Source organism: Tasmannia lanceolata, unplaced genomic scaffold (genome assembly GCF_043159265.1).
Source record: "Tasmannia lanceolata isolate RefF3 unplaced genomic scaffold, GAP_Taslan_0.1 ptg000048l, whole genome shotgun sequence".
Lineage (NCBI taxonomy): Eukaryota > Viridiplantae > Streptophyta > Magnoliopsida > Canellales > Winteraceae > Tasmannia > Tasmannia lanceolata.
In genome coordinates, this window is record NW_027518725.1 from 1,400,784 (window position 1) to 1,463,572 (window position 62,789).

At 37.6% G+C, this 62,789-nt stretch overlaps 3 protein-coding genes across 5 annotated transcripts; 1 reads left to right on the forward strand and 2 right to left on the reverse strand.

The window, feature by feature from the left end:
* The first annotated feature begins 2,001 nt into the window (after positions 1-2,001).
* On the forward strand, positions 2,002-28,706 carry LOC143864154 (5'-3' exoribonuclease 3-like). Of its 2 annotated transcripts, none has more exons than XM_077375022.1 (23): positions 2,002-2,383; positions 4,196-4,298; positions 4,640-4,716; positions 4,870-5,061; positions 5,172-5,291; positions 5,563-5,625; positions 5,929-6,075; positions 6,161-6,325; positions 6,868-6,945; positions 7,103-7,189; positions 7,714-7,995; positions 8,472-8,567; positions 8,776-8,871; positions 13,034-13,104; positions 19,367-19,495; positions 19,572-19,648; positions 19,736-19,776; positions 19,903-19,977; positions 20,086-20,243; positions 25,740-25,856; positions 25,937-26,012; positions 26,933-27,012; positions 27,565-28,706. In XM_077375022.1, exons 1-23 carry the CDS (start codon positions 2,180-2,182, stop codon positions 28,274-28,276), a joined length of 3,246 nt encoding a protein of 1,081 aa, XP_077231137.1. In that variant the 5' UTR covers positions 2,002-2,179; the 3' UTR covers positions 28,277-28,706. The 2 variants fall into 2 exon arrangements, with proteins under 2 accessions (XP_077231137.1, XP_077231138.1); XM_077375023.1 differs by having other exon boundaries at positions 2,004-2,383; positions 25,752-25,856.
* Positions 28,707-30,158: 1,452 nt separating this feature from the next.
* Positions 30,159-40,399, reverse strand: LOC143864155 (uncharacterized). 2 transcript variants are annotated; one of them, XM_077375024.1, is made up of 3 exons: positions 40,242-40,399; positions 34,787-35,688; positions 30,159-30,460 (listed from the first exon to the last, which is right to left on the reverse strand). In XM_077375024.1, exons 2-3 carry the CDS (start codon positions 35,644-35,646, stop codon positions 30,286-30,288), a joined length of 1,035 nt encoding a protein of 344 aa, XP_077231139.1. In that variant the 5' UTR covers positions 35,647-35,688; positions 40,242-40,399; the 3' UTR covers positions 30,159-30,285. The 2 variants fall into 2 exon arrangements, with proteins under 2 accessions (XP_077231139.1, XP_077231140.1); XM_077375025.1 differs by having other exon boundaries at positions 34,787-35,655; positions 40,242-40,398.
* A 4,697-nt stretch (positions 40,400-45,096) lies between these two features.
* Positions 45,097-57,408, reverse strand: LOC143864320 (endoglucanase 24-like). Its single transcript, XM_077375232.1, has 6 exons — positions 56,867-57,408; positions 55,497-55,780; positions 53,359-53,796; positions 47,895-48,039; positions 46,638-46,804; positions 45,097-45,654 (listed from the first exon to the last, which is right to left on the reverse strand). The coding sequence occupies exons 1-6, from the start codon at positions 57,075-57,077 to the stop codon at positions 45,325-45,327; spliced, it is 1,575 nt and encodes a 524-aa protein (XP_077231347.1). The 5' UTR covers positions 57,078-57,408; the 3' UTR covers positions 45,097-45,324.
* Between the last annotated feature and the right edge of the window lie 5,381 nt (positions 57,409-62,789).

A 62,789-nucleotide genomic window follows, 5' to 3' on the forward strand; every position in this document is an offset into this window, starting at 1 on the left:
TCCTTGCCATTGATCCAAGATCCTTGACTTTGATCCTTAGATACAATTTTCTAGGGGTGTTCATTATTTGGTTATAACCAAATAACCGAACCGAACCGAATTAGTTTGGTCGGTTCGGTTCGGTTTCGGTTTTTTTTTTTTGGAAATTCGGTTATTCAGTTTCGGTTATCTCAAAAAAAAAAAATTTGGTTAACCGAATAACCGAAATTATCATAAAAACCATTATTTAAAAAAAAAAAAAAAGTGTTATATGGGCACTCCGTAGGATGATCAAAACCATCCATTTGATTGATCACAACTTAATTAGGTTGTGCTCAAAAAATCATTTCGATAGGATGATCCTAGCCCTCCGATCCAAACCGAGATTTTGCTTTTCCCCTCTCTTTTCTCCCACTATTCTGTTATTCGGTTATAACCGAATAACCGAATTTTTAATTGGTTCGGTTTCGGTTTGGTTTTTAGAAATTTCGGTTCGGTTATCAAAATTTGATAACCGGAATTATTTCGGTTACCAAATTTCGGTCTATTCGGTTCAGTTATAATCGAACGAACACCCCTACAATTTTCAACTACAATACAAACACATTAGTACAGATAAGATGTAGATATTATCTAAATATGTATTTTGATAATAAACTTCAATGGAAAGAATGCAGAAATGTAAGAAAAAAGGTTGTTCCTATAGAATTAGGGACTGGTCTTTTAAAATCTAGATATATGATGTTTATTCAACTTTCAAAAACAAATGGAGATGAAATATACGAACAAAATGTAAGACATGAAAGAAATATGATAGATCTAAAAGGAGTCAAAGAAAATACAAGATAATGTAGAAGAATCGTGGATAAATCTAAACAAACGGGAGATGGAAATATAAACTCTCACGTGCAATACATTAGAGCTTAGATCCGTTACAACGACAACGATTCGTCAAACGAGACTTGCTCGGAACTCGCCAACTCGAAGGCTGAGGATCCAACCTTGGATATACCCTCTCTGTTTCTCTTGGAATTCCCTCTAACAAACCTTCTCACTCACAAAAATTACATTTCCTTTCAAAATGATCAAAACTAAATTAAACTCTAACACCTAGCCGTTATTTATAGAGAATACCATCCCTCCACACATGTCCCACACACATTTACACTTATGGCCCTCACATTAGTGATGTGTCACATATACACTTGTACAACATACACACATCAACTACACACATTTTAAGCCACTGTGGTCTCCACACACAAGTACTTTTCGTCACCAATCTTGACTGCTGATCTGCATGAATCTTGGCTGTTATTGGTGAAGCCTGATCTCAGTCTAATTTGGAAAGTACTGTACACTTTACCCCGACTGCGGCGGTCCCGCTCGGTGCTGAGTGAGCTGGGGGGTTGCAGGGGGCGGTAGCTCCCGACCTGAATTTTTAAGGTATTTTTATACTAGGGTAGTTTTGTACTTTTATAAATTAGGGTTTTTTCCTTTATTATAACGCGTCTTAGAACGCCATATAAAAGGGTATGATATTAGAAGCCGCCCTAGAGAGGTGTGAGGGTTTGTAATCTCTTATTCAGAATAGTGGAATCGTTGGCTTGTCGCTCTGCCGTGGATGTAGCCCATACCATACTGGTTGGGTGAACCACGTAAATCTGTGTGTTAATCTTTCATTTATCTTTTGTGTGTTGTTATTTTGCTGCGTTGTTAATTTCTAACATTGGCCAAATGGTGCATTCTCTTGCCCAGACTACATCACACCTCTACATCACATTTCAGGCTACTTCTGGGAAAAAAAACAAAAATGGGAGGGAATGTAGTCAATTTTTTGGAAAAAGACAAACAAAATGTGGTGGAAATATCATTCGTCATGTTTTTTGAAAAGACATAAACACCCTTTTCTTTGTCCCCACACGCTTCCTTTCCACTCATATTTTTCATTAATCTCGAGCGTCAGTATTGTCTTTTTCCCACCCGAGTTTCCCTCTCCCTCTAAAAATCTTTCGGTCTCTCCAAAACCGGAAACCAAAATCGGTCATTTTATCGTCCCAACTAAAAAAAACAAAACAAAACAGAAAGATATTTTTCGTTTCAATCCGAAAAGTATATCCGTATAAAGCCGGATATTTCCCCCTCTTTCTCTCTCCTAGGGTTTCTATTCTCGTTTCAATTTTTTTCTGAATCTCAGAAGATGGGAGTTCCAGCGTTTTACCGATGGTTAGCAGAGAAATACCCTATGGTGATTTTAGATGTGATCGAAGAAGAACCTGTTGAGATCGATGGTGTTTCGATTCCGATCGATACAAGTAAACCTAACCCTAACAACATAGAGTTTGATAATCTCTATCTCGACATGAACGGAATCATTCATCCTTGTTTCCACCCCGAAGATCGCGTATGTTTCATTCTCTCTCTCTCTCTCTATCTTATATTGTGGAATTTGTTTTCTGTGATGTTTGTCCCCCCCCCCCCCCCCCCCCCCATGTTTGTGTTAGGGTTTTTTATTGCTTAACCTAGTTCTGTGATTGTTTGTTGATTATAAGCAAACCCAGCGAATCGACACTGGGAGAAGAAAATTTGGAATGATTAGTTTGAAATTTGTGATTTTGCATGTTCTGGTTTTTGTTTTAGTTTGTTCGGTGATAGGATGTCTAAGTTGCTAGATTCTCTGTAAAATTTTGAAGATTTTTACTAATCTCGGTTGATTATAAGCAAACCCTAGATGGTGCTTAAATAGAGTACTTAAGGGATAAACAAGGAAGGGTAAAGATACTGAAAAACAAAAGAGTAATACTGTCCGTGTGGAGGAAATTAAAGTATTACTCATGTTTGTGAGGTGACTAGATGCGAATCATATGGTTTCAAGAAGAAAAGTGGTTATTTGGTTTGGAGCTTGAATTTGGTTATTATATGATGGAGAAGACACTGCAATTGGAACCTTGTACGAGGAAGAACAAGCTATAAAGCAATCTCTTAGCTGGTTAGATCTTACGAAATAGGTACCATGGGAACGGGGTTACATATTATATGGCTGGATGGTGATCAGGAGACTGTTATTCCACATGATGTCAGCATCATTGCCATTGTACCATGTGTGTGATAATCCATTGGGGAATGGGGAATGAATGGAGCTGAAGAAAATTATGATGCTTAGAAAATATATCATGTCAGCATAGTGAATTGTGAAATTTTTTATTGGAAATTTAACTCTACCCATTTGTGCAATGCAAAGTCTAGGACAAGCTAAGCACAAATGATTTATTGATTTCATTCTTATCAGTTGTAAAGTCCTTGTACTGACCATCTTGGTCGCAGGGTCTCATCTTTGTTTTCTCTCTTAATAAAATGCTTTATCATTCCCCACCAAAAAATATTGCTCTTGGCACAATTGGACCCCCCAAAAATACCATCCAGGAAGCTGACTATGTGAAATCCTTGATTCCTGAATATGCCCATCCAGGAAGCTGAGTATGTGAAATCCTTGAATTCCTGAATATGCTTTTCCTAAACACGATGCACTTGAAAGATAAGAGTTCCATCTACGGTTCTTTGGTTCTCTAAAGAGTTGGAAGATTGGTACATGGCTTCAAGTTAGGGCGGCCCTTCAAGGTATAAAATTATTCGAAGGGGTAGACTTTAATACCGTTGTGGTGGAAGGAGACTCCATTAATGTGATATGGTGGCTTTTTGGCTCTCATGTGTTTCCTTGGCGTTTAACGGATTTCTTCAATGAGATTAAAGACATTGTCGGTGCGGCTAGGATCACATTTCGCCATGTTAGGAGATCGGCTAATGGGGAGGGTGACAAACTAGCTAAAAGTGGAGTCCATTTGGATTCATTGGATCAATATGATTTCCTCCCTCCTTAAGCACAGTCCCTTGTTTTTTGAGTTGATTGTATTTATTCTACCTGTACATTCTATCTTCTTGACCATCTCGGTCCTATTAATGAAATTCTTTATCATTCAATTTATTTAAGCTGCTTATCTGTTAGTAATTGCTTTTAAATACATTAACAATTTTCTCTACTGTTGTCTTAGTGTTACCTCTCCATTGTCCTATCTTTTTGCATGATGAACTACCCTTTCCAGTGTCTAATGGAAACTGAACTTCAACATAAATTCTGTCTCCAATGTAAACCAGATGGTTTTTTTCTTTTGTTTTTTTGCATGAACATGTGTCATCTGATTCCATTTTGTGTTTTCAGCCAGCTCCATCAACTTTCGATGAGGTCTTCCAGTGCATGTTTGATTACATCGACAGACTTTTTGTAATGGTGCGTCCTCGGAAGCTTCTGTATATGGCTATTGGTGAGTTTTGCTCTGTAACGGGAACCACTGTATCTTTGTGCTTAGCCATGTGATCTGTATTATATTTGCCTATGGGTGATTTTGGGTTGTTTGGATTTTTCAAGGAAAGCCATTCAACTATATGTATACAAGTTTTGTTCTCTATTTCTATATGGAAATCTATTTTTGCATATTATGTGAAGTCTTTTGTTCTACTTGATTGAAATTTACACTGTAATATTTGTTTCTGATTGCATCCATGTCTCCTGGAATTATTAATGTTGTGCTATATGTATTTTCTACAATGTTGATTCCGCTATATGTAGTTTCTACAATGTTGATTCCCTGATCTATAATTGTAGATGGCGTTGCTCCAAGAGCTAAAATGAACCAGCAGCGGTCTAGACGTTTCAGAGCAGCCAAAGATGCTGCTGATGCGGTGGGTTTAGTGGTGTAGTTTCCATGTGGCTCCATTTTACATCGATATTTGCTCCCACTATTTTACCATAAAAAAAGAAGTACTCCCACTATTTGTGCACAGTCTTGCTGTATTTAGCAGTGAATAATGAACCTTCATCTTTTTACTGTACAGGCAGCAGAAGAAGAGAGATTACGTCAGGAGTTCGAGAAGGAGGGCAGAATGCTGCCTCCTAAAAACGAGTCACAAGTTTGTGACTCAAATGTTATCACTCCTGGAACTGAATTTATGGCAGTTCTATCGACTGCTTTGCAATACTATGTTCACTTGAGACTAAACAATGATCCTGGATGTAAATCTATTAAGGTTTTCTTTATGTGGAGTACCCATATTGCGACCTTTTTTTTTTCGATTTAAAGATTTAAGCAAGGTACATTCTGTTTTACACTTTGCTTACAACTTTGCTTTCTTTGAAGGTAATCCTTTCTGATGCAAATGTTCCTGGTGAAGGCGAACACAAAATTATGTCGTACATTCGTCTTCAAAGAAATCTTCCTGGTTATGATCCAAATACACGCCACTGTTTATATGGTTTGGTATGTCTTTCCCTCAGCTAAGGACACCTGAATCTCCTTTCCTTAGCTCTCATAATTGTTTTTATTATTTGCAACTGCCTTAAGTGTGGAGCGGTACCATAGGATGCATATTTAATTATATATTTTCCTTAGTTAATGACATCTAGATCTGATTTCTTATCCTGGATGAAGAAACCCTGATTTTTCTTTAATGCGACTCCTCCATCCATTTATGTAGTTCTAATTATTATTTTCATTTGACGATTGCCATTTGTATGGAGTGGTACCACAGGATGCGGATTTGATAATGTTAGCTCTAGCCACACATGAAGTGCATTTCGCGATCTTGAGAGAGGTCAGTATGCATCCATCTTCTTCATAAAGTGGTCATGCCACTCAGTATGAAAATCTGAATTTAACTTGATTCTGCCAGTATTAGTGGATTAATATAGACAAATCTTTTGCTTTACAGCAGATAGAATGGATATTTTATGCCTTGTTTTAGCGTGTGTTACTAAAATATTTCCGGTTTCAGTTCGATCAGTGATAGCTGATATCATATTGTAAAATTTATTTTTTCTATTAATTTTCTTGTGTTATCCCACCTTTTTTAATGCGAATTTCTTACTGATGCACAATTTCTGAATGTCATTTTCAGATTGTGTTTACTGCGCAACAAGATAAATGCTTCCTGTGTGGTCAGATGGGTCATTTGGCAGCTGATTGCCAAGGAAAGGCAAAGAGAAAATCCGGAGAGTTTGATGAGAAAAGTGGAGATGTTGCTATTTCTAAAAAACCTTATCAGGTATGTTATTATCAAAATTCCTCCAAGAATGGCAGTTCTTGTACCTTCTTGGTTATTGCCTCCCTAATTTATTCAATATCTGCAGTTTCTTACCATTTGGACCCTTCGGGAGTACTTGGATTATGAAATGAGGATTCCTAACTTACCTTTTGAGGTTGACTTTGAACGCATTGTGGATGATTTCATCTTCATGTGTTTCTTTGTTGGCAATGATTTCCTTCCACATATGCCCACCTTGGAAATTCGCGAGGTTTGTTCTTTATCATGATTTCCCTTTTCCTTATGAGTCCAACTACTTTATAAATTTCACTGCATACAAAATCTAGTGTTACAGTTTTATTTAACTTAAGCTTCTTTTCCCTTGTCTACATGATCTCAGTTTGTATTTTCTTCGACCTTTCTAACATTTCCTAGATTTCTTACAAATGTATGGTCTATTTAGGGCACATTTGGCTACCGTGATTTTTTTTCATGGTAAATCGGTGTGTCTCCAAGTGGAGCTGAGGGTGAAATGGCTAAAAATCAGGAAACAAAAAACAAGAAACTAGTGTCTCCAAGTGATGAGAAGTGGCAAAAAATCAGGAAACAAAAAACTCTACTTAAACTCGACTCAACCCGAAAGCTTGAAAACTAGCACCCCTACAAACTATTTGAATTATTATTAGTGCTTGGGTTTGCATTACCGTTGTTGATATCCTATGAGTTGCTCTATTACCTCCCTATTTGTTTTTTCACAAAGTAAATGTTAAAACTTCTGGTGAATATTCTCTGGTTTTCCTGCTTGGTGTATAGGGGGCCATAAACTTGCTGATGGCGGTATACAAAAAGGAGCTGGGTGCATTGGGAGGCTATTTGACTGATGCAAGCAAGGTATTCAAACTTTGGTCATTTTCTTTCTAGTTGATTTCCTTTTCTCAATCAAGGTCTCTTGGTTTCTGCTTCTAAGGCTACCATTGGCAACACTCAACTTTGATAGTGGTCTGTGCTTACTGCCTGAGTAATACGTGTTTTATCTCTTTTTTCTCAGCCAAATCTGAGCAGAGTTGGACATTTTATTCAGGCAGTGGGATTCTACGAAGATAAAATCTTTCAGAAAAGAGCTCGATTGCATCAGGTTATTACTGTGTACTTGCGTTGATCCCATTCGAGCACACATATATGGTTTTAGTTAAATTGGTTCAGCCAGAGCAGAACCTACCAAATGGGACCGGATCATGTGATTCTCTTACTATATGGTGGTGCCACTCCCATTATTTTTTTTTACTGTTTGTATGATATGAGTGTGAGTATCTTATGCAGAAGAGGGAAGTGATGCAATTCAACTTACTAATTGGCGTCTAGTAGGTCTGACTTGCTAAGCTTCAACACTTAGTAATCAGAAATTCAGTAGTTGTTAAAATTTTCTGATTTATAAGATTAATTACTGCTTCATGTTGGTGATCTAACTGTTGGGAATTCAATAACAGGATGTCAGAACTCAGAAGAAAATCAGAATGAAAACGAGCTTAAAATAAAGGAACTAAGCCTTGATATCTGAGCAAATAAAAATACTTTAATGAATGACATTTGCTGTGTATATCTACAGATTGCGTCCTTGTAACTATCCTGATACTTATTTTCTTGCTTTTCATTTTTCAGCGCCAGGCGGAAAGAAGAAAGCGAGAAAAGGCGCAAACGAGGAGAGGAGATGATGCAGAACCTCAAGTCAAGCCTGAACTTTTGGTGCCAGTTGCTCGTTACCACGGCTCACGTCTTGCTTCAGCTCCTGCTCCTTCGCCATATGAACAAATGGCTGCGCGGTCCGCAACGTCTAATGGAGAAGGAATTCATGCCCGGGCCCAAAAACTTGTGCGTGTTTCTGAAGGAGGGGCTACTGTGGGTGCTGCCATTGTTGAAGCTGAGAATAGTCTTGAAATTGAAGTATGTTTCTCTTTACCAGAGGAGTATCTTGATCTATTCTGATCATGGATTTAAATTTCAGTTTCGGCCAAGGTCAAAACCGAAATTTTGGAAAAATACAATATATATATATATATATATATATATATATATATATATATTTTTTTTTTTTTTTAATTTTTTTTTTAATTTTTTTTAAATTTCAATTTCTCAAAATTTCAGCTGGAATTTGGGAAATCTGATTTTGGGAAATTTCGGTTTCGGTCCCAATCGAAATCCGAAATTTTGGACCGAAATTTTTGATTTCGGCCGAAATTTAATACCATGATTCTGTTTGCATCAGCCTTTTTTTAGCACTGCCTTTCTAGAACTTATCACTTCTTTGATACAAGGTCTGGTAGAATGTTTTATGTGGGCATTATTATGGTGAGGATTATTGTATTCTTTCGATTTTTTATAAATCTTTACAAGAGTTACATCATATTTTATTTTATTAGATACAGGAAAACAAAGACGAGTTGAAGGCAAAGCTGAAGGATTTGCTTCGTGAGAAGTCAGACCTTTTTAGCTCTGATAATCCAGAGGAAGACAAGGTTTGAATTTGCATATGCACATTAAATGCAAGATTATTGATTTTTTTCTTCCAATTTCTGTGTCCATTTAGCTTTTTGCCCCATCTTTAGAAGTTGATCATATTATGTAGTGAATGTATACAAACATGAACACATGAAAATATGATGCTTCTCATGGGTTGCTATGGACATTTAATTTTCCTTTAATTTACAGATCTGATGTTCTCAGGTGAAATTGGGAGAGCCAGGATGGAAAGAAAGGTACTATGAAGAAAAGTTCTCTGCTAAAACTCCCGATGAAATTGAAACAATACGAAAAGATGTTGTAAGTTATATGTTCTGAGGAATTAGGATGAACATCTTCTCTCATATCTTTCCGATCAGGCCGTAAATTTGTTTCTTGAAGTTTTTCATTGGAAATGGTTCTGTTACTGATGTTTATACTGAAATTAGACAATAGTTTTATGTCGACCATATAAAACATCTGCACATAAAGTGTTTATTGGAAACAAGGTTTAAAATTTCCGTTTCGGTTTGGGTTCGGACACAGCCGAAACCGAAATTTTGGCAGAAATACCGAAATTTTGGGAAACTTTTTTTGATTCTGGCCGAAATTTTGGATTTTGGTGGTTTCGGTGTCGTTCCCAACCGAAATCCGAAATTTAAAACCATGATTGGAAAGAGGTTTTTTTTTTTTTTTAAATGGCTAAATATATTCAATAAACAAGGGGAGGACCGAGATGGACCACCCCAAAATACACAATATATAATACACAATAACAAGATAACAAAAAAGAAAAAACCTTCAAGGAGGTAAGAAATCAAACTGGAAAGAGGTTGTTATGATAAAGACCCTCTCTCTGAAATATTAATTGGATTGGCATATGTGCATGCATGGAGTCATGTATGTCTTTATAGTTAATATCTGTACATTCAAAGTAATTTATTTAGTTGCGAGTATCTGTTCTGTGCATCCATTTTGCACTTTCTTTTTTTATTAAATTTTGCCCTTATATGTATATTAATTCATTTTTGTAGTACATTTTATTTACTTCAGTATGCACTTCATTTTGAATTTCCTTAAACTATTATTTAGAAACTCCCTATGGCAATGATTAGATCTCCTGATTCACTTGGGTTTTGGTCTCACCACGTCAATAAAAAACTTGCAGCATCAATCATTGACTCACCGATACTACTCAATTTTACCTCAGGCGAGAATATGAGGTTTTGAACATTGCCTGTATTCTGCAACCTTCAATGAGATTATTTTGGTCATCTGTGGAGGAAATAAGGAAGGCCAAGATTTAGGCTCGCTCTATTAGAATGTAGAAGCATGCTCCCCACATGAAGAGAGAGATTTCGAGAATTTTAGCCTCATTGGGCTGTAATGGGGCTTTTTGTTGAACTTTCTTTACAAAAATGATACAAATGACATGATTACTCTGACCAATGAGGGTGTAAGAATAAATATGCAAATGAAAAACTGCCCAAACTATATTATCTTATCTAATACATCAAAACATTTGTTACGATAGATTTAGTTCAATGCATAAGTATTTGTGTTGAAGCGTTTTATGGATATATCACTTTTAACTAGGAGTTGGAGCTAGGAGGGGTTAAGCATAAAGAGTCCTTCGAAAACTGGAATACTTTGCATACATTTTCAAGTCAAATGGAAAAAAAACAATGGTGTTGTAATCTTTGTTTTTTCTATTTCACAGGTCCCTATTGTAACCTTGACCATTGTATTTTTCTCGAGGTCAAGTTGGAAAAATTTTTATTTCCTTTTTATAATAATAATATTATTTTTTGTAGTGATGTTTATGGTTTTAAATTTCGACCGAAATGCTAAATTTCGACCGAAATGCTAAATTTCGGACCGAAAATTCAGATTTCGGTCAACCCCGAAACCGAAATGTAAACGTTAAAGGATTTCGGCTGAAATTTCATTTTTTTCCGAAATTGTCCGAAATTTAAGGAAATTCAACCAAAAATCTCGATTTTTTAATTATTTAATATTTCCCTAAATTTCAACTGAAATTACTGACATTTCGTTAATTTCGGCCAAAATTTGGTATTAAATAAAATAATATTTTTAATGGTGTGTCAGATTTAGGCCGAAATTTCTAAAATTTGGGTGAAATTTCAGTTTCGATGAGGACCGAAACACATTATGAAACCGAAATTTGAAACCATGGTGATGTTAGAACTGGGAGAAGTGACTGGTTGGAATGCTAACAATGTTATGGAAAGTACCCACTATTCGTGAACTATGTTAAGATTACACAAGTGACTAACCAATGCAATACTTTTTGGTTTCTAGAATTGGAGAGGTGTTATGTTGGCGATGCTACATATTGCTTGTTTAGGTGAGATTTGTGGGCATCTTATTCTTGTATATAGGCATTTGTGCAACAACTTAATGTAGAATACCTCACGAAAGAAAGGTAAACCGCTGAAAGCACATGTCCCATGGCATACCTGAACATTTTGCCTAATTTTAACACCTCAAGGCAAACCCTTGAGGCATTGGGTCCTTGATGCATGTCTTGGGTGAAAACCGTATCCTCTGTAATGGACTTGAACCTTTGATGAAACGACCTAGGATGTGAGCTTATGAAACAATTTCTTCGTTTTCTTGTTTCTCCACCCCTTACAAATGTTTTGGTTGGGGGAGGAAGTGGCTTTTTGTGTGTGTGGGTGGGTGGCGGCTGGGGGGGTGGTTAAAGTGCCTTGCACTTACACAGATCTAAGCTAAGCTTCTGTATGTTTTGGAAATCGTGTTGAAGAGTTCTATTGATATTTCCGTGACCACTTGACAACACTATAAACAGTATACATGAGGGGCTTTATTCTATAAATTCTAGGTTTTGGCATTGTTTTTTTGGGTGCTAGAATTATTTTAGTGGTAGAAATTCTAAAATAATGTTGATCACATGTCTTATTCAGACTAAGATCTCCTTACAAGCTTCAAATTCTTCTTCCTTAAGCTAGGGTACAAATCCTTCTCCCAATTTAGTAAAAAAGCATAAAAAATCCCCAAATGAGACTCTCCCCTATGTATAGAGAATTCTCTCCCTTACATTATAATCTCACTACAAAGCCCCTCAAACACTCACTAAATACAAGTATACCCCACATACAGATACACCCTACTAAAAAAAGAAATTACAAGTAATACCACTTAAGGCTTATTACATTTGTACCTACACTACTTTTACCAGAGTTGGCCCTCTTGCACTTTGGCCAGGACCCAGTCCTCACCTCCCCCTCCCCCTCCCCCCCTCAGAAAAGAGCTTGACCACACAAGCTTTGCTCCAATCATGTTAGAAGGGGTAAAGATACATGTCAATGGGCAAATGGGGATGTCTTCCCTCCATACTTGGCCAAACCAAAGCAAATGTGCAATGGCGATTTCAGAATCAAACACGAAGCTCTCCATATCAAGCCCTTCACTCGGGGTCCATCTGTGGTATCACCTTGGTCACATCTGCCCTATAATGCCCACCACGAACTAATCATAGGCGGTGGTATATCATGCCTGTCCTTGTTCATATATGCTCTTCACATCTCTACTCTGTCACTCTCCATGCAAATCACAGGTCTCTTCCATGATACGGTCAGCTCTAGAAATGGGTCTTGATAGATAATCTCCGCGACAACAATATGTCCATCTGTCATCTCAAGAGCTAAGCCACCCTCTATCCAATCAACTGGCCCACTATGGTCTGTCACTGCATATGCTATAGGCTCATGCTCACAGCTGTGCTCTAGCTCCTGTCTACAAGCTATCTCAGTGTAAATCTCTGCCATCTGCTCCCTAGAATCATCCTGACCATCCAATGCCTAAGGAGTAAACTCTATCACACTGGCTACCATCATTATGTCTGGTCATAGATGATAAATCCTCATCGTTATGCCCTGGCTTGATGCACTGCTTTGTCAGCTCTGTCTCTATGCAGGACCCAGTTAATTGCTCATCTATCTCCTCAGGGCAATTAGTCTGATATCGTCTCCTCACAAGTAGTAATGATCTTAGGGCTACCCTCAATTTGTGTGTCGGCTTCCCAGCTATCCTCAATTGTGTTGTTGGCTCCTCAACAATGACAGGAGTCTCAATAACAGAAAAAACCATATTTTTAAAACTCCCCTGCGTCATTGTGGACTATAACTGATTGTTCAACATTTCAACAATCATCTAATTGGAATATTCTCTATTTGATTCTCTAAGAAATGCACAAGTGCTTGCATCCTTCCACAAGCATGCAAATGGAAGCATACATCCAAATATATACGTGCAAGTTTGGGCAGGCAGTACGAGTAAAATTTGTACTTAGTTGGTTTCTTGGAAAAGAAAAGGAGTTTCTGCAGGCAGTTTATTTCCTGATTCCCCTTTTTTTTATTCTGAATCTTTTTCCTTTTTGCATTGTTCCTGAATCTGTGATTCCTTTAAGATGACAGAAGCTCTACTTTTATTTTTCTAGGTTCTAAGATACACGGAAGGCTTGTGCTGGGTAATGCATTATTACTATGAAGGGGTTTGCTCTTGGCAGTGGTATGTAACCTCGTAATATATATATATATATATATATATATATATATATATATATATATATATTTATTTATTTATTTATTTATTTTTAATTTTTACTTATGGAGTTTTGGCTGTCAAATAAAAGCAAATCAGGCTCCCAATATATTCCCTGGTTATAAGGTTTCAGATTCCAGCGTATTAACCTTTTTCTTGTCATATTAATTTCCCCCCTTTTCTTTTTTTTTCTAAAATCTAGTTTTTTCTATATAAAAGACAACTATACTATATGGCAGAGTAAAAATCCCTTATTTCGTGCTCTTAAGTTTTATTTTTGAATTATGGAAAAAGCTCTCTTAGAAGCAAAAATTAAGATATAGCCCCACCAATGACCAAGGTGGTCACATGATGGGGGAGACAAAAACATAAACAAAATGAACAAGGGCACCTCACATCACAGGGTGAAACTAAAGGAGGCAGGTATCGCCAATATGGAGCACATCCTAAGAGACCACACTACAAGCAAGCTCTGTGTGCCTCCTCATTAGCTGAGCGGAGGGTGTGTTGGGAGGAAAGCACCCTCTTGGAGCACATCCCAAGAGACCACACTACTAGCAAGCTCTGTATTCCTGCACCTCAAGAACATTTCAAGCCTCTAAAGGTAGGACTTCTACATAATCCCTCTGATGACATTGAGCAAATCACTCTCAAGTCTCAACGATGACCGGAGTTGCATGCCTCTCCATGAGTAATTGAACACCACACCGCAATGCCATCACCTCCGCATCAGACGAGTCGGCAACGCTCCCCAGTCCAAAGAATACAAGACTAGTATGCCCACACAATACTCAAGCAACAATCAGAATCTCGATTGTTACATATATTCGAGATCCAAACACCATGGAACATCTTAGCAACGGAGGCTCACTGAAGGATGCTATATGATTATGATTTTTGTCCTCTGGATGGATCTAGTTTTGTCCTTGAAGAGCTTGTTGTTCCACTCCTTGCAAACAGCCCATAAAATGGGCGGCCCAGTGCACGAGTCTCCCACCATTGTGGGGTCTTGGGAGGGCTATATGTACGCAGCCTTACCCCTGCTTTGCAGAGAGGCTATTTCCGTGCCTCGAACCCGTGACCACCAGGTCACAATGGAGCAACCTTACCGTTGCGCCAAGCCTCCCCCTCTGCAAACAGCCCATAAAAGAGCATAAATAGTGTAGCTCGAAAGCACCGTCCCTATTGTTGGACACAAGGAGAAACTCTTGGAGCCAATCAGCTCACCAATTTGGACATGGCCCAGGAACTCCTAAACTGTTGGAGCGGGAAGAACCACAGCTGGGAAGTGATTCTGAAATGGATGAGTAAATGGTGGATTACCAAATTCTGCACCCGCACTAACATAAAGAGCATCAGTTAATGATGAATTGATTGCGACCGATGAATTGGTCAATCATGAGAATCTTATCTTAGAAGCAGTTTGATAAAGGCAGCCATGAGGTGGCATGTGGAAGGCCCAAATACCAACAGATTGCGTGGGGCCACACCGATTGCCAGCATTATAGCCATATAATAACTTAACAAAGAAAGTACCAGGAGGGCTCCACCTCCAAAGGCACTGATCTCTACATATAGAATGTCGCCAAATATCTAGTCAGGCCAATTATAGCCTCGAGCTCATGCTTAAAGAAATTCTTCCTAAACTGAAACTTCTATGAGATCCGACTTTTCTCTCTCACTAAGGTGTCATCCGCACACATCCGGCTCAATCACCACTCTAAAAATGCTAGGATAAGTTTCCTTGAGGAAACTCTCATCACACCACAGGTCTAGCCAAAAGTGAATCGTGTCCTCCCCTGCTAGCTTTGAACAGGCTTAGTTGAGAGGCAAAGACCTCTCCTTTCTTCTTGGGTGACACACGGCCTTCTCACCCACAAGGTGATACTTCCTTTCTTCCTTTGAATCATTCCAAAAGGAAGCTCTATATCCGATTAACCACACTGATCGGACAGTTGAAGAGGGAGAAATAAATAGAATCATCGCAAAGGAAGTTCTACAGCCGATTAACCACACTGATCAGACTGTTGAAGAGGGAGAAATAAATAGGAAGGTTGCTGAGAACAACCTTAATAAAGGTGATTCTACATTTCTACCATCCAAAGAAGTAGTGTTTTTCTTGTGGGTACTTAAAAATTAATCCTCTGGCTGGTAGGTGCTTCATAACATCTAAGTGTCACTTTCACTTAGATGCTGTATGAGTGCACAGCAGTCCACAAAGGAGGCAAGAAACTCCTTGTTTTAATGGCTCAATAGTCCATGAAATGGGGCTGCAAGTCATATCTCAGGAGTCCATATGTTGGTGAAACAGCCCACTATGAAGGTAAGAAACGACCTTTATACAAAGTTCAATAGTTCACATCTGTGTAGATTAGTTTCACATCACTGTTCTTATTAGTCGAATTTTTAAAATTAATATTTTGTCATGTAAAATATCTTCCCTTAATTAGCACAAAGGAGGAGGAAGAACATGACTGTATTAATTGGCAAGGATCACAAAGACACCCATGTGATATGAGTATTGTAATTGGATGGTATAGAATGGGAATGATTTCAAATAGGAAGAATGAGGGAACATGGGTTCAAATAGGGTAGAAGGTTGTGTTTTGGGAATACGAAGGATGTAAGGGTTGGGGACTAAGGTTTTCTAGGGTTAGGGCTGCAAGGGGCTAGAAGTTGGGGTTAGGGTTTTCAGATGAATAAAATGTGGTTTGAGTGGTCAAATGGGAAGGATGTAGACGAGGATGCAAATTTTATTTAAATTGAGGAAAAATTAGGGTTAAGGTTTTCACGAGTAGGGTTGTGATGTTGGAGTTATATGGGATGTTCAAATGTTGGATGGTGAAGTTTAGGGATTCAAATGAAAAATATGTTGAAAGTAGGGTTTTCAAAGATATGAGATGGTGGGATTGGTAGGATTAGGGTTTTAAAATTATTGTTTTGATTTTTTTTTTTAAAATTATTGTTTTGATGTGATTGGGATATTTGTGTTAGGGTTTTGTGGAATTATGGTTTCGAGATTAGGGTTTGGTAGGATTAGGTTTGCAAATAGTGGATGATCGAAACTAGGGTTTTGGATAGGTGATGAGATAATGGGTTGGGATTCAAGTGTTTGAAGCGATGGGATTAGGTTTCAAAGGTAGGAATTGGTAGGAGAATGGGAAAGGATTTGGATTTATGGTTTCTTTTATAGATTAGAGTTAGGACTTAATGACTCTGTAAGCAGAGAAGGTAAGATTCCCGATGTTTGGTGAAGGACTCAACAACTTTGAAAGCGGAGCCAGAGAGGGTAACATCCTTTGATTATTGCACGTCTCCGTTAGAGAATGCATGAGAAAGGAGGCAGAAGAATAAAGAAGGAACAAAGGAGAAAAAAGAACTAAATCTTAGTCATCATTTTGGAATCGATGCTTTGAGATGCTTTGATCCCATGTTAAGATGATGAATCAAGTAATCAACACCACTTTGATCATCTATATGTACGAGGAATATAAGAAGGAATGAGAAATAAGAGGAGAGAGAATTCATGTGGGTAAGCTTCCAACCCTGAAGACATCATATTTACAAAAACTCAGTTAAAGGAAATTGTGGAGTATGCCATAAAGGCCATCCAAAGATGAGCCGTGCCAAATTTACTTAAACTATTAAATTTGATAGGGCTCATCATTGGATGGTTGTAATGGCATACTCCAATTCACATAAACTCGTGAGTGGAGGTTGGCCCTGTCTAACCTAAGCTCTTCAACACCCTTCAATATGGACACTGAACTTTAGATAAATAGTCTTTAGTGCGGTTATTTTCCCACCAAACTCAATGCGTTTGGATGTGAATGGTGTTTCTTCTGATGCCTGACAAGTCTTGTGCACTGAGTATATCGTACTCTGTAGCAACTTTTTGCAGGGTCTGTTTGACACCCTTTTTCTATGTCCAGAATCAACTTGTTATGTTTATGTTTCATAGGCACCTGTGTTCTAGGATTATTCTAAAGAGATCTGGAAGTCGTAAGATTCTAAAGTTCTTTAGAAGGTCCTTTGGTTGGATTTGATGCCTTTGGGACTTTAAGTTAGTTGACGTGTAATGAATCTTCTTGGAGAAAACGATCTTCTCAAAGGTTACCAATTTGAGAAAGGCTTGGCTAGAAGGCTCAATGCTTCTACAAGGGGAGAGAGAGGGTACAAGTGGGTACTTGTGTCAAGGAGGGTTGTATGCTTTGCTTCTTCTTCATCAACCAATCAGCCACCTGATTACCTACAAATATGGAAGATCCACCTTGTTGACCACAAAGGAGGAAAGCAATTTGCAGGATAAAGTTTTCAACCATTTTTATAAATGGAAAATCTAGTATTGATTGCAACCAAATTATATAGATTGGCATTCTTCCAATGTTCGAGTAAAGATTTGGCTATGATTTGTGGACACGGACATGAGTGTCGGACACGGCAAACCCCCTAACTTTAGAAACGGGGACACGGCTAAAATAGAAAGTATATGTAATCATGATTTGTGGATATGGATTCGTGTGTCCAGTTTCGACATGGATACGAGTTGTCTAAATGAGGTAAACACAATATTCAATAAAAAAACAGAATGTCACACTCGACACGGTACAAAAGCATGTCCACACACCCACATTAAGTTTAACACTTCCAGCAATACAATTAAAAGTGTCCAAAGGAGTGTGGACACGTGTGTCGTGTCGGACACGGGAGAACACATGAGTCAGCAATAAATTCGAAGTGTCGGCCAAATCATAGAGATTTGGCTTTCTGAATTCTTTATCCATGCAGCTTCTAGATAATTATGCAAATATGTGTGAGTTCCAGCTCATGCAAATGTGCGGCTTCTGATAACATAGCTAGATCTCATGGGACCTGTGTTGGACACTTGGACTTGACAGTCACCATCAGTATTAACATTAAACCAACTTGTTGCAGGGGTTTTCACAGCATCAGCATGATCCAATGAGGACGAAGCATACTCTTTTATGTGCCCTAGCAAACTTACAAACTACTCTCTCTCTTTCCCTCTCTCTCTCTCACTCTGAAGTAACTTGCTGTGCACATCAGTAGTTCACTAGCACTGCATCATCAAATCAAAGTAGAAGATGCTACATGTTGATGGAGGGAAAGCCTGTAAGTCTCTTTACGGGACGGATGGCCTTTGAAGAAAGAAAACAATATAACGTAATTTTGCAACTTCCGAAAATTATGGTGGTGATTTTTTCTTCAATTTAGAAAATCCCTATTTTGGAAATAGTTGGGATTATTGGGAACTTCTAGTGCTTCTGTCTTGAATTAAGGAGGCTTAAGATGAATTGGGATTGCTGTACCAAAAAGAAAAACAGGAAAATTACTAAATGGGGCAGAGATTGCCCCACAGTTGTAACATTTCTATGAGCACCCTCTTTACCCTATGATTCCGCTCCTTCATCAGCCTCTCTAAACACATCATGAGGGTGATACGTTTCTCTCTATATAAATAAAGAATACATCCACGATATAGGTTGACTTTCAATGCCCAGACTGTCATAGTGCCAAGCAATCAAATTGGCCAAGTCCACCTCAACTCGCAACTTAATTTCCAAATCATTGTTGAACAATCGAAGCCCAATAAGAAGAATGTGTTCCTCTTGATTGTTAGAAACAATTTAGGACGTATAGAAAGTTTGTTTTGCAAGAGTTGGATTGTGTGGTATTGCTATTAATGGATGTCTTGCACTCCAAAGTCAATTGGGAAATAGAAGTAGGATCGGTATAAAGGTTGCTTAAAATAAAACATAGGTGATTCCTCGTTTTCAAAGTGAGTTTAGGGTTGAAAATAGAAATTAGGAGTCTAAATTCAACAGTAAGAGTGAGGGGTGATATGTACAAAGTTACCCTTCTGGCTACTTTTATTGACTTCATGCTTTGATGTGTTCTCTCTTTTTAAAAAAGTACCAAAGTCTCTTGTTCTCTCCTTTGTTTTGAATTACTTGCATTGATTTTTTTTCATGTGGTTTGGCTTTAGATTAATTCCTCCATCACATGCGTAGCATGGTGCAGGAATATGTTGTGTGATCATGTCATTCTTTGGTAGAAAATATTCAGCAACATAATGAGGTCATTTCTAACTATTTTTGTGAGAAGAAGCTATGTATTATACCACAACATATCATATTATGACCCTTTGGAAGTTATGAATTTCCCTTATTGTTTCCCACTCTTAATTGTGGGATGTTCTATCTTTCAGGTTTTATCCCTATCATTATGCACCTTTTGCTTCAGACCTCAAGGATATGGATCAATTAAACATATGCTTTGAACCTGGATCTCCTTTCAAACCATTCAACCAGCTATTGGGGGTGTTTCCAGCTGCAAGGTCAAATTGGCGTTAATCATCGTTTTTAATGTTCTTATTTGTTGGTTAGTTGCTGATTGGTTATACTTATTTGCAGTTCCCATGCACTTCCTGTGCATTATAGGCGATTGATGACCAATCCAGATTCACCAATCATTGATTTTTACCCAGCAGGTATCCTTATCTTTTGCTAATTTCAATTTCCTCAATAATTTCCATTCTTAAATCAAGCATGTAACTTTATTTCTTACTCTTGATCAGATTTTGAAGTTGACATGAATGGAAAGCGATATGCGTGGCAGGTTGGATTTTATTTTCCTCAACAGCAGCCTATAATTTGATCATGGATACGAACTTTTAGAGGAACCAACTGATTGTTTTCAATTGAATTATTTAACTGTTTTTCCTTTGTCTTTCTTGTATTGAAGGGAATTGCTAAGCTACCTTTCATTGATGAGTACCGCCTTCTTGCGGAAGTAGAAAAAGTTGAGCCTACTTTAACGGTATGTTACCTTGGTCAAACAATCATGCCAAGGATACCCGATTCCTTTATTTTATGTACCAACTCATCTACAGTTCAGAAACTAAATATGCATTATATTTTTCTATAGGAGGAGGAAGCACGGAGGAACAGTGTTATGTTTGACATGCTTTTCATAACAGTATCTCATCCTCTCTCTCCATATATTTTTTCTCTTGATGACCGTTGCAAGCAACTTTCAGATAAGGAACGTGCTGAAGTCAAAGAAAAGATTATTCCAAGTGCCAGGTTTGCATTGCAAAACTTATATATGGCAATTGTTGTTTAATCCTACTACTGTTCAGTGCATTTCATGAATGACTGAATGAGTAACAACTGCAATGAGAGAGAGAGAGAGAGCGAGCGAGAGAGAGAGAGAGAGAGCGAGAGAGAGAGAGACTAAAATAAGAAGAAAAAAGAGGGGGGAGGAGGGGGTGGAGGTATTGTGTGAGAGTGTGTGGATAATGTCGTGTTCAGACTCCCATGACGTATTTCATGGATCGCCGATCAGACTCCTAGATCTGTGGATGAAGCTTCGAGTTCAGCCGACTGCATTGCGTGATCCAGATTCTTGATGTTTCTACAATATTTGAACAGCTGGATTTCCATGCTCCCGGCTCTGTGCATGACAAAACTTGGAGGGCTGATAGAAGATGGGTTTATCCAAATTATTGTGATGGATGATTCAATATTTTTAGCAATTGGTTGAGATCTAATGGCAAGAGTTTGGTCTATATTTTATGAATTTTTTCTTTGATTTTCATTTTTTTTCCTGTAAGGTTTCCCCACTGCTTGTTATTATTTTTATTATGAGGAATGTCCTTGAGAGGTGAGTTTTTATAGATTGAGGTACCTTGAGGGCTAAAGAGATGAGGATCATCACTCCAAGGGTCTCTAGGTGATCCTTGACGGGGGTGATTGATCTACTAGGGGATGAAATTTGAAGATTTTCCGGATGTTTTCAGAACTCCTAGTTTTTTCTCTGAGATTATGATGAAATCTAGGGTATGTTTGGTTGCACAAATGTAATAACCGTTATGGATCTCCTCAAAAGAGTATGATGGGGGAGGGAAATTGAAAAGAGAATGGTGGAGAAAATGTGGGAAGAAGATGATGGTTGTCGGATCCAAGGGCGCACTGCCCTTGGAATGGACGGTGGATGGAGGTAGAAGATGCTCACTGCATCTTCTTCCTAGAGTTGGATGGATAGAGGGGTGCCCAATGTAGGAGATGCATTATCTCACTACCATGGTCGGCTACACTAGCCAAATTCACTTCAATACACTGAAAACAGCCAAGCATAATTCCTTTTCCTTACCTAGCCAGGCTACTTATAAGTTATAACAACCACAAAAAGAGGGGGGGGGGGGGGGGTGCCCATATCAAGTCAATGCCTAAGCAAAATGTTCAAGGGAGTGACTTTTACTCAAGGATGGACACAAGGGGTGCCCCTATCATTTCAATACCACAATAGAAATTGTCCAAAGTGTGTCCATATCATATCCTCTTTGAATGGTATATGGCCTTTGGCCTCACGCCTAAGAAGCACAGGTACTCTCCGGAGGCCCACGCACCCGTGTCGGGTGCGGGTGCTCTTGGGTACTCTTTGGGTGCGTACCAGATACGCACCCAAACATCATACAAAACTAAAATCCAGTTTGGGGGTTTGGGTACGTATCGGGTGCGCTTGGGTGCGCACCCAGTTCGAATTAAATCCAAAATTACCGATTTAAAATAGAGGGGCTATCCCAATTAACAAAAAGGGGGTGAATATATCAAAATATCTATAAGATATATACCCCTTAATTAAATACCTAACTTAGAAGTAATATTAGATTTTGGTGAAGTAATACTACATTGTGGTGATGTTATTGTTATTTGATTGTTCTGCAATTAAATTGTTTGAATTCTTTAACAAAATATTTAATTTTTTAAATTTTATAAATATATAATAAAATATAAAATATATTATATTCAACGTACCCCCAACGTACTCGTATCCTATTTTTTTAAAAAGTCACGTATCCACGTACCCGTATCGTGTCGTACCCGCACCCCGCACCCGTATGTGTGCTTCATTGCCCCACGCCCTATAGAGGGACTCCCACTCCATTGGCCTCACAAGTGGGCCACCTCCACATGATCTGACCCCACGAATGATGTCTAATCACATAAAAGATGTCCCACGCAGCCCAATCCTTTCATTTCCATCCAGTCTATGATGTTCCAAAAAAGGAGCATTATAAATCTCCACTTCCTGAATTGCTTGCCCCCAAGCAATTGGAAGAGAAATGATACTACCATGTCATTATGTCGTCCGCAGTCGAATGGGAACCTTGGTGATACGTCGGGTTCAGGCGCTTGACGCTATCTTTGAAAATGGAGAAAATAGTGACCAGAGCCCTTTCGATGGATGTTGGGATCCCATGGGTCCCACGTCGGTTCCTCGAGATAAGGGACAATTGCCGATTGAGCTCCTCTATAGATAGCCCGCCCACGGGTGCCCATGCCAATGTGACGGCCAATGAGTGAGCGGCGTGATAAGAAATATCCCCATCATAGGGCACAGATTGGTGTGGTAAATCATGTTACCTGATGGCCTCCACCTCATATGGAACCACATTGATGATATGAAGCTGAAGGCTTGATCCCCCCGTCCATGGTGTCATCCATACTATCACAGACATCATCAACAACCTCTTCACACTCGTCCTCTAATTTAGTTCCAATGATATCAATATGTGCGGGCTGCTGTAGTGTTGGCGGAGGTAGTGGTGATGTAGCAAGCGTGCGAGTCAGCAGGGGTGGTGTTGGTGTAGGAGTGCAAGACGTCAGGGCACTCACTTCGCTCTCAACCGATGTTATAATATCCTCATAAGCTATTGGTCGGTATGGATGAAGGATAGGTGTGTCTATGGTGAGGGATGTAGAAATAGCGCTCTCCAAATCAGGGGGCTCACCGCCCTAAAATTGTTACCCCTCCTTGAGGGAGCTTCCATCCGCCCATAACCTCGACTAGGATGCACTCCAAGCGGGCAAAGCGTGTGTCAATTGCAGTAGAAAAGCGTGCTACCGACCTCTCCTCTGCATCATGGTTCTTAGGCCTCCTCCAAGTGGACTCCATGGGGACTTTTATAATCAGTCTGCATATGGAGGATGCAGCCCTTCTAATATCTCTACCCATCCGACAAACAATTGGTGTGCAGTCCTATGCTAGCATTCCTAGATGCCGCAGATTCCACTAATCAAAAGTTTTGGGTGTAGTCCTTCCAACAGTTAAAAGTTCCACAAGGATCAACCAACAAGCACGTGTTGTGCATACCCTTCTAACATCTCACAGGGCACCCACCAAACCGTTGACATGCATAAGCTAGCAGGCATGTTGATTAAGGAATTCTGGTTTGAGTGCTGACCCTCTGTGATGTAGCTCTCGTAGTCCTTTCTTCAAATACCTAGGGGGATCCATGGATGGAATGTCCCTGTGACCTACACAGTTGGAAAATCTCAGTTGAGCATTTCATCAAACATCTAGGGGGCCTCATTTGCAAATCCTTTCTTCAGCCCAAACTTCGGCCAAAATGCGTCTTGCTCTGGGCCTTGCCTCAGACACCTTGGGGGGGGGGGGGGGGGGGGCGGTCGGTCACAACTAGATGCTTTTGATCTAGGTTGGAATCATGGAAGGTTAATTTTTATCTCTCCCGGTTCATAAAAACATTGATGAAGTTGGCTATAACCAAATTCCGTATGTAACTAATTTCTTTCTGCCAAATGCTGGCTTCTATATTTGATGAATTGGAGAAGTTGCAAAGACATGTCCACGTATCAAGCTCTTTTCCTTAATTAATACATCCACCAATCGTATCATTTCTTCAATAGAAACTATCAGCATGCTACTGTCAACATGATAGAAGTAGCTTTCTCCAATTTTTCAACTATAGAGGCTACCAACGTATACAAGGAAAGTAATTAGGAAATTGATTTTTTTTTTTTTGAATGGCATATAGGAAATTGATTGTAGTCAATTTAATCTCTTCTTAAAGCTATTAGCAATTTCATGCTTTATTTTTTTTAGTTTTTTGGGGTCCTTTCTTTAGGGCCTTTTTTATTTATGTTTTTGTTGTATTTTCTTTCTTTTTTTCCTTGAAAAAAGTCAATATTAAAATAAAAAAAAAGAGGAAAAGAGGGCAAAGCCCATAGAAAACAAGGGAAGCAGAGACGCAGCCCCACCAAAAACAATTAGAGGAAATCATGCCACTCTATTAACGCATTACAGTTCCCTCCATGATTTTCTAACTTGTCAGCTAATATTTCCTTCTTTGTGAATACGAGAACATTACAAATCATGCCACTCTATTAACACATTACAGTTCCCTTCATGATTTTCTAACTTGTCAGCTAAAATATTTCCTTATTTGTGAATACGAGAGCATTTACAATTAGAAATCTTGAAGATGATATCATGCATTTCCATTAAAAGTCGTCTGAATCTCTAAGGTGGGCAAGAATTCTCAGTGCATGGCGTTGAGAATCTGAGATAGTCGTCTTCAGCCCACAAGTCCTAAATTTTCTTATTTTTCCTTGAGGGCCCGTTTGCATACCTCCCATTTTATATTTGGATTTGGAATTGAGTTTTGATTACAAAATGAACAGATCCGGCAGCTCATGTAGAGGGAGACAGAGAGGGAGGGGGGTACTTCCTAGTGGAGGGGAGAGGTTGAGGAGCAAAGAGGGTGAAGGAAACTGCCACATCTGTTGATTTCCAATTTCTTATTTCCACAGCAAATTTAGAAATCTGATTTTTTTCACTGTCAGCTGCTGAACTAGAAATCCAAGAATTTGATCCGATCCAAATTACAATGCAAAAAGAGCTGCAAATGTGAGAAATCCAAATCAAAATCTTCTCGGCATCCAAACGGGCCCTAATAGAAATTTATTTCAGTTAAAAAAGTTCCTGAAGTTGTGAATTTCTGCAGAAAACATTATGAACATTAAACCTTGCAGGGACCTTTATGAGAAAAACTGAAATCCAGTGCAACATCACATAATCTTTTATAACTTTCATAATTTCATCAATCCTTGCAGAAAGCTATACGAGAAAAAACATAAATCCCACAAGATAATTTCAAAATCTTTTAGATCTCCAGAGTTAATTCTTTTGCTTTAATTTTGATGGATCTTAGCAGTGTTTTAAATACTAAGAAAATAACTTGGCCAAGATAAAAGGGAGTTTACCTGGGGGAGTCAATGATTGACAGTCAATTTTTCATTGACTCGGGAAAGTCACGTAGTTTTGATCGACTTGGTAGAGGGAAACTCGGACTTGGGCGAGAACTTGATAAGGTAAAAACTAAAAAGTGAGTCTACTTGGGCAAGATTAATATTGAAGTGAGGGGATTAAAAACACTTCACTTTCCGACAAGAAGGAAAATAAAAATCTTGGATACAGATTTATTGTAATCAAACATGACTTCCAAGAATTTTGTTCACAAATGGAAAACAAAAACTAGGAATGCTAAAAGTAACATCAAAATATTCTGTTGTATCTTTATGATGTGTTAGTGTCTAGGAGTCCAAGGGGTAGTATCTTACACTGACATGCAATTCAGTCTCCACTTACGTGGCTTTTTAACTACAACACCAGGAATAGTTTTTGTTGCTATTATTTACTTGAATGTTGCCAGGACTTCCTATGTTCTCTGTGGTTTTGTTATGAGATTTTTTGGGTAATTTTCTGATTCTTGTTAGGGCTGCATGCAGCGGTGGAATGAATGGGTATCTGTCCCTTTGTAATGGAGATCCATGCCCTCCCATATTCCGGTCTCCTATTAGCGGAATGGAGGATATTTTTAGCAATCAAGTCATGTAAGTTGGCTACACAGAATTTGAAGTTCTACTAGGTTTTTTGAATTGATCATACATCTAAGGTTCTTTGTCATTCTCAGTTGTGCAATATACAAACTTCCAGAATGGCATAAACACATCACTCGGCCACCAGCGGGAGTTATATTTCCCAAGAAGGTATTAGTGAACTTCTTGCCTCATGTAATTGAGGCTCTTTGTTTATTAGCTCTGAATTTTATATCGACATTTATTATTAATATCAGGATAACCTTATCTTGCTTTGTCTCCAACCTTTATTATACATGTGCTTTATCTTTTCTTGTTTTGCCAACATGTGGTGATTAAACTTTCACATTCAGAATAGTGCAGTTTTGTTCGGAAAGGGCATGCCTGAAATTTTGACTTTCCAAGATGAAACTAAGAATTTTAGTCCGCAACCAGATATGTAGGAGAATGCAAACTGTTGGTATATCTGTTCTTTATTTAGAAAAAGAAAACTGTTGGTGTTTCTGTTCTTTATTTAGGAAAATAAAGAATGCAAAAAAAAAAAAAAAAAACTGTTGGTGTTTCTGTTCTTTATTTAGGAAAATAGAGAATGGAAACTTTCCATTCTCTGTGCAAATGACAGACTTTATTTAGACAAATCATTTATGTGATAACTTGTGAACACTTACGGTATTTCAGTTGCTTTGTCCACTCATGTTACTGTCAACTTCTTTACTCGAAAAGTGGTATTTAAGTTTTGTGGTTTTGCCTCTTCACATGCTTCACTGATGACATGTTTAATTTTCAAATGTCCGACTTTTGCAAGGAAACTTTCTACTCCTTTTCCCTCGACATGATTGAGTTTATTCTGTAGAGAGGTTTTGCCTCCATTTATTATATAAAATAGTGATATACTCATGCACCACCTTGCTGTTTCCCCTTGATATTATCACTCTAGTATCTTGAACGGGTTATTTTGGACATCACTGTATTGTTTGAAGTTGATTATCGAAAATTTGAATGATGTGGACCTTTTGACACTGGCCACTTTGGAGTGCTTATTTATCTGAAGGTGCATCTCTTTTCCAACCATTTTGGTCTCCTTATTGCAGATTGTTACAGTAGGAGATCTAAAGCCAGCACCAGTTCTATGGCACGAAGATAATGGGAGGAAACCATGGGAAAGTGGAAGGTACTAGTTGACAAGTTCTTTTGTTTAAGTTATATGTGAAAGAGCAGAAAACTTGGGAACAATAACATAGAGAACTGTCTTTGATGGTTGCTTTTGTGGGCCTTCACCCAAGCAGATGGGATATCTGTTCAGCATGGGACTGAACTTTCCTATCTGGTCTCCTTATGATGAACTATGTCACAATATCATTCTCGGGAATTTCTCAGAAAGGGGAGTTCTCAGGATATATTATTATTTTCTATTTTTTGGGGTTTATACCCGGAAAATGATAAAATAATTTATTTTAAAAAATGTAAATTAAGAAAAAAAAATATCGTCAAAATGTCGTGATATTTATCACTGTATTTTTTTTAGAAAAAAATTCTCTATATTGAGATTTTGTCTTTTTTTAATCAAAATATTGCAATAAAATCGCTATATTTTGAATCGGAGATATTTGTGGCATAGATGGTGAAATGTCCTGATCACCATATCCATGTGCCCCAATAACAGTGGGAATGGGGACATTTTTTGTGTGTAATACAAGTATCTAAGTTTTGCTCCCTATTTCAGGCAAAATCCACCCGGGACCATATCGGGCCGACAGCTTGGAGAGGCCGCTCATCGACTGGTTGTCAACAGCCTACAAGTACAGACAGAACGGAATGGGTCTGGACAAATGCACACCCGACCATCATATGATGGTGTATCGCCTCACCATTCAAATGGCAGACACCATAGCCAAGAACGAAGAACATTTAGGGCAGAGTATTCTGGTCACGAAGACAGGTATACACATCCCACTGTTCAAAACCATACCAATCATGGTTATGAGCAGTCCTACGCATCTCCATCCACCCATCGCCCATATGAAAGATCATCCCCTCATTACGGAAGACCAACCCATCTTCAATATGAACCTAACCCTTACACAGGAGGTCCAACACATCACTACCCTAGTTCACATCAAACTGGTAGTTTTCCATACCAGGCACCTGTAGGAGCTGCTTATATTCACCCAAGGAGTGGATATAATGATGGCTATGGGAGCTACGAAGGATATGGAGCAGCTCAAAGGTCCCAACCAGGCTACGAAGCATATGTAGCAGGTCAGTGGTCACAGCAGTACAATCAGTATGGTGGCCAGGGGGTGGCGGCGGCGAATCAAGTTAGAGGGTATCCTCACCATGCTCCCCCTCAACAATTGCCTAATCCTTCCTCAGTTTTGGGTAGAGGTCCAAATCGAAGGCCACCACCACCGCCGCCTGGTTATGGTCGCTACTAAGCTTATTCCATGCTTGGCATGTAGTGACCTTAGTTGTGGCCTAGATGTTGTACAATAGTAGGTCTCTTACTCCATTTCAAAAAAAAACAGTAGGTCTCTTACTAGAGGTATTTTACAATTTTCTCCTATCATAATATTTGTCTAGGTCCAGTTTTTCCAGTAATTTTTATCCCATCTCTTAGATTTCCAATGTTTTGCAAAATGTACTGCAATAAACTGTGAGAGCAATTTGTAACATCTGATCAAAACCAGGCTGACCTATTCCTCTGATAGCCACATTACAATTTATTCTGTTATTCTATATCTTCAACAGATTGAAGCTGGGTTTTACAGTGCACTAATCTAGGAAATTAGTATAGCCTTCAGGGCTTATATGTTTTACTCTTTTCCCTTTCATTAAATCACAGATTATATAGTAGGGATTGACTCAGTTCTTTGTTATCTTGAAAATCATGACAAAATCTGCACCAATGCCACAAAATTCTGTAGCAAGCTTCCCAGAGAAACTTAATTATCAGCCTCCTGTGGTTTCATTATAAAAAACTAAATTCTTACTAATGTAGATTAATGTATCAGTATTCAAAAGCAGTCTTAATTTGCTCTAGTCTACAACTGCAATTTTCAGTGAACAAAATGCGCTCTCCCCTGATATCCCAACCGTTACAGAATTAAATGATATTTCCACCCTCAAATTTTCTTATAATACAACACGATGTGGTGAGTCCATTGGATGATCCAAACCCTCCGATCTATTGACGCTTTATGTTGTGCCATCTATTTTAAATCTCGACAGATCCGACGGTTAAGATCATCCTTTGGAGACGATTTTGAGGCATGGCCTATCTACATTGCGGCCTAACTTTTGAATGGTTTAGATCGCCTAATAAAATTTATAAAATTTTGAACAATTACAGCTGAGTTACTATATAAAAACTCTTTGAACACCCTTTTGTTTGTCTTTTTACTGAAAATAAAAAAAAGGGTGATGAAATGATCCTCTTAAGGTGAAGGGGTGGAAGTAGTAAAAAAATAGGGCGGACATAAGCACCATAATGAAACCATAATACTTTTACTTAAGAGAAAATTCAGGATACATTTATGAAAAGTGTGGAAATGGCAGGAGGACACACTCGTCGTCCCAAACAACACTTAAAATGCTGCCACATGTGTCATTCTTGTCATAAGAAATGTGCTGTGACTTGTGACTAAAAACATGTGACACAATAGCTACTGTTAGGAACACCCTTCACACTGGTATCTTTTACAAGTAATCTTCCCAAAATAAATATATATACAGAAATTGGGGACAAGAATTCCCATCCCATTACATACTGAAGAAACACAAAAACCAATATCCCAAAAAAAAAAAAAAAAACCAAAAAACCCCATGATATGATGCCCCAACCTTACAATCCAAAATTAGAAACAAGGGTAGAAGGTACCCGATACGCGAAAGACCACAGACTCTCAAGCCCACGGGAAATACGATTATATATACCTACTCCCATCATCAAAATCTGAGCATTCATCCCAAAAAAGCAGGAAAATCTGACCATTTTCAAGCGAGACGAAAGTGAAAAGAGAGAAATTAAGAACCTGTAATGGATGACCACCAAATCACAAATAGAGCCAAATTTAGCCTCTCTCAACTGTTTTTTTTTTTTTTTTTTTTATGAAACTCATAACCACCTACAAATGTGATGAGAAGAAGTTTCTTATCCCAAATTCGCCAATAAGTCGGGGCCATTCAAGGGGAAAACGTACGATAAGTCGGGCCGTTCTAAACCCAAATTCAAACATTGGGCCAAATTCGAACATTATGGGTACAATTTCACATCATTTGTATATTGGATCACCAAAATTCATGTCCCAATGCAGAATATAAGAATATCTTTCTTCATTGATTGACAGAAATAAAGTCTGTATTGTTACATCAAAACACAGAGCCTAAAAGCATACCTCAGGTTGTGGCCATAATCGGGCGGTTGTGGAAAAAACCAACTTAGAAACTAAATGCCTTGTGAGTTCAATGCCATGAACTTGCATTGCTCATTCATGGCCAAAAGTTGTGCCTCTTTCTTGTCGAGCAAAGCATTTAGCCTGACATTTTCTGCCATGAGCTGCTGGACTTCAGCTTCTTTCTGCATCTTCTCGCCCTCCAAGTGAGTAGTCTTTTCAACTAGCCTGTACAAAACCACAACCACATCTCTCAAGAGGGATTTCCATAAAAAGAATTTTAACAGACTAAAAACTCGGATTCTTGGCATTTTTAACGGGGCATGAAATAATCAGGGGTAATTTTACAAAGGAAAATGATATCAGCACAACCATATTTTGATATTTTCACAAACCATCTTGTCTTTTAGTATCTAAAGAACAGTCAAAAGGTTATTACATTTCCCCAAAAGCTCTCAGGAGCCAATTAAAGAAGAAAAGACAGCGGGGTTTGTGCAAATATCAAAATATATCCCTTTTACAAATCTTGAAAGTTTTGGTTTGCTCCATGGTCATATCTGGTGGAAGTAAATCTGTGATGGTATGGAACAGATGGTTTACTAGGTGGGCAGACCCCAGTTAGTAATCAGCCTTAATTTTGTTTAGATGTCAAGCAAGCAAATGTATCATTTCTTCATTGGGATAATAGAATAGGTGTCCTTTTGGTAATATAAAGATACATTGCAAAAGATTACACAGTACCAGTTTAGGAGTAAAAATGTCATCACAAACTAATGGGGTCATTTCATTGAACAAAGCTAAAGGAATTGCTCCAAACCAATCTTGGGCCTGGATGCTGGTCTTTTCAGTAGGGGTCAAGCTCCTCTGTCTAGAACACATGTCAAGTTATGCATCAGACTTTCATGCGCCTCTACCCGGTGCAGAGATGGCGTTTTATCAGGTTTCATGAGAAAACCCAATTTAACATGAAATTAGTCAAGAAAACATCTGAAAGAAATTTTTTTTCTTGATCGCACAGAAGATCTTCGATTATCTTCCCCTTGATTTTGCTTTGCTGCAATCCCTTCCCTTTCTCTCTTTTGTATATTTCTCTTTTCTATAGCGTCATCTTCCTCGGTTGGGTGCTCTCCCTCTTTTTTTTTCAATAAATTCTCATCATTTAACAAAAAAAAAGAGAGCTTTGTCCTATTAATTCCTGCATGTGATAAGGACCCAAATCTTCATTCCATATGAAATGTCATTTATATAGTTTGTGCGTGCAAGTCTATGCCACTTATATTTTTCTTTTAGTTTTGAAAGATATGCCCCTATAATAAAATTAATTGTATTTGATTGCACCTGACTTGAGAATACAAGTCTGCAATTGAAGTTATTTCTTCACTCAACGGACTTTCACTTGTTGGCGTGAATATGATAGTGTACCCATCTTTGAGTTCATCACTGTCCTGTCTGTATTGAATTTAGAAAATGATAGCTTTAGGAATAGATTGTAACTGGTTTTGGAGTGATGTCCCAAGATTTACAATTTTTTCCCTTGTCAGTTGCATGTTCTTTTTATATTCTTCAAAAATATTTTTGTGGACTGTTATAGCACTTTATTTATTTTAAAAAAATTTGAACTCAGAGAAAGGACTCACAAAGAAAATACTTGTCATGTTTCCCATTTCTTTTCGTGAAAATGATCATTCAAGGAACCCTCACCCATCAATCAATAAGAATTATTCTGTACTCAGCCATTTATAAGATCATGCACAAACACAGTTTTGTTTTCTTGTATACAAATTCAATTGCTCATCTTTTATTTCATACCTGCAATATAAAACTTGACAGCTAACACCTAATCAACCCCCACAGTTTATGCTTTAGGTTCCGAAATGACATCTTCAAACAATCTTCCATATCTTTTGTTTTTTAGAAATAAAATACATAAGGTAAACATAGAATAGGAACAAATTCAATTGGATAACGAATGGGATGGCTGGAATCAAATCTAATAATTAGTGGAAATCATCATAACATATGCATAAAAATAGCTGTCAAGTTTTCTAACGACTTGATGTTTTAGAAGGAAAGAAAGAATGTTTTCTAGAGTTCAATATATAAGAACAATTTTATTAACTTTTTACATGATAAACAATTTCATCACAGTCAAAATTGATCAGATCGATGATCGTTAATTTAAAATTGAATTAAATTGAATCTATTATGGATTACCAATCACTCTAAAGTCTAGATACTGAATTTTAGTACTGAAGTTTATAGAAATGCACCATGAAGTTATGAGATTGCCAACAATTATCAGTGTTCCTTCATTCACAGGGGAATTTTCCGTTATATTAACATCTCTAAGAAAATGAAAAAAGAAGAAGTTGGAAGACGGAGATTGCCAGAAAAAAAATCTATAATTTCATTTATAATACCGGCCTCCACGGACCCACAATCCTCTGAGGTAGTCAATCACATTCAAAGAACTGCCTTCAATCCAAAATTTTGCCCCAATGACTAGGGAATGAGATACTCATTTCTAGTAGTTCTAGGAACAGTGTTTGAAAACTCATGGGCGGAAAAGAACTTGGCCAAGATAAAACCGAGTTGATTTAAGCAAGTAATGATCGACATAGTCAGCTTTTCGCCATATGCCGACCATGATGGATATCTGTTTCCAAGTAACCAGTTGTGTGTGCTGGATGGTTCTCTTAGAGCAAATCATGTGGGATCTACACATAGGCAGACTTGGGGAGCATTGGGGTCGTCAAAAGACCTTGGAGGGTAAAGGCAACTATTGGACCATAATTCTTAGGGACGTAGATAGATTGGTCAAACAAAGTAGAGTTTATTAGTATGCTAAGGAACAATCATATAACCCCGGATTATATATGCCCTTACTTTTCCCTACATTTCCTTGATTCATCTTAGTATAGAATTTGTGCTCGGATTGCCTCAAATAGCCAAAGGGTATGACTATGCTAACTACATTAGGTGCATTCATGAGGAGGTACGGGTCGCTATTACTAGAATGATGAGCTATACAAAGAAGGTGTCAATGCTCAACATCAATTGAAGGAGTTTAAAGAAAAGAAATCAGTTACGGTGCACATTGGAAAGACAGATGATTTCCACTTGGCATGTTGCTTGGGTTTATAATTTTGTTCATGAGTTTGGACTTTAAAGAAGGAAATCAGTTATGGCACGTTGCTTCTTTGCTTGGGTTTATAATTTTGTTCATGAGTTTGGAGTTAAAGGCGAAAGAGAGTAATGTAATGTACAAAGAAGCCTATGCTAACCACAATGCTTGGGTTTATAATTTTGTTCGTGAGTTTGGAGTTATCAGCTATGTATTGTTTAGTTGTTTATTTAACTGGTGGGGACCATTATCAGACTTCATAACTTAAGTCGCCTAAATTATAAAGGTGGGGATCAACATTACACATTATAATTCAAGTCACTTAACTTATAAAGGTGTGGGACCTATCGCTGAAGTGAAGTTTTAAATAAGTAGTTTTTATTTTATTTGGAGGATCGAGATTAGAATAGAATAATGGGTTGAGACTAGTTTTAAGATTTAGGGATGTAACTAAAAGAAAGAAACGTTGGGTGGGATGGTTTTCGTGTGTCTCCCAACCAAACTACTAGAACGTTAGGAATCGCCTTTTTTGGTGATTTCCACCCCATCTTTTGCTTATTTTCTGCACCTATGACTTTTGCTTTCTTATTTACATCAGATCTGTCCGGATCCATGATTCCTGGCTGTGTCACTAATAATCCCCAAGGTTCAGGCTCATGATTGTAAGAATTAACATAGTCACGAGTCATATGACACAGAGACCCAAGAAAACCAACATAGATTTTGATACGACAAACATAATTTAAACATATATGAAGATACTATCAGAGAAGAGATATATCCGCCCCCTTTTTCTTCCATGGACCACCCCCTCTAGTTAATTTATGACTACTCTTTACACTGCAAGGGGGTGGCCCGGGGAAGACAAGGGGCGAATATATCATTTCCCTATTATCATGGATAAATAGCATAAAAAAATAAAAGTAACAGGCAAAAGGTTTGAGCTTTTACAGAACATTATCAACATGGGCGGCTTCCATGGGAATTATAGGACAAAATGGGGTGCTGTAATGACATGGCTCAGAGGAGGAAAAAGCTACTTGTGCCTGGTTATATATTAACCAAACCTGTTATTAGGAACCAATAAAACAAATCTTTCCTTGTAGATAACCCGACTTATTAGGCCAGCCAGTGATGATATAACAACAGATGCTAAACAGCCATTTGTAAATTTGGTGACAGGTTGAACTAGAAGCTCACAACTAGGTTTACGATACACATTGCCACTCCTCAAAAAATAACTTAAAACAGTCATCTACACTAAAAAATGGTTCTCACACAAGCATAATTACTATAGGCAGATAGAAAACCATTTGCGTACAGAAGAAACAGAAAACTGAGGAGAATAAAGTTTGAGCACATGTTTATCAAAACACTTGAGCGCAGAAATCATTTCCCTTTCTAAAACAGGATAAATTAAATAGGCATACCTTTCAAAACGCCTCTCCATGGTCTGAAACTGCTTCTCTGAAGAAAGAAGTGTCTCTCTTACACTGATAAGACTACTAACATATGACCTCAGTGACTCGAACTCCTCCTTCACACGACAAAGCTCTTGTTCATTCTCTGCAGCTCTTTGTCTTTGTCTAGATGTTTCTTGCACCATATCTTCCACTTTTTGGCGCATTTCATTCAAAATACAATTTGTACCAAATGCAATTTTTTCCATCTCTTCGACCTTTGCTGACATGCTTTCAATTTGGAGCGCCTTTTTCCTAATTTCTTCTTGACCTAAACTTACCTTTTCTTTCTCAACAGCAGTGTCTGTTTCAGCCACAATAACTCTCTTCAGAAGAGCCTCCATTACATTCGTTACCATTTGAACTGACTTGAGTATTTCACCAATAAATGCTCCATCATGTTCATCAATAGACTCGAGCTTGTTACTAATTCCCGACCACGTTTCATCGTCGAGAGTTTCAAATGAAGAAATGTCAACATCTTTTGACCAACTGGATAATGGATTTCCAATTTTATCAATTAGTCCTACCCCGTCTTGATGTCGGATCCCACAAGAAGTGTGTGCTAAATGAGCAACCGCCATAATTCTCGCCTTTGATTTCAAATAGGCCAGCAATGTTGCAGTAGTTTTGACCCTTCGCCAGAGAACATTTAACTCTTTCTTTTCATCTTCAACAGAGATACAAGCCTTTACCTCCATAAGCTTTGCTTGTAAAGCATCTACTTGGGATTGGCGTTGCTCCAACTCCTCCTTCCAAGTGAAGTTTGCGTGACTGTACTGAGAAGTCAGGGTCGGTAAGTCTCCCTCTTCCCCCACTGCCTCTGCCATAATATTTCCCTAATTTATAGGGAATATTTAGAATGAGAAATTCTACGATGAAACAAGAAAAGAAAAAATCAAAACCAGTGAAATGGAAACATCAAAACAAGTAAAATAGGAGAATCGTTGACGTGTCTTTATGGAAAATGCATTTTCTTTAGGGTGTGCCAGAAAATCTTAGGGCAGCACACAAGAAAGTAAACGACAGAATAACAGATATAGGTGTTTAAAAGTGAAGAAGAACAACCTTGATGTACAGGGTGAAGGTCAGAACAGTTTTGATGGTGAGTGGTACAATCAATGGCTAAAAGGCCTTAGTTCCCCACTAAAAATCATAAAAGCAGTGTGTAAACTCAATTTAAATAATTCCGACGTAATGTTCATTAAACTCATAAGGAAATAAATATCAGTCTGACCTATAATGAAGGGTAGTAAGGTTAGAATAGGAATTAACTAACGTTGAAGACGTTAGTTAATTGTGAATCCTTGATCAATTTATTTACTTAGAGGGTTTCTCTCAATTGGATATCTTGATAGCTATGCTATTTACTCCAGTTTACTTGAATTTTTTAGTATATTTTCCTTATAGAAATTATTACAATATGTTTACAGAAAATACATGGGCCTAATGTCGTAGCTCAAACAATATGTCTCTAACTTGCATGTGCCACACAAGACAATATTTGCTCAGAAGTCAATCTCCAAAAGTCCTGGCATGTATTCTCTGCCCTACCAACACTGTCCATATTCAAGGCAGACATGTATCTCTTATTCTCGTAATCATGACCCAAGGTTTATTAGAACCCCAAAAATCAGAAGGGAGGTTGGGTATCGACTTACTGAAGTGTCTGCCCAAATCGTTTGTCATTTTCCATCGCAGTCATTATCAATTTGTAGTTGCATACAATAGACTATATTGGTATGCATTTTTAAGATCTAATTTGTCACCTGTAGCATATGCCTAGAGGCCAACAAATGGGTGATTGGATTAGTTCAAATTCAAAAGCTCAAGTTCTCATACAGACTTTGGAAAAAGATACTTGCTTATTCTTTCGATTGTTACATAAAGCAGGAACAAGAACAGATTAAGTGTGGAACAGGGGAAAAACTGGTTCTCAAACAAATAGGAAGTGAGTGTACTAAGAAAGTACATATATATTAAAGTGCAATAAGGTTAGAATAGGAATTAAGCTTTGTGCTTAGTGCTAAGGTTGAAGGATGAATGATCCCCTTCTTTGCCATTGCCATGATACAAAACCTTGCCAATGGTGATGAGAAACATCACCCATTGCAAAATCCAGATCGAATGCTTGACAGAATTTATGTCAGCCGGATAACTTGAAGAGTATGTTTCATCAATTTATTCCAGTTTATTTGATTTTTTCTGCATATTATCCTAGTAGGACTTATCAAAATACTTACAAAAATAAAACGGCCTAAAGAATATGACTTGAACATGCATGAGCTGCATGAGACAACATTTGTTTAAGAACTCAATATCCACTTCAGTAAATGCTCACGAGCACTCCCTAATACCAACATAGTCCAGGTTCAAATAGGAGATGTGCCTAAATATTGAACAGAGGCCATTGATAAGAGCTCCTCAAATCTGGACGGGTTTTGTGTATCGACTTACTGAAACGCTGATGCAGGGCAAATTCATAAGTTCTGCAAATCAAAAAATTGGAGAAGGGATATGAATTTTGAAAAGAGTGACTTTTTATATGAATCTTGGTGATTTATTTCAATAAATGGAATGTTTTTGTTAGGTTTTAGACCATGTTACATGAATTCTTCTAAAGGGACGAAGTACTCAAGTCAGACACGTCTCGGATTCCAATACTTCAGGATTCTCTAAGACACTTCTAGATCTTTTATCTGTTTTTTTCTGAATACTACTACCACAACTTTCCAATTACCGCATGTTTTGATTTTACCCATCCTAATAGGAAATTTCTTAAATGGAAATACAAATTTATATTCACTTTTTTCTTCCGAATGGTAGCCGGATTTCATTAAAAACAAAAAAGGACCGAGATGGTCAATACTAAGGGAGAAATACATCGACGATTCCAAAACATTATATTCACTGAACCTATTAAAACATTATATTCACTTAACCTATTAGAATTTTCAAATTATTACTTGTTATAATCATATTATTATGTAAAGAAAATTAAAACTTAAAAATTGATTGAAGTATTTTGGTTAATCTATGAATCATTCTTTTTGAGGTTTGCCGAGTACAACACTCAATACCCATGTCAGATTCTGACACCTGTACTCGTACTAATGCAACATAGGCTTTAGAAAGTCATTGTTTTGCAACAAGATGGAGTTGTTTGAAGCTTCTAACATTTATATTTTGAATTGAGGAGGTTTAATCTGAAGTAGGAATGTTGAATTATAATTGATTTATAATTAAAAAAAATTAGGATAGAAAATAATATTTTGTAGGTCTCTTTTGAGCCGGAATTGACAGAGACATGATAGAAGGAAAGGGCTTGGCAAGAAGGAGATCACAACAGAAAAGAAGCATATGAAAGTGATCAGCGAAAAAAGAAGAGAAGCACGGTTGGAGAGAAGGTGGCTGGAAGTGCGGGGACTGGATAATTTTGAACTTTGGTTATCGTCGCCTCCGTGGGCAACAAAGGCCACATCTGGATAGAGAAGGGCTTCAACGCAACAGTGCCAGAAACCAACCCGGCAACTCACCATTGATGATGAAGACGAAGGATGGTTGATTCTTACTAGCAAAAGGAGTTCTCCCAAGCGAGTGTCTTCTGAGAAGGGGGAGAGAGGCATAATGAGACACCATTGGAGATTCAATTAACTATTTCAACTTTTGGTGAAGAAAATTATGTCTTTTTTTTTCAAGTAACAATTTTATTAAGAGCTGAACATTTACCATTCAAAAAATAATAATAATAAGAGCTGAGCATGAATTACATTACGTGAGACGAGGGATCCCTCCCAATGCAATATATAAACAGCAAAAGGTCCAAAACCGCTAGCGCACACCCCAAATACATAGACAGCTCATCAACGCACCTCCCAGTCCAGGATCAGCACATGCTCTAATTAAAGTACAGTGAACTAAAATCAAATACAGAGATGGATAGGAGTGACTCCCTGCGGACGAGACAAAAATTATGTCGTTGATGCTTACCAGATAAGAATGGGACATCATATCCTATTTCTAATGAGCAGGCGAAAATTATGTGGTTCTGTGCCACATCCGCGTTTTTAAACAGTTTCTCGGGCAATAAACCTTCCAAAGGCTACGTATTTGAAGGCAGCCACATTTGGGTCGGTTTGGCATTGGAATTGCAAGGCATCATGCGTCACAATTGGAGCATTGCATCACGTAGTGGTGGAGAAATTGGAAGCACATGCTTGTCAACTTTATCCCCTAGTTTGAAGTAGAAATCGACTACTTCATTAGCAATTAGAGCACTACCAAGGATATGCTAGTCATGCTTGCACAAACTTAGGGAAAAACTAGATTAAGAAAAAGAGTACATTTTTAATGTACTTACAAATCATTCTGAGGGATTTGTTTGTTGACTGTTGGTCGGCTATGCCTCCCTCCCACGACGGGAGGGACACCCACAACGGCTTGAGGGGATCATTCAGTTCGGTCCCTCACCCGAGGGACGTCACTTCACTCATTAAAACTATGGTATGAGAAAAGTATTTCAGAAGCAAAAGCATGAGCGGGATTATGGACTAGGAGCGGAATTTCAGGTAGAAATTCTTGCCCCAAACATATCCGGTCCAACAGGTTCCTTGCAGGTTTTATTTCAAAAATGGGTTTGGCATGTTTGATGATGGGTGCTTTTTCTTGTCAAAATCTCTAGCATTAATATCTTCAGAATTCTCTTCCCATAAATTCTTGCACTTTAAACAATTTCCAACAACTCAGAATTCAAAATTCACATAGAAAAAAAAGACGATCACATTTATATATGATACTCTTAAGCAATTCCTATCAAGCATTACCACATTTATCACCCACAGGATTCATTCCATTATTTTTTTTCAAAATATCCCAACAGGCAAAAAGGTTCCTTTCACTATTCTAGAAAGAAAAAGATCATAAAAATCTCAAATTTTCCATGCACCTACCAACTAAACTAAGGACCTCTTTATATTGCAGGAATTATCTGGAAAAGTTTGGAAAAGGAAAATATTTGTAAAATTTACTAATTTTTATACCAAAAAAAAAAAAGATAATTAGAACAACCCTGCATAATTTTCACTTAGAGGGACCTTCGATTCAAAAAAAATAAAAATAAATTCCAAGGGCCTAAGAGTAAAACCCAAGAAAGAAAACATCAAGAAGAAGAACAAATGAACAGAAAAAAAAAATTTAAAAATTAAAACCGTGCTTTGGGTGTCCTAGATTTTAAGAAAACAGATGAACCACATAAGAATTACACCCAATAAAGTTAAAAATAAATAAAAGATCTACCTATAAGAGGGGAAAAACATAACCCTAACCCTAATGTAATAAGGATATCAAAGGGATGTGCATAACAGAGACATTGATCAGAAGTCAGAAGGGTCTGAAAGCTTATTGAGTCATTTGAGAAGAAATGTACCTTGGAATTTGAGGGAATGGAGAATTGGAGGAAGCTTTTACTCCCTTTAGGATGTCATCCAAATCGTATAGAAGAGAATGGGAATGTTGTTGGAGGGTTTTTTGGCCTTTCTTTGGTTTGGGAAAGGGATCAACTCGGGTCGGGTTCAACCTGATTTTGACTCGGTTTTAACTAGGGGTGCAACTTGGGTCGGGCTCAACCCTAACCCGATGGGTTCAACCCGATTTTGGCTTGGGTTGGCATTTCCTCGGGTTAGGAAAAGCCAAACCGATTTAAATTCGGGTTGGGTTAGGGATGAGGCCTAGGCAACTTGACTCGACTCAAACCCGACCTTTGTCATCTTGATTTTCTTTGGCTTATGTTTTTTTTCTTGTTGTTTTTTTTTTTTTCTGTTTCGCCCTAGGTAAACCCGAACCCGGTCCGGTCCGATTTTGTTTAGATGGATTGGGTTAGGGTTGAGAGATTTCGAGGCGGATCGGGTTCGGGTTGACCATGGTCAGTCTGAGGCTTGGGTTGGGTTGGGTAGGGTTAGGGTTGAGGTAAAGCTATCTTAGGTTGGGCTAGGGTTGGCCTCAATTCGACCCGAGTTGCACTTGTAGGTTTAAGTTGGCATTTCCTTGGAACCCAACTTAATTTCTGTTGGGGTTAGGGTTGAGGTTGGTGAACCAACCCAACCCCTCCTCTCATTTTGTCACAATTTTTGAAGGATTTGCTAGGGATCACCAACAGCCCGGTCGCGAAATGCCTTCTGTGATGGTCCTTGGCAAATCTCATTTTTAAAAGTCAAATGATATCGGCACAACCCTTTTTTGATATTGGCACTAAATCATCTTGTCTTTTATTATTTAAAAAGCTGTCAAAGGTTATTACAGCTCCCAAAAAGCTCTCATAAGCCAATTAAAAATCACCAGGAACACGCCATGTCAGTGTTTGTGGCAATCAGAGGCATTGAATTCTTCTGACATAAGTACAACAGCCCCTCTTTAGTCATTGATACTGACAGGGGTGTTCCTGGTGATCAAAAGGGGCGGATATATCAGTTCCCTTGAAAAAAGAGAAAAGACAAGATGGGTGTGTGCAAATATTAAAACACGGTTCTTCTGATATCATTTCCCTTTTTAAAATCGTAATAATAATATTATTATTATTATTATTTTCATTTTTGCCTTGTGTCAACTCCAACCCAACTCAACCTGATTATTTTTTATGTATTTTTCTATTATGTCCTGGGCCAACTCGGACCCAACCCAATTTGGGAAAAACAAGTTAAGCCGTAAATGGGTTGGGTTGGGGTTGAGAGATTTAAAAGCGGGTTGTGTAGGATTGACCCTAGTTGACCTGAGACTTGGGTTGGTGATTTCTCATTGAAGACTGATATCTACACTCTATTAATCAATATGAATAGGAGAGATCATTTTCGTTTTAACTCCCATTTTAGAAGCTATGTTTAATACTTTCTAACCGTTAAAAGGAGTGAATTCTCATTGGGATTGATATCCACACGCCATTCATCAATCAATAACACCATGCCCAAACATAGGAGAGATCAAATGTTGTTTCGCACATTTTATTTTATTTTTTTTCATTAAGGCACTCGTTAAGGAGCATTTAAAGCTCCTATTTTCATGTACCCACACTTTTATCCTCAAAACACATTTATTATTAGAGAACCCTTTCCCACAATTTCATCTCTATTATGAGAAAATAACAAGAATATCCCTATGTCATAAAAGATAATAGCCAAAGTACCTTAACCCATTTTTCATGAGGTTGAAATATTTTATTATTTTATATGAGGTAAGTTTATTTTGTCATTTTCATGAGATAGTGTATTTTGTTCATAGGATCGATGATCCTAACCTTCCAATCTATGCATTTTTTTTATTCCTCAAATCAAAGGGTTAAGATCATTCTATGGAGAAGATTTTACGGGCCCACACTATCTACATTAGGGCCCAACAAATGAATGGTTGGATCACCCACCCAAACAATGTCGGCACACGTATTGTTTTCATTTGTTGGGGGTGTGCCCAGAAAATATTTTTCAATCCTAACCCCGATCTATGTAGTTTTTTTATATTGTGGTGTCCATTTTAAACCTTCTCAAATCAAAGGGTTAAGATCATTCTATGGAGAAGATTTTATTAGAGAATAAAATTAGATCTGAATTAGAGAATAAAATCAGGGCCCAACAAAATGAATGGTTGGATCACCAAAAAAATGCGGCCACCAGTATTTTTTTGGGTTGCACGTAAGTGCAGAGCCGTCCACCATGTAAATTGTCTTGCATTAGATAGGTCTTTTTCTCTTTTTTTTCTATGAGATATAAGTGTATTGGTCATTTTTTATGAGTGAGTGGTACTTTGATCATTTTCTATGAGATAGGGTCTTTTTATTTTCCATGATATATGAGTTTTTTTTTCTTTTTCGAAGAGATAGGTGTATTTAACACTTTTTATGAGATATAAGTATTTTTATCATTTTTCATGAGATTTAAGTAGGGATATTTTCGTTATCTTTTATGAAATAAGAGTATTCTTGTTATGTTGTCATGGTGGGGTAATTTTTGTAAAAACCAAACCCAAGCCTCTTTTGTTGAAATTGTAATTATGGAAATAAAATCTCGACTACAATCGTTGCTCCAGTAATAAATGTGTTTGAGGATATATGCGTGGGGGTGCATGAAAATAGGTGCTTTAAATGCTCCTTATCGTTAGCAAAACCCTTTTCATAACTATGCATGTATGTCGCATATAAGGGATTTGCTAGGGAGTAGGGACTGCAAAACGCAATTCGTGGGCTTACTTTTCTACAGATCTTGTCTTATTCATTTAATTCATCTGAGGTGGCTGCCCTCTCATGCAACAGCCAAACATGCTCTCCAATGTTTTGATAAACATGCGCTCCATTTTTTGTCTTGTAGTATTTAAAGGGCTGTTTTAGGAATATTACGGTTCTCAAAAAGCTCTTAAAGCCCTTTAAATACTACACGATAAACAAGTGGAGCGCATGTTTATCAAAACATTGGAGCGTTGAAATCACTTCCCTTATTGTTATATTATCGGTATATATTCCATCTAGGCTATATGTAATGGAAAAATTTACATGGACCGAAGGTTATTTAAAATCTTATAAATGTAAATTTCTCTTTAACAATTGAAATGTTTTTTTTGGCGCTAACTATCGAAATGCTTATAAATATAAATTGGCGAAGTTATTTTCTCCATAAGTCTCAGTTAATGCAAAGTTAGCCTTATGGAGAACTACTTTAGAATCCAAAGGTTTTGGACTGAGTAGGACTAAGACAAGAAATATGGAGTGCAACTTTAGTAATGTAAAGAGGCGGGGCGAGGATGTAGTAAATATGACTGGACATTGAGGTACCTAAGAGGGATGTCTTTCGCTATCTTGGTTCAATCCTACATAAAGGAAGGAGAGACTGAAGAGGATGCCAACCACAGAATAAGAGCAGATTGGTTGAAGTGGAAGCATGCTTCAGGAGTTTTGTACAACTATAAAATACCTACCAAGTTGAAGGAAAAGTTTTATAAGACAGTTGTGAGGCCAACCATGTTATACGGCTCAGAATGTTGGGCCACTAAGAAGTAGTGTGTGCATAAGATGTGTAGTGGAGATGCGAATGCTTAGATGGATGTGCGGCCACACAAGATTAGATCGAATTAAAAATGAAAACATCCGTAAAAAGGTGCAGGTGGCATAAATGAAGAGAAGATAAGAGAGCACCGCTTAAGATGGTTTGGGCATATCCAACGTAGGCCTTTGGATGCTCCAGTGAGAAGAGGTGACTCGTGCCAAGTTGATGGAGTAAAAAGAGGTAGGGGTAGACCGAAAACAATTTGGGTACAAACGGTAAGGAAAGACTTGAGGGCTAAGAACATAACACAGAAAACATGACCATGGATAGGATAGAATGGGAAAAAAATGATCCATGTAGACGAACCCAACTAATGTCAGGATTAGACTTAGTCAATTTGAATCGGGTAGGTCCATTCTCTTTCTCCATGAAAATTTTCTAAAGGATTCATTAGCCGACCCCAACTAGTTTGGGACAAAGGCTTAGTTGAGTTAAGTTGAACGGCAACGAGCTCGTTAAAAATCCCCTTACAAATTCAAAATTGAAAAAATTAACTTCCAATATACATCCACTTCGAACAGTCAGCTTTATATAAACTTCTATACTAAAGTATGATAAAATGTAAAAAGGATATAGAAATCCCACATTTTTTAGGGTCTAGGTAAAATCCCTTTGTTTCTTTAAATCCGAAATTAATCTAGGAACCCGGAAGCAGAAATTTTGTTCATGGATAAAAGTACAAGAATCGTTCAAAAATAAATAAAAAAATAAAAGAAGAATAGAGGGACATACCAGTATACCACCTTACCTCAAAATCAAAATAAAAGGAAAATTACTTACAACGGATACTAAGGTAAAATCCCTCTTCTTTTGGGTGTCTGGGTAAAATCCCTCATTTTATTAATAGGAGGAGCCGAGGAGGAGAGAACCGTTGAGAGAAATGAGGGATTTTACCTGGACCCAGAAAAAATTATTTTGTTTTAATACCAAAGCGATAAAAGGTAGCTCTAAGAATTGTGATTTCAGAGACACAGAATCAAAAGTGATGACATTCTTCCCCATCAAACAAGATTCTTTTTTCACTCCTCAGAGCTAAAATAAAATAAAATAGAACATTCCAAAATACCCCCTAAGCCTCTAGAGGGGACTGATGAACACATTAGATAAAGCCCTTTAAACCTGTCTCTAGTTCCCACCTAGTCCTCTACATAAGCAGCCCCCCTGCTTCGGACCATAACAGGATATGATTCACAAGGCGAATAGACTGAAGAAATCATGTAGACTGAATATATCATACGTAATACAAATCATCAAAATAACAAATCAATGGCAACACAGAGAGCAATGGCGGATGATTCGCAAGGCAAAATGGTACAAGCACCACCCGCATTGCAACCACAAAGCACACTCCAGCTACAAAGTTGAGCAAAATATTTCTTGTACAAAATAATACAAAGATGGAAGTGAGCGTGGGGATGCATATGTACCTTAGGAGAATGACTGTACTACAGATGAAGTGGTGACCAAGCCGGAGAGGAGGGCGACAATGAGCGCACTATTGTACGTGGTGGGCTCGCCTTGCATGGAATTGTTCCGGCTATCGATATAAGTTTCATTTAGGAAGGGGCCGCCCACGAGCCCACCAGAAGCAACATTTGGATTGGGATCAGTGGAGGTCAGCCATTTGAATCCATCACAGCCAGTGTTTGCATTTGCAGGAATTGAAGCTCCCCTGTGGTGCACATAATGTGGGAACTTATTCCCATATCCGACGAGGAAGCTCATCTCCATCGGATTGTTGCCCAACACGTAATCAGCCTACAAAGGGTAGAAACTAGAAAGGTTAGGATGGGTCTGTTTGGTACCTGATCAATACGCTAAAAGCACCAGAGTTGATGGAATTAGTTTAGGCCCTTTAAACCTGTCCCACACCAGGCTGGGTCCCACCTAGTGCTATATCTAGGCAGGCCCCCACTTAGGACCATAACAGGGTCATTAGCTAAAGAAGCTGGAAGACATTGGAAATATGGCATGTTCAACGTAAGTCACAAATATCGTTCTCGGGGATTTCTCGGCAAGGGAAAATCTCGGGATATTTATTTTATTTTGTTGGGTTTATATCAAGAAACAAACAATAAAAATAAAACTATTTAAAAACATATAAAAGTATCTAAATTAAGAAAAAAAATCTAAAAAAAAATACTGTAAAAATATCATGATATTATTGCGGTAAATGAAAATTAAGCTATACTTTTAAATTCTCGGGATTATTTCGGAATTTTATCATTTTATCAAAATGTAGCAATAAAATCGTCTATATTTTGAAAATTTCGGAGATATTTGTGACAAAGTGTTTAACAAGAAGCAGTCACAAATATTTGTCTCGGGAATTTGTTGGTAAGGGTTATCTCGTGATATTTGAAGGTTTTTTTTTCCGTTATTTTCTAGTTTATATAAAAAAAATAATGGAAAAAATATTTTAAAAATATAAATATATATGAAATTTAAATATAAAATTAGAAGAACAATAATATCGTGAATTTATAGAGATATTTTTGTGATATTTTTGGAATAAAAATAAAATATGAAGAAATCTCGATGATTTTTCAAAATTTCGGGAAAATTTCAGGATTTTATCGCTTTATAAAAAAATTCAAAAATATCAGGGGATATTTGTGACTATGAACAGAAGAACATATTTAGATCTAAAGCATGAAAGAGGAGAACAGAAATGGGACAGTGTTTTTGGTGCATCGAGGAAGCACCAATTGGACAGTGTTTTTGGTGCATCGAGGAAGGACCTGTGACATGGCAAACTTGCGAAGATCTGAGGGTGTGTAGGACTTCCCACTGCAAGAGAAAGTAGCCGTCCGGGACGAGAGCATGTAGTCGCTGAAAAGTACGGCTAGGAATGCAGAGGCAACAGGGTGCTGGAGGGAATTCCACTGACTTATCCATATCATGCCACCTGCATTTCAATTGGCAGTCGTAAGAATTTTTTACTCTCCAAGGTTTCCATTCAAGACATTTTGTACTCTAAAACAGCTGGAAGCAAACCTTTGATCTTTACAGGCCCATATCGGCCATGTTTGGTTGCAAGAAAAACATTTCTGATAGAAATGTTTTTATGGGAAATTTTTTCTTTCTACGATTTAGAGGGAAATGTTAGATAATGTTTAATATAGAGCAAAATTATGATAAATTGAAGGTCCCTCTACATAAAACTTGAATGAGATTGGTTCAAGACATCTTTTTTTGTCTGTAAAAACAGAGAAGGAATTTTGGAAATATTTTCCTTTCCAAACTTTTCCAGAAAATTCCTCCAATCCAAACAGGGCCACAAACAGAATGAAACTGATTTCTCTGATTTTTCTTTTTTGAATTCTCTGATAGAGATAAAAAAATCATTATATTTCTCTATGCAGCCAATATGTAGGAGACATGTGACATCGTTTATTAAATTCAATTCCCAATTTTTGTTTTAAGTACTCTAATTATACCATACGAAATTGTCAGTCTAGTGAGCAGACAATAAAATGCGGCCCTGCTCAGTTCGAAGCCCGGAAGTTGAGAAAAACACTAGGAATAGCTGATAAAATGCAGAAGCATTTCAGGCAACTCAAATCCCAAAGAAACTTTGATGATTTTAGTTGATCAAACAAAGCCGGAGAAGAAATTAACGGCTATATAACAGAAGATCATGTGAGTAGGAAGGAGACAAAGCTCCACATTCACAAATAAACATGAATACAAGTGCACCCAGACGCACACAAAGATACTTGGAGAAACCAAGAACAAAGATGGGGCGTAATATTTAAATTTAAATAAATATAAGTAAAATTGCCAGCACAATTTATAAAGGGCGCTGATATATTCAACCCCCCCCCCCCCCCCCAGTACGCATATGCCCCCATTATAACGTGATTTGACGTCAAAAAGAGTTAAAGTTGCCCACTGTTCACGTCAAATCACATTATAAGGGGGGCGCATGCGTAATGCAGGGGGAGAGAAAACATCATCTCCCTAAATAAATTTTAAATAAATATAACTGAAATTACCAGATGTTCTACTGGATGTGGCTGTGGGAGAGTCTGGAAGGAGACCACACATAACAGCCCTGGCAGTTCTTGCATAGCTCAGGAGGTCAGCATTCTCTGCGTTTGACTTCTTTGGGCCAAAGAAGTATAGTCTGGACAAGAGAACCTGTTCAAAGATAGCAAACTAACTATTAAGAAAGCTTAGCTCAAAGTTACATGTCATTTTATAGGTTTCATCAAAACCAGGGGACACATCGATACTCTCACAAATGCGGTGAATATACTGGGGGCTTTCACATTTTCATCTTTTTAACTGGTACATTATTTCGATTGATGAACACTTTCACTTTTGTGCACAAGAAAGGTGGGTTAAGAGCGACTGTCTCCCAAGGTGGAAGGTGTCACGCTTCCGAAATTTTTTATATATGTAGGTTCTCATATTCATAGAAGAGAAGTTCTCTGGCTGAGGAGCGCTAACCGGAGCATGTTCTTGTTGAAGAATCCTATGGTGCAGGAGACTGTCAGTATCTTTGCCTTATGGCATTGAAACTGATTAAAGAAAGAAAAATGATTCCGATTCTCATCTAATTTTCTTCTTCTCTCCTTTTCTTTGAATACACAAAAAGTAGATCAATATATCTACACCGAAGTCTGAAAAAAAATATTCAAATTCAGGCCAAGGCATGCAGGTTCTTTGAAAAAATGATCTAACTTGGGAGCCATGGTGAGTGCCTTTTTCAAATCACACCATACCATACAAGCTTCATATTCAGTTGTAAAAACTAAAAAGGACTTCCACATGGCATAAACTGATTTGGCGACACTAAGAACTATCATAAGCATAGGTGCCAGAAACACTAGGGGAGAGTAGGAAACGCATTTCCGAGGAAACACCCTTTTCAAATCATTCCATACCATACAAGCTTCATATTCAATTGTAAAAAGGACTTTCACATGGCATAAACTGATTCGGGGACACTAAGAACTATCATAACCATAGTTGCCAGAAACACTAGGGGAGAGTAGGACACACATTTCCGAGGAAACACCATTCTTAAAAGAAATGCAATGGTTAGAAAAATATGGTAAATGCAATGGTTAGAAAAAGGGCTCTTGAACTGGTTTTGTGAGAAGAGATTTTCAAAGGGATTCCATCTCCTGCCTTCTCTAGTGTATTTCAACACTTTATTTTCTAAAATTAGTTTTATATAAAAAGGGATTTGCTAGCGTCCGTCGCAAAAGGCATTTCACGGAAGGCCTGTTGCATGTGAGAGCAGCCACACAGGCTCACTTTTCAGCAGATTTAGTCTTCAGTCATGAGGTAGCAGCGCTCACATGCAACAGACCATCCGCCAAATGCCTTATGTGATGGACGCTAGCAAATCCCATATGAAAATTGTTCAGAAAATTATTCCAATAATGAATCTTGTTGAAAAGTGGCATCGTTGTATGTAAAACAATTTTGGAAACCGTTTGATTTGAAAATCGTTTCTAAATCGCTTTATGTGGAAGTTGTTATGAAAAAGTAATTTTGCTATGAAATCTCCTTTGATGTTTAAATAGTTTTAAAAAAAGAAACATGCTACGAAGTCTTGTTGTATGAATGAAATTGTTTTAAATCAATTATTCAGATCAAGTATGCAAAATTGTTATTTGACGTGTATTACTGGACATTGTTTTGATTCCAATGCTCAGAGTGACTACTCTGGATTGTGAATTGTGATATTCTGGAACTGTTTTATTAAAACTGGATTCTGAATTGTGAATTGTGATTCTCTGGAAGTGTTTTATTCTGTTTTGTAGTTGTTTAAACTCTCAGCCTGACTAAGACTGGACGTTGCCACCCACGGGGTTAAACATTGGCAGAATGATCATATTCTTTGCACCACTTGGTACTACTGTATTGAACCCTGCCACAGGGATGATATGTGATAATACTGTATTGAACCCTGTCACTAGGATGATATGTGGTTTTATTGTACTGGCCTTGTCACCGGAATAAGTGTGGCCACAGTCACAAAGGTTGTAGATTTTAAGAAGTGTTTTCACAAAGGTTGTGGATCTTAAAAAGTGTTTGATATTTTTGAATTGTTTTAGGCAATTGGAGTTTGAAAAACATTGGAAACACTGATCTTGAGATTCTTATCATTTTATAAAATTGTATATATCAGTCGATTTACATTTTGGATATGATTTCATTGAAAGTCTATGTTTTGAAATATCTGATCTCTCATGCTTGATCCAGCTAGTTAAGGCTGGTGATTACCTATTGAGCTGCATAGCTCACTCTGCGTTCACCTTGTTTCAAATGAACAGTTGGGTTAGAGGCCGACAGAAATAACTAGAGAAGATGCAAACACTTTGTTTATACTCTCCTTTTATTTCTTAATTGGGAACTTATGTAGAGGATATAACTCCCTTATTTTGGAGGCCCTCACTTCATTCTTTATAGAGCAGTATTTTGAGATTCATGAATTTAGGATGCGTTTGGATTGCCGGAATCTGAAATAAGAATGGGTGTCTTATTCCGATTCCACAAATTCTGGTGTTTGGTTCAGTTTTGAAAATGGAATGAAGTGCGCCAGGAGGAAAAAAGCCTGGAATTTTGGGCGGTGTTCGATACCCACCTATGGGGGTAGGTGGTACTCTAATTCCCAGAATCAGATATCATGAGTTCACAACCACACATCCAGACTTCGTTTTTTTTTTTCCCACTTGCTTTTTTTTTCTGCAATGTTCTTCAACATCCACATGGCTCTTTGGAAAAAAATTTCAACAGCTTTCATCTTTCTCAGCATCTCCTCGGCACCTTTTTGAGCATCTACCAATTTTTTGTTGGATCAATGCTTTTTCATCCATCATATCAAAGGCATTTTTATGAAGCTTTTCAACAGTTTTCATCTTTCTATGCATTAGGGTTTGCTTGCTATAGAATCTGGCTTTAGAGATCTGGGGTTTCTTATAATAGAGGAAGGGCATGACCAAGAACTATGAAAAAAACATCCTAGGGTTTGCTTACAGTTGAATCTCTCATCGAAGATTTGGGGTTTCTTCTAAACGTCCTAGGGTTTTCATCGTTCTCTGGATTTGGGGTTTCATCAAACAGCTACTTTTACATGCTGAACAATAGGGAATTGATGCTTCCAAGCCAACAGAGATCAGATGGGTATGGAGTTTTTGGACGTCTCATATCAATCGAGGGATTTCAACAAGTGTCCATGGCTATGGAAATTTTTTGAGGATAAGCCCATGTAAGATTTCATGGTGGAAAAATCACTGTAGAGAAAATTAATGTTTTTCTTAGAAGGCTCTTCTTGTTTTTTTTCTATAGAGATGATTCAGAGGGAAAAAAAATTATAATATCTGTTTATTTTGTTTATCATGAGGAAGAAATAGAGCACTTTATAATAAGTGAAACTAAATTAATCTTTTTTCTCTGTAGCCCGTTTTTGGACGTCTCATATCGATCGAGGGATTTCAACAAGTGTCCATGGCTATGGAAAATTTTTGAGGATAAGCCCATGTAAGATTTCATGGTGGAAAAACCATTAAAAAAAGATTTCATGGTGGAAAAATCACTGTAGAGAAAATTCATGTTTTTCTTAGAAGGCTCTTCTTGTTTTTTTTCTATAGAGATGATTCAGAGGGAAAAAAATTTATAATATCTGTTTATTTTGTTTATCATGAGGAAGAAATAGAGCACTTGATAATAAGAGAAACTAAATTAATCTTTTTTCTCTGTAGCACGTTGTTGTGTTTCAATGAAGCTTTGATTTCATGGTCTGACAAGTTGTTTTTAATCCTCCGAAAATTGATTACTTGGAAATTAAAAATTTATTGAAAATTTGATTAGGATAATATGAAAATTTGGTTGGAAATTTGATTCTATTCTGAGACGTACCAAATGCTAGAATTGGAATCATGATTGATTCTCTTGATAATTATAGTACTTAACCAAACACTAGAAATGGAATTGTGATACCATTCCCAAGGGAATTGGAATAGGATGCTGATACCGATTCCTGATTCCAGTAATCCAAACGCACCCTTAATGGGAACTTTGACCAAATTATGAACATTTAATTTATCTGATCATAATTCATATTATTTAGAATCATCATATTGTGAATTTTAAGATACGATTAAAGACCTTGTATGCTTATGGGACAAAGCCTTGTCAGCATGCAGCTGCTGCCACGACACTGAATTGTGCTGCCAGGTTAGGGGCGTAACAGTTTTGATCAGAAGAAAGAAGTCCAATTAGTTGGATTTTCAGAAGTTGATTGGCAGGTGATCCTAACTCTAGGAGATCAATCACAGGATACTATGGCATAGTGAATGATTGTCTAATTTCATGTAGTAGTAAGAAGCAAAGTACGGTTGCAAGATCTAGTGCGAAAAAGAACATAGAACCACGCTTCAGCAACTGCAGAGGTAATCAGGTTTAGGCAATTGCTTCCGGAGATAAGAATTCTTCCGAAGAGACATTCAAAACTATGCAGTGACAAACAAAGTGCGATCAAATTATCACAAAATCTAGTGTTTCATGTTAGAACGAATGCATAGAGATTGATTTCCATTGTGTCATAAAAGGTTTGGAAGAAAAGACAAATTAGTGGAAATCTTTACTAAAGGCCTCACGAGTGAGAAACATTTGCATTTATCTAACAAATTGTACATGTTCATCACCATTCAAAAAAAAATGTACATGTTCATAGATACAGTTCAGCTAGAGAGGGGGTGCTGGATATAACAAATAGTTCGCATTGTTTCCGTATGGTGCATACATATGGTGTATTTATTTAGTAGGGACAGTCCTGTAGTTGACTTTATGTCAGTATATAGGTTACTGATTAGGACTGTAATCTTATTATGAAAATATAATATAAACCCCAGGAATTGCCTGGTGTCTCTCTCTCATCAGATTATGAGAGTTTCTTACAATAAGATAAAATGTAAAAAAAAAATGTAAAAAGGCCTACACAAATGAATACTTGGCATATGTTCGTAGTCATTTCTTGCACACTTTAAAAGCACTTCATTCACTCATTAGAGTTGTTTTTCTTTCGTTTTGGAGGTGTTTCCTATATGCATTAGAAGTATTATCACAGAACTTCTGGTACATTCTCTACGCTTTTCTACGTGTGTACCTCAACGCTTGACTAATGTTCCAAAATGTTTCTAACACGTTTCCCACTGAGTTTCTCAATGTGTTTCTCATGTGATTTCCCATCGCTTCCCATTTCTTGTTTCCCCTCTTGTTTATTTTCATTTCCCTATTGTAGTTAAACATTTCAGCTTATGGTAAATAATATTCAAGACAGTCATAACAGAAAGGATGAACTAGATGTCAGGCTACAGAGGGGATTGCGTGATGGCACTTTGTTCATGTTAGTTGAACCTAATGTCTTATATAATAACAAAACATAAGTAAATAGGTATACTAAGACAGAAAATTTTGCATCTTTAAGTAAAGGATTCAAACCTGGGCTCCTGCAAGCTTGTTATCCCAACTAAACCATGATGGGTTTCCCCACTCGGCAAAGTCATTTCCATTTTCTACAGTGACATAGCTGAGGTATGACTGGTCCCCGGTTGCATGATAGAGCCAGGCAGCTGCCCACAGGAGATCATCTTTATATCCAGTAGAGTTATAGTACATCTGGACTTGGGGAATGCTGATACTATAAGAGCCTCTATAACTATCGGCAAATGTAAATAGCTTCTGTGCATGCTGAAGAAGTAAATCCGAGTACGTGGAGTTGATGGTTTTGAACACCAAAGAAGCTGATGCCAGGGCCGCTGCAGTTTCTGCTGCAACATCTGAGCCTGGTGAAGATGTGTTCACCATTGTTAGAGGCCTCTTCTCGGCCATGGTTTCAGGCCTCTCCCAACACTTGTGGTCTATAACAGGGTCTCCCACCTGCAATTAGAAGAAGCCACTTCAATACCATTGCACAAACCTTAATCACAAAGAATATCTGACAAAATTTCACCAAATTTGAAACGAACCAAAAGAAAAAAAAAAGGGTGGGTGGGGTGGGGGGGGGGGGGGGGGGGTGTAATGGATTAAACATATTGATTATGTTACATAAAATTGTAAAATAAAATGGAGCAAGTACAGATCTTATATTTGGGAGCATCCACAGAAAAAAAAAAGATGCTAACAAAATATAATAAATTAGCGCCCCCCCCCCCCCCCCCCCCCCCCCCCAAAAAAAAAGAATAGTGAAGAATAGTTTATAAGCTAAGCATGTGACCTTTCGTGTAATTTATCGAAACAAATACTTCGTTCAACTTCCCTTCACAATGATAATACATGAAAGATAACATGTGACCATTCGGGTAGAAACATGAAAAAGACAAAACCAGATAAGTGCATATCACATATTTTGGAATAGATTGGCTTGATAAACACAGCCTCGACAGACTCTACAAAATCAATGGCCTGGAGTAAACATTCTCATTTATAAATTGAGAAAGGCAAACTATTTTGCTTAAATTCTTTTTCAATTTTTGAAATATAGAAAACCAAAATAACTCAAAAACAAATGTGGTTATCATCAATTGAATGGAAAAAAATCCCTGACAAACCAAGAAAGGATAATAATATCCACGAACTCTTGCTTGGGAAGATAAACAGAAATTAAAATTAAACACTACCAATGATTTAATGCTTGTGCCGACCCCAACTAGTTTCGGACGAAGGCTTAGTTGAGTTGAGTTGAATGATTTAATGCTTGTGAAAATGATAGAAAAAACTATTTGGCTTGTATGACTTTTGTTGAGAGACCCACTCAGTCTCATTTGCTTTTAATGAAATTGCCATAAAAAAAGGGAAAAAAAACTGCAACTAGACTGCTAACAAGCAGTAACCAAAATTCATATGTCAAACATGTAAATAACTCCCTTAAGAAATAAAAGTTGTTCTCTTATTTTTTCTTCTCCAATAAAACCGGTCAATTCAGATGAATGTGTAACTTGGAGAGGAGAGGACAAGGTTGGTACTCAAGAATAATCTCCATCACTTGTTCTGAGATATCCATATACTTAATATGTAGATAAATAGAGAAATTAAATGCAGGTTTTTTGTTTGGTTGCAAAAACGCTCGGCATTCATTGGAATTTGAAATGCCAAGGGATGCCAATTCCTTGTTTGGTTGTCTATATTGCATTGAAGTTCCAGTTGACTACCCAACATTTTCCAAACATCATTATTGCTTTTTTGCACATGTGGCGCCAATGTGCACTAATGTGCCCTCTACTCATCTTCCAACCAAATTCTACCACAATGTTAAATTTTTGGGAGAAGAATAATGGAAAAGGTCTTGTCTTTTATATCTTTCTCTCTCTTCCCCATCTCTCTCTTCACTCTCTTTCTTTTGGTAATCAAACCCCTAGTTTTTCCACTACTCTCCGAGAGAACTGCCGCGCAACCAAACACTACTTGAAGGTTATCCACATTTACTAGAACTATCGAATATGGGAAGGGTGTATTTTGTCAAGCTTCTACATAAAGTACAAAATCATACTAATGCATTGCAGGGAGCATATAATTATGTGCAGATTAAGCAAGCCTGTAATCTGTAAAGTGAAACAATCAGAGTAATGGGTGTGAGTTACCTGAATGTACAACACATTATCAGAAGGATGAGCATTGATCAGATAATCAGTGATCCATTTAAGAGAGTCTTGAGCAGGCGCCAGATTCTTTGCTGCATTCATCTGATCTCCATATTCAAGAATGCTCCATGACAAAACTGTCGCAGTGAAAGCCATTGGAAAACCAAACTTGATGTGGTCTCCCGCATCATACATTCCTTTAGACAAATCCAATTTTTTTTCACTTCCATCATCTAGAGCCGAATCACCTCTCCAAGAAATTGTGTTATCAACCAACTTCCCAGCTGAAGAAAACAAAACAAAAAGAAAGTTTCACTTCAGTTAAAAGCTTAACAAATTGACTTTTTCTATTGTTAAAATAATGCAGAGCATAAAAGGGATTGAATTCACTTACCATACGAAAATAAGAAAGATTTATCAAAGATAAAGGTAAAGATCATATGCATTCACGTTTCGAGCAATCAATTGAGAACAGTAAAGAGAAGATATATACAACAAAGCAAAATTTAAAAGAAGAAAAACATTTAAAGAAAGAAATAAAATACATCAAGATTCTGCACAACCAAAGCTTTGCTAAGCTAAAAACTGAAAAATCGAAACCATAAGTATAATTATATGCCAAAATGCAGAATTTAAAAGCATTATTGTTCTAAAATCTAAAAAACAATATATCTACATTTCAAATGCTACTTCTCAATGAAGAAAAGATACCTTTTATAAGCAAAAAGAAATTTTAGACTACCCTTCAAAACAACAAGCATACGTGTAGATCTAAATTCAGAATAATTTCCAAAAAAAAAAAAAAATCAACTATAAGGGAGAGGAAAATCAAAGTACATTTCTGTACATCAAAGAATTGCAGAGCGAGATTCAGAGCATCTCAGCTAAACTCTGAAAAATTGAAACCATAAGATGAATTATATGCTAAAATGCGGAATTTGAAAGCATTATTGTTCTTTAAACAACCATATATAAAATTTTCGAGTATAGTTCTCAAATTAGAAAAGATAATTTCCTTGAACAAACAGAAATCTTAGACTAACCTCCAAAACAACCGAACATATCGATTTAAATTCAGAATAATTTCAACAAAATATCAAGGGAGATGGAACTAAAATCTGAAAAATCGAAGCCATAAGGCGAGTTATATGCTAAAAGCAGAATTAGCAAGCATTATTGTTCTAAAATCTAAACAACTATATATCTACGTTTAAAGTAATATAGTTCTCAATGAAGAAAAACATAATTTTTTTTATGAGCAAACAGAAATCTTAAACTAACCTCCAAAACAACTAACATAGATATAGATCTAAATTCATAAAAATCACTACAAATTATCAAGCATAAAAGGGAAAGGAAAATCAAAGTACATTTCTGTACATCAAAGAATTTGAGAGCGAGATTCAGAGCATCGCCATATTTCTTAACAATGGCGCCTGGTGGTCCAGGAACAGGAGCCGCCTCGGAATGATGAGATCTCCTCCGAACAGTGATCACCGCAATTGTGACAACGAGTGCAGCAATCAACAAAACAATCAACCACCAGATCCAGCCCTTGGAATACTTCTTAACCGCTCCCATTCTATCAAATAAGCAACTTTTCAGCAATGTCTAGAAAAAATTCCAATAAAATGAGTAGATCTCTACAAGTTAGGGCTTCGATCCATGCCGAATTGCTGGCATTGAAGAGATCTCTCAAACAACAGATATGTTGCTTCCGGAAGCTGATTCGGAGAGTTTTCTGTGATTTCTAGGGTTTCGATCGTGTTACCACAGATAATGATGTTGTTCTTCTTTTTTTCTGTTTTCTAGGGTTTCCAGATCTGTTATAATGCTGGCATTGAAAATGTAGAGAGCCCTAAAAACCCTAAAAATCGGAAGATTGGGAGAAAATAAATGGAACGAATTTGAGAGCAGGGCGGGATAGATCTGTGTTTTATTATTGAAATTACAATAATGCCCTTGGTGGTTTTGAGAAATTTCAGAAAGTGGTTCTGCCGACAATCGCGTTGGACCCGGTCGGTAATAACTAATAACTAATGAGAATTAACTAACACAGATTTTGATGATTTTAGAGTGTTTTTTTTGGGATTTGCTAGGGACAATCGAAGAAAGGCATTTCGCAGCTGGCTGTTGCATGTGATAGCAGCCACACCGGATCACTTTTCAGCAGATTTTGTCTCAGTCTCTTAATTCATCTGAGGTGTAGTTGTTCTCTTATGCAACAGCCATCTGCCAAATGCCTTTATGAGGTCATTTTCTCATATTTATTTGTCTTTTTCTTCACCTCTGTCTCTCTCAACTTAAACTAGGCGTAAAACAAATTGAATGCCCCCAAATTGTTCTAAGCCTATTTTCTGTAAAAAAGATCTAAAATTGGAGGAAAATGTTGAAAAAAGTGGGTGAAAATATCATTTCCTTTGGCATTTCGGACCCTATTCTAATCATGGTTTTAAATTTCGGTTTCCGTGCCTATTTCGGCCTCAGCCGAAATCCGAAATCCGGTTTTGATATGGTAGATCCCACCATCTCTCCCCAAATCCATGTACATGTGGTGGGGCTCACCATTTTACACCATGTTTTGATTACGGTGGGTCCCACCAACTCAACTCAAACCATTGCATCATGTGGGGTTCAAAATTCTACCTCATGCACCTTTTCTGACGGGCGAGTCCCAAAATAGGGTGAAAGGGCTGGAAGAGCGAAATAGGATACTTTTGTCATTTTCCAATGTAAATCAAGGTTTTTACTAAGGTAATTTTATCTTTTCACATTTAAGGATAATAATTTGGTCATTTTATGGAGAATTTATATGATGGGTGGCCGTGAAAACACGTGAAGTCTAAAAAGGCAAGTATGGCCCACTTTTTTTGATGATCCAAACCGTTCATCTGTCTGGACACAACGTAAATAGGTTGTGCCCCAAAAATCAGTTTCATAGGATGATCCTAACCCTCTGATATGTAGAAGATTCCATAAGTGATTTATGGAAATCTCCATATTCAGATTAGTTCAGATCGGAGGGTTAGGATCATCCTATGGAACTGATTTTTGGGGCACAACCTATTTACGTTGTGCCCAGACAGATGAACGGTTTGGATCATCAAAAAAAGTGGGCCATACTTGCCTTTTTAGACTTCACGTGTTTTCACGGCCACCCATCATATAAATTCTCCATTTTATGAGTAAAAAAAATCTACTACAGGTAATCTGGCAAGCATGGATTTGCAAATTTCACTCAAATAAGATGACTTCATTTGTAAAATGTCAAAACTAGAAGACTGCTTTTACAAAAGCCGACAAATTATATTGTGCAAAGCCTTACAATAATAAAGCCCTTGTACAGTGCGGAGCTACGTGTAGCATAAGGTGGGCAGCTGACCCTGTTAAGTTGGGCAAACTCCTTAATAGGCCCAACTCAATTGGGTCCAACCCCCTTTAAAATTTGATGCCTGCCTCCCTTTTGCATAAATCCGGCTTCGCCACTTACTACCACACTTGATATTTGATTCAACAGAGCTGCTGTTGGATCAAATATCAAGGGTGGTACCTCTACCGTACTGTGGTAAGGCCTTACACCATATAAAAACTCACAAAAACCCCTCAAGGACAAGGTCAAGGTCCATTTTAAATAGCCCTGCTAAAATTGCCCGCGATTACTAGAGTAAGGGTATGTTTGTCATTTTATAAAATGGTGTAATTAAACTTTATTATCGTTGGGTGGGTTGTTAGGAAGGGCTGGTAGTTTGCTTGACACACACAACATGCCTACCTAGGTGCTACCTTTTTCTTCTAAGAAACTTATAACATGAAATTTTACCTTAAAAAAATACAAAAATAACAATAATAATAATAATAATAATAATAAACATAGAAGAAAACCCATTTTAAATAAGGGGTCAAGATCATCCATTTATAATATTTACAAGATATTTTGTTTTAAGGCAACACCCAATATATAAATAAGGGCTTCTAGCAAAACCGGAATCCGTTCTGGAAAAAAAAAAATACGAAATTGGAAATTCATGTTGAGCCAACAAATATCCCGATGTAATTTCTAAATAAGTGACCCCGTATTATTAAAAGAAAGAGAGCTGCTAGCAAAATGGGATTTCATTTGGAAAATAAATAGTGTGATACATGCCCAGGTAGACAAGAAGTGAGCTCGAAATTATTTCGGTTATCAAATTTCAGTTATTTCTGTTCGGTTATAACCGATTGAACACCCCTAGCTCGATTGCCTATAAAATGCATGGAATTGGCCAAATCGTCGGTCAATTCCACTTTAGTCTTTATTTTCCAAACTAAACCCTGTTTTGGAAGTGTTTTTCTAAAAAGAAATAGCATGTAATTACAAGAAAATAATGAATTATTGCGTGATTAGAGAATGACTAATCAACCTCTACTTGGATTTTGAATATTCAAGACTTTATAAATCAATTTTTTTTATATTTGTCTATCCTTTTCTACATTTGGGAAAGAGATATTTATAGGGTTTTAATAAATTGGGGTTGGGCACATCATCATTTGATGCAGTCTTATCGTGACTTACCGTGTGGTGACTTCTTATCTTCTTTATTGGACTCTTCTAGAAGTACGATGAGTTGATACCTTAATCAACCAGATTTTACTGCATCTTTTGGCGTTTGGCTGTTGGGATGTGCTTATAAGGTTGCATCCGAGACTGTGTGTTCCTTTGTCAGGGTACATCTTGTATCATCAAAGTCCTCTAGGAGTGTGGCTCTTTGGCGTAAAGTCATGGGTTTGCTCCCCAGTGACGAGCGATGTAATCTCCCCTTGCTTACGCGATGCGCGCGCGCATCCGTAGGGAAATAGTCCTACCCCCGCAGGGGTGAGGACACCCTTCATTACCGAAAAAAAAAATGTCCTCTAGGAGTTGTCCCAAAATTTTTACAAGGAAAATGATATGGAAACCAAGAATAGCCCAACAATGAGAATGTGCCATGTGTGAAAAAAAAATAAAATGAAAGTTTACATTTTGCAGATTTTCCTATTCTTAAGGCTGGGCTTGTTTCACTTTGATGTTTGTGGCCAAAACCCATTTGTTCGGTCCACTTCTCGGCTTTACTCTCAGACCCCCTAGCATTACTCTTCTTACAAATTGTGACATTGAAAAATGGTAATTTTTTAGGCCAATGTTTTGCAACCATGTAAAAATTATTCTATGGAATTTTTGTGGGCCGAGGGCCTGAGAATGAAGGAGAGGGAAAGAACTAATAGAAAAAGGGAAAAGTGGCCTCTCATATAAGCTTATATGAGATGACAGCTAGAAACAAGGTGGGAACAAATTTTTTGGATGATCCAAACCATTCATTGGATAGGCCCTGAGATAGATACAGTGTGCCCAAAAAATCAGCTCCATAGGAACATCTCAACCCTTTGAACTGTGAAGGTGAAAATGGGCAGTTATAAATTTGCCCAAATTTTTTCACTTTTCACCTCCACAGTTTAAAGGGTCGGGATGATCCTATGGAACTGATTTTTTGGGCACACCCTATCTATGCCGAGGCCTATCAAATGAATGGTTTGGATCACCCCAAAATTTTGGGCCCACCATGTTTCTAGCCATCACCTCATATAAGCTTACATGAGGGGCCACTCGTACTCACCTTCCCCTAGTAAAAACTAGGAGAAGAAAATACCTATTTAGAACTCATTTTAAGGAGCTTTGCATGCTCCTCCCACTCCCGCCCTCTATCGTCTCTCCATCTCTGGCCCATCTCTCATAACTAGCCCCACAAATATTCCATGGAATATTTTTTCATCGTGGACAAACATGGCCATAGTGTCAACTTATGAAATTAATAGCTTCGATTGAAACCTCACACCTTATATTTAAAATAGAAACCGACTAGAAAGGGAACGTACAATCTTGACAACTAAAAGCAACCAAATGTGACAAACATATTCGGTGATCCAAATTATTGATTTGATAGTTAGGTGCAAGGAAAGTTCTATTTCGAATAAGATGTCATTTACAAGATTAAGACATACAAAGAATCAATGGTTTGGATACATATTAAAAAGAATTTCTTTTTTTTGAAATGGTAAGTCAACATATTAAAACAGGGAAGACCGAGAAAGACTCCCAGAGGATTACAATGAAATAAAGAAAATAAAAATACAATAGCCTCAAGGAGGAAAAAAATCAAAACTCTCCAACTCTAATCTCTCAACCCCGGATCTAGCCAAAGAATCCTCCTTACAATTTGCAGATCTGCTAACATGGTTGAAAACAATGGATGAGCCCTCTACAAGATCATAGATTTCGTAAAAAAATAACCAAAATCTCCAAGGGGGAGCCGCGGTTCCACGGAACCACCTAACCACATTTAATGAATCCCCCTCCACTATAGCCACTTTAGTAGTGTCAATATGGTCTCTTGCAATTCTTTTAATACCCTGGAGTACCGCTCTGACTTCCGCCTCATTTGAGTCACACACTCCCAACGGCCCCGAATAAGCCCACAAGGTAGCCCATCTGGAATCCCGATAGATACCACCAATACCCGCCGGACCAGGATTGCCCAAGCTCGAACCATCAAAATTAGGTTTCGTCCATCCAATGAGTAGAGCTTCCCACTCTTTGACCACATGTGATCGGTATTCTCCACTAAAACACACCACCCTCCAACCCTCCCAAAAGTCATAAGCAGAGACAAAGCAGAATAGAGGCAAGCATTTCGCCCAAGAAATGGTAAGAGCAATGATATTTATGTATAACCATTAAGGCGATCTATTGGATCCCTAAAAAATCCTTGCATTTCGCTCCTTTCAAAGGACTCGCAATGTAACAAGGAGACAAATCTTCCACAACATCTTACCCTTTTTCTTCCATGGCACGGACTCCCAACACAAAAGGACATCCGAAATAGAGAAAGGAAACACCCAACAGATCCCAAATCTCCCCAAAATGTACCCCCATACTTCTCTAGCAACTTTACAATGGATAAGAGATGGCAAGGATTATTTGCCGAATCTCCCCAAAAGGACCCACATATTAAAAAGAATTTCTTTTCCACTACTCTGATCAAGGGCTAGGATTATTTGCCGAGAGTGAGAGTAGTGGCTATATTACGAACTTTTGATTGGTAACAAGATTCACTAAACCTATCACACGTGTGGAGGTGTGTCCATGCCAAACAATAAAAGGAATTGCTATCCACTTCTATGTTTTGATAATGGCACTACTCTGTTTTACACTTTTCTGATTGGATATTGATACCATCTTGAGTAATATAAGTTTATAGCTATGAAAAACTACGTAGAAAA

Coding starts and splice junctions, on each gene's coding strand:
- LOC143864154 (XM_077375022.1), top strand. CDS start 2,180: ATGGGAGTTCCAGCGTTTTACCGATGGTTAGCAGAGAAATACCCTATG. Junction 13,105..19,366: donor GGGGTTTGCTCTTGGCAGTG/GTATGTAACCTC, acceptor TCTATCTTTCAG/GTTTTATCCCTATCATTATG. Junction 19,978..20,085: donor AAGTTGAGCCTACTTTAACG/GTATGTTACCTT, acceptor ATTTTTCTATAG/GAGGAGGAAGCACGGAGGAA.
- LOC143864155 (XM_077375024.1), bottom strand. CDS start 35,646: ATGGCAGAGGCAGTGGGGGAAGAGGGAGACTTACCGACCCTGACTTCT. Junction 30,461..34,786: donor ATGGAGAGGCGTTTTGAAAG/GTATGCCTATTT, acceptor GGTTTTGTACAG/GCTAGTTGAAAAGACTACTC.
- LOC143864320 (XM_077375232.1), bottom strand. CDS start 57,077: ATGGGAGCGGTTAAGAAGTATTCCAAGGGCTGGATCTGGTGGTTGATT. Junction 53,797..55,496: donor ATAATGTGTTGTACATTCAG/GTAACTCACACC, acceptor TTCTAATTGCAG/GTGGGAGACCCTGTTATAGA. Junction 45,655..46,637: donor GCAAGTTTGCCATGTCACAG/GTCCTTCCTCGA, acceptor TACCCTTTGTAG/GCTGATTACGTGTTGGGCAA.